At 46.1% G+C, this 72,089-nt stretch overlaps 3 pseudogenes; 2 read left to right on the forward strand and 1 right to left on the reverse strand.

Annotated features, from left to right (window-relative positions):
• The first annotated feature begins 27,291 nt into the window (after positions 1-27,291).
• Positions 27,292-37,691, forward strand: LOC149356112 (uncharacterized; annotated as a pseudogene).
• A 1,565-nt stretch (positions 37,692-39,256) lies between these two features.
• On the reverse strand, positions 39,257-41,459 carry LOC149356113 (uncharacterized; annotated as a pseudogene).
• A 28,004-nt stretch (positions 41,460-69,463) lies between these two features.
• The window catches only part of LOC149356114 (uncharacterized), a 5,489-nt pseudogene continuing 2,863 nt past the window's right edge, over positions 69,464-72,089 (forward strand).

The raw sequence follows: 72,089 nt of genomic DNA on the forward strand, positions 1-72,089 counted from the left end.
GTAACACCGGCAGATGGGCTACACCTTATAGTTGGATAAAAAAAATTCATTACTGACTACTTCTAAAACTTCAAAAACTACTACTAAAACGTATTTTATAGGTACGATTAGTAATCCACGAACACAAGAGCCACCGTTTTTTGATGGTTTCAAAAGATCGATTTTCTGCGCTGCTGTGCGAACGGGAAAGACACTTTCTCCGTATCGCCCATGTAGTGTAAACGATTTAGGTCATAGGCATAGCTTGTTATGGACACAGAATAATCTTTGAGGGACCTTGCGATGTCCACATTTGAAACAATTTGCCGTCTAAGCAAACTCATTTCAGACTGTCTCCGTCATTCCATTACGGCCTCTAAACTCATTAATGGGCTTCAAGACAAAGCCAGATTTGTTCATTCCGTCGCAGTGAAATAAATTCTGCATATCTCTGTCTTTTTCAAGTCGTAAAAGCTGGTGGACAAAACAACTTGTCATTCACACACCCTAACATTCATTCACATCCTCTGATTATTGCATAGGGGGGAGGAGGGGGGGGGGGTTTCCGGCTACATAGCAAGCAAATATCCACTCTGAACATAAAATTGCGATGCAAAATACACAAGCACAATGAAATAAATGCACAAAAACTGGTTAATAGTAGCAAAAAAAAAATGATCCTGCGAAGAAATTGACGCTCTTCAGTGAGAATTCACGTTAAAAAAACACTTCAGTCTGTGAACAAAGACGACATGATTTAATTTTGGAACGATGTCTTATGGTAACTTGTTCCAGTGACGAGTTGCGAGAAATAATGGTGAATGCATGAGGAGGTTGGTACGCGACAACGTGGCTTAAAGTGGAATGATCGAAGCGCAGAAAGATACGGTGTGCTGGGCTGACACCTTATGTAGCGAATGTGGACTGACTGTGGTACAGTCCGTGAAAATAATATAATAGCGTTTGTAACCTTCGCTGTTAAAGTAATATTGAATTTAGGGATGTTTTTGCACACAATACATGCACAAAAGTACAACATGTGCACACACTACCAGCTGTGTCACATGCTTGTGCTGAGGATTATAAACAGCCTCCTTTGCGTCTAACAAACAGTTGGTCGCCGATCATTTAATCATGCACCGACTCGCCCCACAGGCCCTTATTTAATAACATGTCTTGGTTAAATTTATGACGTTTAACGTCCCAAATCGACTCATGCTATGAGGGACGCCGTACTGTAGGGCTTCGGATAATTTCGGCCACCTGAGGTTGTTTAACGTGCGCTGACATCGCACTGTACACGGCCCTCTAGAATTTCGCCTCCATCGAAATTCGACCGCCGCGGCCGTGATCGAACCCACGTCTTTCTGGTCAGCAGCCGAGCACTACAACCAGTGAGACAGCGAGGTGGCTCATAAAATAATTGTGATAATATGATTGTAGGCTCGAAATAAAGGCTGGAAAAAAAATTCAACGGACGTTTACCGCCGTGTTAATGGGTCGGAATGAAGCAGCCGTTGCGACAGGTTGATGCCAATCGGACTGTTTTGCCACCCTGGGCAGGGGCGCGTCGAGCTGTCAGGCGGTCGTCTGGCGTGACCAGTACAGCAGCATCTAGCGGGTCGTGGGGTAGCCGGGTACCGTTATGAGCGGATGGGAAGCATCGCGCCAAACGTTTCCCATACATTTGTCGCTTTGGAATCCGAAGGGGTGCTGTTTAGACAAGAAACACTGACGGCAGGAGCAACTCACAAAAATTTATGAATAGAACCCATTGCTTAAGCGTAATAGCTATGGACCTAATGCAGTGAGTTTTACAGCAGAGTCCACTTTGTAGACCGACATCTCATTGGAACTCGATCGATAGTATTCCGAAAACAGGCACGACGATGCCGAGACACGCGATGCCGAGACACGCGATGTAAGACAGCGACTTGTTGATGGAAATCGCAAACACCTCTTTTTAAGAGCCCAAAACGGCTCTGTGCATAACGCCGGCACCATTTTGGCCACCCAGAAGTACTCAGGCTGTTCGTGACGTTTCTGGGGAGGTTTGTGTGCTTTTGACATGGGACTGCATGCTGTGGGAGCAAAGTCTGCGTCCCATCGGCCTGTATTTTTGCCGAAGGGTAGTCCAGAGAGCAAAAGCGCGGAGGATAGTAGCGTACGGCCGGGAATGGATGTGGTTGGTGAAGGGAGGATGGCGGGGGGGGGGGGGGGGGGGGGGGGTATGGACGGCGTTACATAACTATGAGCTTTTGATGGAAACGCCGGGTGGTGTCTCCTATTCCTATTGTTAGCCTGGGAGGGGATGAGGCTGACCTCCCGCTCCTCAAACGTTCCACAAGCTCTTCGTCGTAAATGAAATAGGCATGTCTGTCGCAAGCAGTGTTATGTTGAGCTCGTGTTCGCGGCGAATAGGTTAGCGACAGCGCGGAAGATGCCCGCGACACACTGCTGCCGAGAGACGGCCTCTACAAGCTCGGGCGGGGACGCGAGCCATGCCTCATTGTGCTCCATAATGGCACCCACGGACGATGGGCTTTTCAAGGGGAAGTCGGAGCGGAGAGCCATTCGTTGCGAAAAACCATTAGGGTGACGAGGCTACGAGGATTGCTACGCCGTCACCATTTGTAGTCGCCCCTTCGTTTTCAAATAGCGTGCGCTTTCCGGACGGCTTTATACGCGAAGCGCGCTCGGTACTACGATACGTTATGTAGTACATGTACTACATTGCGAGGCGAGTAAAACGACACCACGCGCTGGCGTTTTGGCCGCCGCTCGGTTCAAAGTGCTGCTTGCAGCGATGTTCATGTACGCCCATGCACGTCACGCGCGCGTCACGCCGCCTTTCGTTCCACTTGCGGGAGTCATCGGGGCCGGGACCAGCTGCGAGAGGGGTGCGTTTCCCGCGCGGGACACGCGCCTAATTGGCCGAGCTATTTCGATTATCCCCCGCTGGCGGGTGGAGCGGTCCTTAGGGAGCCTTTAGGGGCCGCCGGGCGGACGCCGGCATGGAACCCGAGGGAACGCGCGCGAGTAATCGAGTAGCGCGGCCGGGCAGAAATGGCAGCTCGCGACGCGCACAATTTTCTTGCGCTGCCGCGATGAATGGGCGGTGCGAAGAGCTTTAATTCACGTATGCACGGCGCTGTGCACGACGAGGTGCGGTGAAACGGGTGGCGTTGATCATTTTGTGTGGGTTAACGCGGAATCCAGCGTTTGTCTTCTGGCTTAAAAGTGCGATGTCCGGGAGCTCATCGACGTGAAGCCGAGTACCCGGCACTGGCTTCTGCACCCACACTTGCCCCTCTCAAAAGTACCGGAAAACACTAGTAGAAAAGAGGCGAATGAATAGCAAAAATAACGTGTTTACCTCCTCATGCTTACTTGGTGTAGATTACTTGGGTGTCTTCAGATGCAACTGTGTTGCTCCTTTATAAATTATTACATGTGGAACTTTGGTAATCTCAGTGGTAGGGGGGGGGGGGGCATGGGGGCACAAATAAAGGAGCCTTTCCCATATTGCTGTTTCATCGTCCTTGTTAAATGATTAGACAGGTAGTGAACGAAGGTCTTGTTTGGCACGTTTCTTGGCTTAAGCAGCAGGCGCTGCCCAGCAGCTTACACTATCGTTATGTGCATGCTTTGCAGCCCACCAAGTGAGTGACGCCAGTGAGTGATGGGTGTATTTGCCATGGGAACTTGCTTACACAAGTCTCAATGATTATTAGAGGCTGACTGTCTATCGAACGCCAAGGATGTTTGTTATGATGTGATTGAACTTCAAGGGGACAAAATAAGGATAAAACAGAAAAGTACATTGCGGTTATACAATACAGAATCAAGGTATGCGATAAGAGTCTAATGTACACATTTCATTTTTTTTAGTGGTGTACAGTTGGCAGTGAAAATTCGCTGGGCTAACAAACAACATGTGCTCTACTGCTAGAGTATGCTAATTTAAAGGTGCAAGCTGTTTTTATATATATACAGGTCACAACAATTTTGAGATTAGTATATTAGTGAGGGAACGATATATAATTAGCAGAAGGTAGAACAACAAGGTTACACCGTTCATGTCAACCTTTTCTATTCTCAGGGACTTACCCACAAAGTGTAATCTTGATCAGAGACGTCACACAGTAAAATAGAAAGCATAAATAAAGGCTCTATATATCTTTCACATACATATATTTCATAAGGAGACGTCAAGGACTTGAAGAATTACAGACCGATCAGATTATTGTCTGTTGCCTACAAGGTATTTACTAAGGTAATCGGTAACAGCGTCAGGACAACCTTAGACTTCAATCAAACAAACGATCAGGCAGGCTTTCGTAAAGGATACTCGAGAATAGACCATATTCACGATATCAATCAGGTGATAGAGAAATGCGCAGAATACAACCAGCCCCTATATATAGCGTTCATTGATTACGAGAAAGCATTCGACTCAGTAGAAACCTCAGCGTCATGCAGGCATAGCGGAATCAGGGTGTAGAAGAGTGTTCTGTGAAAATATTGGAAGATATTTCTAACGATTGCACAACTACCATAGTTCTCCATAAAGTCAGCAATAAAATTCCGATAAGGAAAGGTGTCAGGCAGGGAGACACGATCTCGCCTATGCTATTCACTCCCTGTTTACAGGAGGTATTCCGGGGCCTGAAATGGGAACAGTTGGGATAAGATTTCATGGAGAATACCTAAGTAATCTGCGATTCGCTGATGACACTGCCTTGCTAACTCACTCCTGACATGAACTGCAAAGCATGATCAATGAATTAGACAGGCAGAGCAGAACGTTGGGGCTAAAAATTAACATGCAGAATACCAAAGTAATATTCAGCAGTCTAGCAAGAGAGCAGCAGTTCGCAATTGGTGGCGTGGTGCTAGAAGTAGTAAGAGAATATGTCTATTTAGGGCATGTAGTGACAGCTGATCCGGATCATGAGAGGGAAATAACTAGAAGAATAAGAATGGGGTAGAGCGCATATGGCAGATTCTCTGAGATAATGAATGGCTGTTTACCAATATCCCTCAAGAGAAAGGTGTACAACAGCTTTATCTTACCGGTACTCGCCTCAAAGAGGGCTCAGCTTAAGTTAAGGACAATGCAGTGAGCTATGGAAAGGAAACTGATAGTTGTAACGTTAAGAGATCGGAAGCGGGCGGAGTGAGTGAGAGAACAAATGCGGGTTAATGACATCCTAGTTGAAATCAAGAGGAAGAAGTGCACTTGGGCAGGGCATGTAATGCGAAGGCAAGATAACCGCTGGTCCTTAAGGGTAAAGGAGTGGATTCCAAGAGAAGGCAAGCGTAGCAGGTGGCGGCAGAAAGTTAGGTGGGCGGAGGAGATTAAGAAATTTGCGGGAATACGGTGGCCGCAACTGGCAAAGGACACGGTTAATTGGAGAGACATGGGAGAGGCCTTTGCCCTGCAGTGGGCGTAGTCAGGTTGATGATGATGATGCTGATATTTTTTGATAACACTTGCTGGCAGTTAGCAAAAACATGCTAAGTTGGTCGAGTATTCGGTGCGTGATGCTGTTACTTGTACGCAACATCACGTACCCTAGTTATCATAACTTGCCTACATCACCAGCACCGACAGGTAGCCTCCTTAATCTTATGGCGGAAGTAAGCAGCAAGAGAACTGCATATATAGCGAAGAAAAGGATTCAATGTAGAGAGTTATAGCAACTTCGTTCACAATTAAACAAAGAGTGCAATGCAACCCTCCCTTGAAAAATAAAAATCATAATAACATGCTGTTGACCTCAATTCGGGCTTCATACTTGAAAATTGAATGAGTTTCACAAGGAATGACATTTACTTGTTATGGATTAATAGGCTACTACTTAGATATTTAGTTACTTATTTTCTGTGAATATAACCTCAACTTCATGCAATGGCAAATTATTTCTCTGGCGACTTGAAGGAATAGCACATATGCATCACAACATTATTTGCCCAGGTTTGTTAATGGGAAAACATTATATGGCTCATGAGGCGGAAAATCCGGTGCTGTTGTCCACGCCAGGTGGTCGAAAAACCAACGTGACTTCATGACGTCATCGGCAGTGCCTGCATCATCATCAAAGAGAAATAAAGCTTCGCAAATAAAATTTCTCCCTGAGTGCGTTTCAAACCCAGGCCTCGCTCAGCCTTGCTGGCCAGTGCGCTAGAGTATAGCCATCGTGGCAACCGAACAGCCCACGTGCATGCTTTCGGATTCACATCACGTAAGTACTCGTAAGTGCTCTCCGTAATTTTTCCTCATAAAGCTGCTCGTACAAAACGGCTGTACTTGCTGTTCACTTTATTTATTTCTTTATAGACAGCGCAGCATCATTCGGAGCTGTAGCAGGCGTTGGAGGTACGGTGTAAAAACAAACGGGACAGAGGTGAGCAAGCTTGTCTAGAGCACTGGAGTAGTCCCGTCTAAAACAAATCAGTCGAAATTTTTAAGAACGTAATGCGTCAGAGAAAACACTTTTACTTGAGAAAATTGAGAAACACTTGAGGAAACACGCGGCCTGCGGCGTCATCACAACTTGCCGACCTGATGTAAGGAAAGTGACCGCCGTGGCAGGCGGAAGTTAAATTAATGATTCGTCGCTCAGAAGGTCAACTTGGGGCGCACAAGGCTCTCTGTTGGGGGCACCTGTCATCGCAGGGCAGAGACGCATCCCTTAACCGCTGCACGACTGCGCCAAGATGGGTATGAGGACTCCCAAGGATCTATGAATGTAAAATGGAGAATGACATTCTGCATAGATGGGAATTAACTCACTACGCTAGGCGTGGCTTTAAGGTGCACTTAAGAGCAATCTGAACTCGTCTTTTTGCCGCGGGAACTCGATCTACACGTTCCCAGCTTTCTTAGAAACTGTGATTTATTGACCTGTGCGGCCGATTTCCCTAATTAAATCGGACTAACGTCCGGCTTCTGCCTTTTTCTCTTAATTCCCCGCATACGGTGGGAGGAGTCGACCACCGCATGGAGTGCCTTTCAGGTAGTCGCGTGGCGACTTTGCTTTCGCCTTTATTTTGTTTCTTTTAGGTTTCCGTGAATAAATAGGTCTAGTCAGAGACTACATAGCTGCAAATTAGGACCACGGAAATAAAAATACACGTGGACTCTTTGCTTTCGCCGATCACTACGTATCACTCCGCCGATGGCAGAGCGGCAAGCCGTCACGGGACTGGGAGATAGGTTAGTCGACTCCTCCCACCATTTGCGGGAATTCAAAAAAAAAAAAAAGTGGGAGCCCGACGTTAATTTGATTTAAATTAGGGAAATCGGCCGCACAGATTAATAATTCGAAGTTTCCAAGAACGCTCGGAACGTGTAGGTCGAGTTCCAGCGGTAAAAATAGGAGTTCAGATTCCTCTTCAGTGCACCTATAAGTGTGCCCTCAATTTTCTTTCGTTCTTTTTCTTTAGTTGTTTATTTTGGTGTTGGAGATAAAGTAGTTTGAAGTTAGCTGGGAGTGACGTCGATGAAAGAATAGTAGAGATGTTTTCTTCCCGTTTAAAGACATTAGCCATTTGTTACTTCAGGTTGTTACGCACTCACTGTCAATTTTCTGGAGTTGTTGGTTATTGGCCGGTAAATAACGCAGTCATCTGCAAACATGCACACATTAGAACATATGTTATATGGTAAGCCATTTATATAATAAAGAAAGAGAAGGGGCCCCAGGACGGTGCCCTGGGGTTCCCCAGATGCTACAGCGGTATGAGAAGATGTATATTAGCCAAAACACACTGCTTCCTGTTCGGAAGAAAGTTCCGAATCCATTACAAAATAAAGTAAAGAAGATTCAGGCGTGAATGTGTTCGAAAAAACGACTTATGAGAACATTGTTGAAGATCTTCTCAAAATCTAGGAACAGAGCGTCAACTGGAAAATTGGCAGGAAGTTTGGAGGTTAAGTCGTTAATGAACAATGCTAACTGAGTGTCGCAGGATAAACGTTTAAAAAAATTATGCTGACTAGACAGAAAAAAATGAACTGAAACTAGGAATTTCATAATTTGCGAGTAGAATGCACGCTCCGTTAGCTTTAACGAAATTCTAATGCTGCATATTGGCCGATAATTATGACGAGAAGATGACGGTCCCTCTGACTGGAATAACTGCCCACTTTTCATTCATGCGATATGACAGCTAATGAAAGAAATTGCTGAAAAATATGGGATAATGTGCCGCTAGTCGATACCTGCTGATGGCGTTAGTTTCAAAAACTATTTTTAGAACACCACCATAGTGTCAAAAGTAATATAAGGCATGGTAAGGAAATCAAATTTCGTTTTCTAGGTACTTGGATAGATAGCAGTAAAATTCAGTAAGGCGACCAAAGTGGCCAGTTTGTATTGCATTGATCCGCAGCTTTAATGCACTGAGCGGTTACTCTGCGTTCAGTGCGATCGTTTCGAGCTTGTAACCACTCAGCGCTATAAAGGAAGTGAAATTTAGCGGCCTCCTATCAACAGATGTCAATAGTCTTCAAATTGAGGCGCCTTTACCTGCGAGTGTTTGCATAAAAGGAATGAAAAACGTAAATTACCTTCCGCCCAAATGATCGATCACAGCAGCGACTTACGTTGCAGACGGCAAGTCGTCATGGCGTCTTGAAGGCTTAGCACGGCAGCGGGTGCGCATTCTGGAGCGAGTGAGTGGACGCCATATATTTTCTTCTGCGCTCTTTTTTTCTCCTCAGGATGAATGTAAAACGCCATATTGTGCGAACAAGCTAGCTGTCTCTTATTTGCCATCGACGATCGGCGTCTCCAGCGGCCGCCGTCTGTCACTGCGCGGCTGAGCGTAGTTGCGTGCATTTTTTTCTTTTTAAGTACACCTCCGGCCTTTGCGGTGCAGAAAGGAGTATCTCGAATATTTGTTTCAGTTACTGAAGTCCACTGGGTGAATGAAGCACCTTTTGATTAACTTTTTACGTTGGCATCTCATGCGCAACTAAAAACGTGGCTGAATTTTTCTTCTGCAAAGAGCAATAACACCGCTGGACGCTTCGCTGCGGCAACCGCGATGCCGTGACATCCTGCCGCCGTTCGCAGTCGCAACTTAACTGACGTCCGCTTCCGGCGTTTCGACCAGTCGGGTGAAGTCTAAAATGACGGTTTCGATTATGACACAAATTGGGAGCACGGGCCCAGGTGCGAGAACTTGCAAACGGGGCGTTAATTTGCAGGTGTGCTTTTGGACTGTAATTAAGCGATTTAATGCAGAGTTGTTTTTCATAGAGGCGCATTTGCGAGGTTATATTCGGAACTAAGTCACCATGCAGAATAATAATAATAAAAGCGCAGTCATCGTTTCTTGGGGGATGCTAGATAACACATCAGCAGGATACGAATCAGTTCATTTACAAGATATAAACTGTGACGGGTACGAAACATACCTACCAATCCAAATAACCAAGCGAGGATTTTTTTAAGGTGACGTTTCGTTTCAATATGCGATTAGAATGTAGCACAGAGTGAAAAGCGTCAAAGAAATCTATAAGGCGTTCACTTGGCTCCACCTTCACGCTGCGGGAAATTTCATGGGCAAAATCATTTATACAACATGAAATGGCGGGCGAGTTGGTCTGACATATCTAGGGAAGCAGCGCAACGGCAAAAGGCCAAGGGAAGAAAGGGACAAACACAGCGCTGAACTGACAACAAATGTTTATTCCGGATGCTAATAGCATATATATATATATATATATATATATATATATATATATATATATATATATATATATATATATATATATATATATATATATATATATATATATATACCAAGCACAAGGATAAACTTACACGAGAGATAATCTAAGCATCTGAAATCATGAAGCTGGGTGCGAATTGTATCAGCACCCCTTCCGTAGCCATCTCGTTGAAAGAGCACAACTATCTGATATCATATCATCGATGTACACTCAATACAGTTGCATGCGCATAGTAACTGAGTTTGAAACGTCCGCTTCTCTCTGTTTCTTTTGTTTCTTCTAAGGTGCTAAAGTATATATATGCTGAGAGCATCCGGAGTGAACACTTGTTGTCAGTTAAGCGCTGTGTTTGTCCCTTTCTTCCCTTGGCCTTGTGCCGTTGCGCTTCTTCACTAGAAAATCATTTAGACGCGTAACAGTGCTGAAACCCCGTCCACAGCCATGCTGAAAATTAGAAAGCGCTACGTTTATATTTAAGCCCGGGCTTTCCGAAACGCCGGCAATGAGCACGGAGTCTTATGCAGGCGACTCAGTGTCATGAAGGAGCAAAAATGCGGAAACTTCTAGCGAACTTCCTTTTATAAAAGCGAGTGCGCTAGCGTACCGCTTACTCGCTTTTTACTCCCATATAGGTGTATTCGTGCTTATTGTGTTTTGATACGTTTCATACGATTTCTTGATGGTCAGTGCCGCAGCACACCACTTGGACTCCAATGGCGGTGTCTCGGTCACCTCACCGTCCTGATGGGCTGCTAACCAACCCTTTACTTGAAGCAACACTTTTTTTTCTCGAGAGTCTCCAGGAAGGTCCGGGAGCAGCGTGTTCCGTGGCGGACGCTCCGTGCGCGTGCTCGGCTTGGTGCAGTATACGTGGGTTCCGGTTCACGTACTACTGCTGATCAGCTACGCCTCGCGTACGCGCCGACCACGTGCGGCCGTTACACTAAACGCCCGATGCTTTTAAAAGAGAACCTGCTGTCCGATCGACTCGCCAACACGTTGAAAGAACAACAAAAACCAGCGGCTGTCACAGAGCGCCGCACTTGTGTGATATCTCTTTACCGACACTGGGGGTCCGATTTCGTTTCAGTAGCTCGGGTCGTTCGCACAGAGGGCTGTCATGTCCGCTTTCCGGAAGACGGCCAGGAGGGGCCGGTCTCAGGGCGAGCGCCAACCTTCGAAACTATACGTGAGACCAGCAGCCGCAGCACTCATCAAGTGCTACGTTTATAGAAGTTGCAGATAGCGGCTAGCCAGTTCGCGACGGCCGAGTCTGTTTTTCCGCATGGTTAAGCGAAGATCCGGGTCGCCGGGCTATCTTTTCGGCGTGCATCGCTTCTACTTTCGAGGCTTCCGGCGCGTGACGGCTTTTACTAAGGGCCAAGTTCAGTGCCATATGCGACTACTTACCGGCACACACTGAGGCAGTTGCATTGCATTAAGTTGCGATGATCTTGCTTCTTTCGTAATCAGTTGCCGTCCTGCACTCGCGAGGCGCCGGTGTTTGCAATATCAACGTTGACGGCAGTCTTCCGCATGCAGAAGCGTTGCAAAGCGACTCAGGTTAGTAAAGCGCCCGTCGACGGGAGTGTTTTCGTGATCATTCTTTTAAGCAAGCCACTAGTGGAAGTTGTTTTTGATTAAAGGGGTAAAGAAGCAAACCCTCTGGGTGTCCGTTTTTTTTCCCTAGAATAAGGCCTACGAGCCTATTAATCATGAAAATTAAGGGAAGAAACCAGTGCGTAGCGTTAAGATGCTCGAAAGAGCGTTCAATAAATCTTCGTTCGCTCTTCTGTTATGTTTTTAGGGGTTTCCGTGATTAAATAGCGTCAGTCGCAGACAACCGCAAATTAAGCTCGTGGAATAAATACACGCGTGGGCTGTTTCCTTTCGCGAGACTCAACCTGATCAGCACGCGATGGCCACGCGTGTCTGCCCCACTCGCCATTTTTGCAATCCCACGACATCCATGGATCTAATTTTTTTTATGTGATCTGTGGAACGCGAAATCTTTTTGTGGCCAGTGCTATCGGTTCCAGAACGATGCACCCGATGTTTCTGTGGTGAGAACGTGCCTTAATCGGAAATCGAAAAACTTTTGAAAGGGCCTTCGTTTTTCCTCCTTGCCGGTCCACGTGAGGCAGCGCATGGGTATACGTCGCGCAGGGAGCGATAGCGACGCCGAGGATACGCCAAAGACACTCCGCTTGTGCGTTGAATACTTTGAGGCATGTGCTTTCATAACTGACATGAGTCACTTCGGCATCGCTTGTAAGCTCTGCCCACGCTTAGATTTCCCGCCATTGATGGAATCGAGCAACCAGCCCCCGAAACGCCAAAGAGTCCTGGTAGGTATTTGTGCGAATGACTTTTATAATTTTTTCCTCTCATATTTTTTGTCATCGCCACTTAATTGCAAATTCCGACAGTGGTAACTGCGCTAAACGTGTCACTCGCGCAAACGTTCGTATCGTTCGGTAGGGCCGCTTACTCGAACACTCGTCAAGCTGAAAGTATAGTTCGTTCCAAATGTTATTGCGGCGGTGTATAATGCCGTAAAATTTCATCAACTGCAGAAGCTAATAGAATTAACAAGGTTTCGTGCTTTGCGTTGTTGCATGCTTTGCGTCTTTAATACTGTTTCCCGTCTCACAAAAAGAAGAAAAGTGCGTGGCACTCGTACGTCGCAAGAGGGGGAAGTTCCGCGCATTCACACCAACTACGGAAAGCAAATGCTTCATATCCTGCTTCCCAGTTATTTAAGTAGTATTCTGTAAGCTGATTTCTCTTTGCAAATTTCTGGTTTTCCTTCTTTTTAGTTTCAAATTTATTTTCCTGCTTGCATGCGGGCAGTGTGTAAATTCCTGCACTGTATTCGGTTTCCTGCTGTGTCAGCCTATGTCAAGTGTCATGTCATGTCAAGTGTATGGGGCCGTGGGCCTCGTCAAGCCGTTTGTGTGGCTTTTAGTCTACGGCCCCCCAGTATCGATGTAAACGATGCTGAAGTAAAGAAATTTGAAATTTGAATTCGCAAGTGTAGGCTCGATCTCGATGAGCTTACAAAGTGTGAGGGAGATAAATCAATGCATCAGGCTTTGCAGAAATGCACAGGGATATCAGTGATTGCCGAGGTCATGCTACGGATAGAAAACTGATCAAGTACCCAAATTAGAGTTATTCTTTATTCTTTATTCAGAGGTTACCCCGCAGCGCCCATAGGCGTTACAGAAGGGGGGTTACAGCATTGAAAAAAATTCATCCTCGTGAGTACAGCACACCTGCATTTCGCTGAGTCGATTCCATTCGCCAATTGTTTTAACAAAAAAGGAGTTTGCATAAGTGCCAGTCCTTGAGTGATACTCACGAATTTTGAGACTATGGTCTGTGCGCCTGGAAACATAATGAGGCTCTTTCAGATAGGGTTCTCTATTAATACCGGTTTTATTATGAAATATTGTGTAGAAGAGTTTAAGTCTTAGTTTTCTTCGGCGAGAGGCAAGTAGTTCCCAGTTGAGCTCATCCTTCATGGCACTTACGCTATCCCGCCTTCGGAATCTTCCTAGGACAAACCTGGCTGCAGGGTTTTGGATTCGTTCAATGTGCTCAGTGAGCGTCTTGTTCGAAGGGTCCCAAACCGCACAGCCATACTCCAAAATAGGTCTGACGCAACTCAGATAAGATATGTATTTTAAATTGACATGTCAACATCGCAAATTGCGTTGTATAAAATTCAGTGCTCTACTTACCCTGCGCACCAAGTCATCAATTTGCGCGTTCCAGGAACAATCAGATGCCAGCGTTATGCCTAAATACTTATTCGCTGCCTCTTTAAGTATTAGTTCGTTGTTAATCATGTATCGAGAATCAGTTGGTTTTTTTCTTTCTAGTAAAACAAACATGAATGCACTTTTTGACATTTAAATTCATTTTCCAAGTGGAACACCATGATTCAATTCTTGTTAGGTCTGTTTGTAAGCATGAAATATCGTTGTCAGTAACAATTTTTCTGTACACAACGCAGTCATCGGCAAATAACCGCACAGAAGATGAAATTCCATCAGAAAGGTCTTTAAATTGTTGTCAAAAGCATGAAAAGTAAACCAAGCCAGGAATGTTAGGTAGCAGCAACGCCAGATTTCTAAACAAATAGCTTTAGAAAGCAAAACGGGTGGTTAGCATTGTATAACAGCCTTTCATAGCCAGGGCAGTAGCGTCTTGAAGCGACACCGCCAACCGTTGTCCGCGCCAGGACAATGGTGCTGTCGAAGGCAGCACTAAGGCCGACGCCTTCTGTGAGTCCTATCGGAAATTTGAGCATTTCGTGAGGATAAATATTTGCTTGTTTCTACAGCACGTCATGTCTTTCGGAACTTCCCTGCAGTAACGGCCTGCTCTGCCTGTGTCACTGAGGAGGCCTTGCCACTTGCCCCCTTCGTCACAGCCACATGCAGCAGTGAGCCACTTCTCGACTCGTCTTCATAAGCCGACAGACCACACTCTGACTCCACCTACTCTCCAACTTATCATGACGATTTCGAGAAGCAAACTTTTAACACACACATTGGTTTCGGGCGAAATAGTTGGCACTATTCGATTCCAGTGAGCCATGCGCACAGAGTGCACCTCTGACATCCTGAATAAAAATCTTGCTTGCTGCAGAGAATGTGGTGCAGGTTTCCCTAGTGCCTATTTTTAAACTTGAGGTGTCAGGAAAAAACTGGCTGCGGGAAGCAACCGCGCTGGATGGCAGGAGCTGCATATTTGGGTTCAAACCACTGCCAACCAGAGGAACTGGACAGCCAAGGCCGGAGGAGACGAGGCAAAGCTGGTCGTCCACACCTTGCTGAGCATGAAAAATCATCTCGCCAACAAGCACTCTGGACATGGGGTCGGGTAGCCAAGGTGTCTCCACGACGGCACGCTTGAGAGCGCGATATTTTGGATGGACCGCAGTAGGTTTATGTTTCCCCTGTCAAAATAACTTTTTCTGAAGCATACCTTGTCTTCAGACTCCCATAAGAGTGCATCAGTACATCATACGAGTACATCAGTACATACAAGTACATTAGGAAGATCACCGGGGACAAGCTTCTCCCCAAACACCTTGTTCAGATGTCAGCCCACAGCCAAACAGTGGCCCCGGAGGCGCTGCACAGCGCTCTGATTGACATTTCCCCAAAGTCTACGGCATTTTCCCCAGTGGGGGTGTTGATTTAAAAAGTCAACGCGTAACCTCACCCCATCCTCCAGATCATTAGTTGGAACAGTCACCTTATGAATTACCCCTAGCTTTGAGGGGACGAATTACCATCCAACATTTAAAGGTGCACTGAAGAGGAATCTGAACTCGTCTTTTTGCCGCGGGAGCTCAATCTACACGTTCTGAGCATTCTTAGAAACATCGATTTATTGACCTGTGTGGCCGATATCCCTAATTAAATCGAATTAATGTCCGGCTCCCGCCTTTTTTTTTAATTCCCCCTCGTACGGTGGGCGGAGTCGACCAACGCGCTGAGTGCCTTTCACCCAGTCCCGTGGCGGATTGCCGCTCTGCCATCGGCGGAGTAATACGTAGTAATCCGCAGAAGCAAATAAGCAAATAGTCCGCGCGTATTTTTATTTCTGCGGGCTTATTTTGCGGCTATATTATCAGCGAATGAAACTATTTATTCACGGAAACCGAAAAAAACAACATAAAGCGAAAGCAAAGCCTCCACGGAACTGGCTGAAAGGCACTCCACGCGTTGGTCGACTCCGCCCACCGTACGAGGGAGAATCCAAAAATAAAGGCGGGAGCCGGACGTTAATTCAATTTAATTAGAGAAATCGGCCACACAGGGCAATAAGTCGAAGTTTCTAAGAATGCTCGGAACGTGTAGATCGAGTTCCCGCGGCAAAAAGGCGAGTTCAGATTCCTCTTCAGTGCACCTTTAAGAAAGAAATGCCGAACACTGCTAGGCTACGGCGCAGGAAGGCAGTGCACGCAAGAGCGAACACCACCAAGCCGCCCAAAGGTCATCATACAGTCTGTCCCATCAAAACACATCCGACTTAGAGTAAGTATGATGCTTCATCCGTTATAAATAACTCGTTTGGAGCATTTTGGAAATATATCGTGTGGATTCTTTATTTCCAGAGTATGTCGGAAAGCTTGTATATGAAGTTCCGAGCAGCAGCGAGCAACGGCAATCCCTCTCTGGTGCATGAGACGCCAGCTCAATCACTTTCTCAGCACCAATGACGTAGGTCTTCTAAAAAGATTTTATTTTATTTATTTTAGTTCCAAAGAGAATCAGGCTCTGAGGGACGCCGTAGTGGAGGGCTCCGGAAATTTCGACCACCTGGGGTTCTTTAACGTGCACTGACATCGCACAGTACACGGGCCTCTTGAATTTCGCCTCCATCGAAATGCGACCGCCGCGGCCGAGATCGAACCCGCGTCTTTCGGGTCGGCATTCGAGCGCCATAACCACTGAGACATCGCGGCGGCTCCTTCTGAAAAGAAGCTGGCTCGTGGCAGAGAGGAGGCCCCGCTTCAGCCAGGGACCCCAGTAACGTTGACCTCAGGTTCATCTTGTCTTGAGCGAACCAAGGCGAGGGCTACCAAGTTATGGGATCCCTTTCTGATGCATCAGGGGCCGATATGAGTGTCTGTTCGGCACAAATTTTTCCCAGCCTCTTGCATGTCCACCCGGCTGCAGATGCCATGGAGGTTCTCAGACAAACGTATCCTTTGTTCAACGGTTACCTCACAAACCAGCGTCTTATGCAGACGAAAGACTGGGTTGGACAGACCACGAAGATTTTTTCTCACAGCAGAACTTGCCTGCTTGAACGCGTAACCCAGTTGACTGATAGGAATACCCCTTATCACAATCGGGTCTTGTTACTCTGCTATTTGTGAAGTAATTTGCGAGACCCTGCTGATAGGAGAAATCGATCCATTGTGCCTGCAGTTACATTTCCCAGGACTGGCAGAGGAGCACTTGAAGCATGTATGATATGAGTGGTGCTTGCACCCGCAGAGCAACAAGAATGCAGATTTAGGCAGCATCAAGACTGCCTACGAACAACTACCGAAAGGTTTCAGCGGATACTTCTAATCGAATCAATAAACTCTTGCAACTGACATGCTTAGTTACCTTAAACACAATTGTATAATTCCCGATCTGGCTCAGATAAAAAGAGACGTGTACTTTTCGTTGCGAAGAGGTGATGAAGCCCCCTAACAACATACTGCTTTTGAGATATTCCAAAGCGAAAACATTACCTCTGCTCCAGCGGCTTATGACAGTTGGATAAACGGTAGAATGAAAATTTGTGATGCACTGGGAAGGGTCACACCTTGAGTAAGCTGTTAGATAGGCTCTACTCGTAACTTCCTTTTCATAAACATATGAACATGTTCTTGCATGCCTCAGCGGGGAGGCTAAAATATCAATATCTTGTTCAGTTTTTATGCATCTGCCTCTGTTCCATGACCAATTTAAACAACTCACGTAGAATAGTTGAATTATAAATAAGCCAAGGCTACATGAACATTGACTAAGATAAGCGCAGTCGTTCAAGTAAAAAGCGGTCTGCATGAAATGTAAGAAAGCTCTGATGCGCTGGAAATAACGAAGCACGAGTTGTTGCAGTGCTTCACTGTTTACAAATCTTGGGTGACCTGCATTTTACATTGTCAGTACTGCTTGCTACTTTCTAAACTGCACTATTAACAAGCAGTCAAATAAAAGGACGCATTTTATTTTCACTCAGATATTGGGGAAATTAAATCCAACATGTGTGTCTTCTGGAAATCTGCCTCTAAGTGCTTTCAGAATGCACGAGGTCAGTGGACGTCTATTATTCTTTTCCGAACCGCCACCATATCCACAGTACGCACTGGCGGTATGCGGTGAACCGGTAGGACCTGACAGAATGACAACATTGCCCAAATGTAGCAAGCGGTACACAGAAAGATGTCAGCAAACGCAGGACTGGCGTCTTTTCCCACGAGGGAGTGGTAACGCTGTGCTGACCCGAAGTAGAGTCGACATTTGAGCTAGTTGGTATAGAAAGTATCGTGGAAAAAATAGCGCACTCAGGACAACGGACAAGGAAGACCAAACACCAAAAGCGCGTAGTCGCAACTGGGCGTGTATTCAAAAAACAAGAAAAGGGAATAATAATAATAATAACTGGGCGTTTATTCAAAAAACGCCCAGTTGCGAGTAAGCGCTTGTGGTGTTTGGACTTCCTTGTCCGTTGTCCTGAGTGCGCTATTTTTTTCCATGATGCTTATCCTTAACGTTTCCTCTTAATTTGTCATCTTCAGCCACGAAATAGCTTCATAAGCATATTTACTTGAGCCGAACACAATATTAATTCCCGCAACTACATTCAACAATGCTGACTTGAGAAAGCACATGCGCGCCTAGTTTGTGGCCCAATAATCAGCCCCCTTTTTCAGACGCCTCAACTGGACCCAGCTTGTCTGATAGCCCACACGTCTGAAAAAAAAAACAAGAAAAACAAGGATCGACCTGGATATGAACCAAGATTTAGCACTGCGGTTACTGGTTCGCATGCACTTTTAATTCGAGTTATTACTTTTAATATTTCTTTACTGCAACGGAGGAAATTCATATAACTAGATGCCAGAAGAACACTTTAGAATTTGCTCGCCAGTTGCCGGAATTTGGAAAAACGATTTCGAATTTAAACAAGACAGAAACCAGACATATACCGGCACTCGGACATGTATTGGATTAGCAATCAGTGTTGTCTACCATATTTTCAGGCACTCCGCCGATGAGTGCTACTCCAAGTGCGAACGACGCTTGATTTTGTTCTGAAAATAGCTGGCAATACGGTGCTTAAAAGGAAAATGCGTCTGTCTCGTGCACAGTAATGGGCTTTGTCAACTAAATTCGTCCTGATCTAATTTTCCAGCGCAGCAGGCGGCTGCAGTCTTGCAGAGAATGTGTGTTTGTCTGTAGCGCAAGTGAGCAACGTTTAAGAATGAACGGAATGTCTTGTCAGCGACTTATACCCAGTCCTCAGGTTGCATCAGTAGCTTTGTTCCATATATTGCTCAGCTACATGCCCTATGAACTGCTTTTCTGATGTGCACTGTACAATTTTTATTTCATACTTGGTTTTCATTGACTCTTGACTGAGGTAGACATGTGAACATTGCTCGGGCTAGATTGGCCAGCTTGAGGGGTACTCCAGCTGCACAATGGCCTCGCAACATGCACTTGAGCCTTGTTTCAGTGACGTGGTGCAGATGGTCATAATCCGTTTTTCACACATAACATTGTAAATTTTTTTGTAGATTGTTTATTTATGCTAATTGATACACTGCCTTCCATTCTTTGCAATTTTACCCCACTTTATTTGTTCTAGGAGGTCCCCCGACAGTCGTGTACTAGGGACCTCCTTCTGTACTGATTTTATTGTATTTGTATTACTATGTGCGTATTAAATAAACTTGAAACTTGAAACTTAAATGCAAAGGCAGGAGACGAGGTTGCCACTTCAGCTGAAAAAATTAATTACCACCAAAGGCAGTTCCTTCGTCCTAAGAGCATACACGCAATAAGCAATGCAGGAAGCGACCTAAGTGTTTCTGGCAACAAGGTAGCAGGCGTGAGCTAGTTTCCCAGGAACTGAAGCAAATTGGGGGTATGCATCAGTTATTCCCTAGAGGAACTGTAGTTCTGAACGATTGTATCACCTTCCTGATTGCACTTTCACACACAATACACCACTTGCACTGTGCATTTTTATAGTTTCACCCCAGTAAAACACGCAAATATTGAGCGGCCACTGGGCAACCACATACCGCCCATTAGAAAATCAGTCTCGAAACTGTTGACTAAAAGCACATGGCCTTCAGAGCTGTAGCAGCTGAAAAAGTGCTCGACTACCTTGCGGTTGGGGTTACAGTCCTAACGTCACCAGTGCAGACCTGGAACATCCTGGAGAATGCAGACTGGTGGAGAGATAGACAACCCGAATAAATTAGGCTAGCCAGGCACATAACAGAAAAAAAATCACCATTGAAAGCTTCCAGGACACTGACATGGTAATGCATAGCAACATCATTCATGTCAACTTAGTTCACTGGAAACATTTATGAGTGCCTTCTAGGTAGGGGCGACACTGGAGAGCGGCATGGGTGAATAGTCTTCCCTCCGAAATTTTCATGCATCCTCCAACCAGCGATGCAACTCCAGGGAAAGGAGGCCTCCGAAAGACAGGGGAAGATTTTTTCTTTGAACTGCGATACAGCACTTCAAACGAACGAATCTTCGAAAGGTAGGCTTTTACAATTTTGTTTTAATTTTCGAACGCAGAAAGTCGATTGAGGTCGTTTGCATTGCACACTAAGCTCTACGGCGCATTTATGTCTATTACTTCAGTGGAAACCAAGTTGCTTATTTGTAAGTCTACATTTTTATCGTCCATCACCTATACCTTGAGAAGCCCGCATCAACTGCGGGCGCCTTAGCCAGGATATGAGCCCGTCAACCTTGGATTCGCCGGCCAGCAAAATGTAAACAGTGTTTGGTCCTGTGAAAAAAACTTCTGATAAGTCAGATATTATCCCCGTCCCCCGAAGAGCTCCGTGACCATGCAGGCTTTTCTTTCATTGCATAATTGCAGCACACAAGCGTGGTTCACTATGGTCAGAGTACAGCAAAGGTTTGACTGCAAAGTGGCACCTCTGGATAAAGCATCCACAACTGGATCTAGCCTTGTTCTCAAACGCCGTGCTGCTAGCGCTGCCACATCAGCAGGACTGGATGTGACATACTTTGCTGCAATTCACGCTGTGGCTAGTCAGCTGCGCGTCGCTCAAGCAGCCACCTGTCGTGATGCCACTCTTTTGTCTTTTTTTTTTAGCTTTTCGCGGAATACCTTCGGCATAGTGGCACTCACTTTCTCCGGTTTTCGTCCGTTTACTTCGTATCATGGCGAAGAACAGTCACGCAGAAACGCTCTCAGTGAACATCAAGAAAAAAGCGATCATCTGCTTCCCAGACTTCTGAGTACTGCAGCACCGAATGCGTATGCACTCTGAATAATACTGTGAGCGATAAGCTCAGTGGCAAAAGCTTGCACCGGCAGCGTCATTTCTAAATGAGGTCACGCGATCGGTGAAGCTTGCTGTTACACTGACTCAGCGGAGTCGCTCATGCCAGGCAGCCGGTAGTACCGCATGTTGAAATAAGCGAACCCTAGCACACCTGAGTTGAGGCGAAGGGTCTCAAAGACTGGATGCCCTGTTACGCAGCCCAGACCCGACTGCTTCTGCTCGGTGGCTGGGTATTCCCGGCAGCAAACGCATTCTACGATGGTAGGCATGGCGGCGTAGCCATCGCACTGACATCTTCACAGAAAACGGATGTCATCGATGCAAGCTAACGGCGTAGTAAGGCTCATACCACTCGCCAGTTCACGTTGCCCAGTCGTTGGCGGCCGCACGCTGCGTTGTCGGCGTCGGAGGACACCTCACTGTCGTCGCGACTCTGATCGTCGCGGCCAAACGTGCTGCCATTAGAGCAACTGTTTTAAACGTCAGTGCCATCGGCTGCATCGCGCAGAGGCGTGGTATCGTATGATGTTGCACTAAGGTCGGCTGACCACCGAAGCATTCTTTGTTCGACCGCACTTAAGCTTTCCACATATCGTGTAGCGGACAAAAATGTAATGGCTGATATTAGTCCAACCAGGAACCCGCACATTTTCAAAGAACACTCCGCGTATTACTACGTATTACTCCGCCGATTACTTTCAGCGTATCACTGCGTATTACTTTAAGCTCTGAAGCGGCACGGTTTCTGTATAGGAGGTCTTTAATGTTCAGTCTGATGTGAAATGAAGTGTTTCGTCTCTATCGCTGAAGGCGGAAATTCCGTGCCGCACTACCCGCAACGGAAGCGTGCGCGGCGATTTAGCCGGTTAAACCTGTTTCTTCAGAAGTGAACCGAAAACTATCACCTACCCAATAGGAGCATACGAAGTTGGCCCACACTCCACCACAGTACGAACCGTGGTAAACTATCGCCACTCCTTAATTTCACATATGTTGATAGCGCTAATGCAACACATTGTCACTATTTTGTGTCTCATAACATCCTATTCGACTCAACCTTGCGACTCAGTGAATTTCCTGTTAACGCGTTGGCCGTCACCGCGGGAGTCAAGGTTACACCCTTCGCCCATCTTTCTGTTTTGTTGCCCGAGGAAGCTCGGCACTCGCCGATGTGCGCATGCGCGCGTGGGCCGCAGCAGTGGAGGCCGCGACTGTGCGCGGACGGCAGGCCACCACACGAGAAAGCGTCAAATGCGATAGCGCGGCGGTCTCTCTTGCGGGGGGATTGACGACGTGACCGACGCTTATGGGGCGGCTCCTTCACAAGAACACTGCGAGACAAGCCGGACTGGGCGGTCGCCGCAAAGTGGCCGCCGCCGGCTTCCCCGGCAGGAATCGGCAGGAATTAGTTCTTCATTGGCATGGACCGCAGCACACTTAGCGCCGCGCACGCTTATCGCGACCGGCCGAAACTCGGCGATCGACACATGACGGGCCTATGTCAGGCCGCTGCAGCCACGCCGTGGGCAGTTCGTAGATTTATGGCCCGGCATGCGCCCGGATAGCCGCCGCTATCGGGTGCCCAACGTGGGGCCCGAGAAGCGGCCGGCTTGTCGGAGCGGTCCACGTAACCCCCGACATGTGTCTGCCGCCGTATCATCGATGCGCAGTCGGCGAAATGCAGCAGCCCAGCCTCGTCACATCCGAGGGCGCTGTTTGGAGGTCTCGATTGGGCACGCGGCCAGCCGGCGTGGAATGCGCGCCCTCTTTCGCATCACGCGAGAGCGCGGCGGGGTGTCGCGCGGCATAAATGCGGCGTGCCTGTATCTTGGCTTCTTTCTGCCCCGGATCAATATGTGCCCTGTCTATTACACGGATCCCTTATCTGCAGTCCCATTCAGGAGGGAAGGCTGTCCGGCCATCCGCCGATAGCTACCATTAACAGTTCCATGGAATGCTGTTCTGAGGAGCTGAAAGCGAGGCACTGAATGAGCACCACTGTTTCCTTGGGAGCAACGATTTGGTTTGCGCATGCTGAAGCACCTTTCGGCGAGCGTGTATGCGCGCTCTTTAAGGCCGCCGTACGATCGTTTTTGAGGAACATCCGTCCTTGCGACACTGCGCACGTGTACATGCGGGAATGGGGCGGAAGAGCTGCTGTACGATCACTCTCCTGCTTGGGACCGAGCCGCACGGTTGGCCTGCTCGGCAGTGCCGGTTGTCTAATGACTTCCGGCGCCCCAGGCATGTGTCGTAGCCAAACATGCAGGTATACTGCGCTAGAAACGCACTGCATTGATTTTGGCGCATTCGAAAAATCCGTTGGATCAACGGTTGTAATACTTTTTGGCGAAGATAAAGCCACGAAAAAAAATCGGCAAAAAATTTGCAACACTGCAGGCGACTCTTAAAGGAGGGTAGACATGAAAATTTGTTTTGTCTCCTTAGAATGATGCATAGCCCGTTACAAAGCACAAAAAGAGACGTGGGTTGCGCCAACAAGCGAAAAATGATATATAAGGGCATATTTTTCCGTCGTGTTATTTCAGTTTCGGTTTGAACAGCCAAACGAGGCCTGTGGCGTGGAAGGCGTTTTCGGGTCATTGTCGCATTCGAAAACTCTAGTATGGTTGCTACTTTCTTCCTTACAGCTCACATCGTCTCTTATGCAAGCCTGCTGAAGATTTGAAACGTAAAAAAATGCAGCAGCAGCCATTACTTCTCAGTTTCTTTAATGCCTCACGTGACCTGAGCGCGCCTTGAACGTTACAGCCGCTGTTCGGCTTTTGAAACCGAAACGACACAAGAAATTAAAGCTGCCGTAGGTCAATTCCAAGGCGGGACTCATGTATACCATGGTCCAATGCACGCTGTCAAGAAAAAGCATGCATCAGAAAATATCGGCTCTCTAAACAGTTCCACTGCTTTTATTCGAGAAAGTGAAAAAACGCATCACAGTGCGATCGCGCACAACTTCTCGTTCGATCGCTAGTACCGTCCATATGCAACCGTTCTCACAAGATTCTAAAAAAATTTCAGTCCCCAGTAACTCAGGAGTGGCCCCATCAAAAGTTGAGCTATTCCCAGACGTGGACAACGATTCCACAACGAGGACGCGATTCTTATCGCGAAATCTCGAGACCAAGGACACTGACTAGAAGTTAGCACCACATATTCGAAGCAATCCCCAGTAAGTGCAACCAGGAAATTCACATTGATCTCGTAAATAACTAAGATAAAGCACTTTAAATTAATTAGCACAAGCTAAATCATGAGTTATTCTAACTAGCACACTGCTGTGTTTTTATATCTATTTAATTGAACTTTTTCAGCCTTTGCATTTAGTTTTGCACATAATTAATATAAACAATCCTCGTCGCTTTCTCCCCGTTGTTGCAAAATGCATAATTACCTATTCAATGACATAAGATGCATGCAATAAAAATTAGCCATATTTTAGCCCATTGCTATCGAATACAAATCGAAATACACGTGGCAAGGTTATGACACTACCAATAATTTCGAATATGTAAGATAAGTTGTACCTGCAGTGGTTCCGCATTTTGCAGAAGAATGACAGCGCTGCAATGCTGATTTCTTTTTCTCATATTTTTCTGGTCATTAGAATAGTCAGAATAGAAATGCCGCAGTGTGGCTAGAAAGGAGACAAGCCATATATCACTGGGCTGAAGAGCACGATTAAATTGCCTGCAGGCCATCATTTATACTTAAGCAATCATTCCTGAGCTGACATTGCAACGAAAATTGTACAAGCCACAATGCGACATTGTAAACAAGCCTGGAGGCTTGAGCTGAGGGTTAATCAATGGTGACACATGCGGATACAAGGTGCCATGCTCTCTGTTCAACTCCAAAGCATCCTAAAATCGCCACTCGGAATCCGAAACAAAGTGATTGCTTACTATTGTGCCCTCATTAATATAAACGTAAAATGTGGGAGTCGGTACACTGGCTTACAGATAGTGGAAATTAAAAAAAATTGGCTGTGGCTTAACTCAGTTATGCCTGGATGTGCGTAGCTAGAGGTACGGTTAATCTTATTGTGTAGCTTGGTTATCTCTGCGGTTACATCTTTATCGCTTAGCTTGCTACGTCTCAGTGTTTATGTTTTGTTGTTACCTATTGTTAAGTTGTGGTTACATTAAAGGCTAGCCATCCAGACCTTTCTTCTTCTGTCTCCGCAGCTCGTTGCCTCCACCTGATTTCATTCATTCGTTCATCCGCGGCCCTGGCACGAGATGCCGAACTAGACGACGAACCATCCCCGAGTGAATCCACTCGCCTGGCCGCTTCGTATTACGACGCTTCTCGAGGCGTGCGGTTCGTTCTTCCTCCGTATCCTCGGCTCGCTGCCTCCTCTTGGTTTTGTTCCGACGACGAAGCCTGGCTTCTTTCTGACTCTCCGATTCACTTTCCGTATCTACCGACGAATCCCAACGGGCCGCCCCTTCTATATATATGACGCAACGCCGGCTCCTCCTCTGTTGTTGCAACGCGGTTTCACCGGCTCCTCCTCTGACGTCATGCAAGATGGCACGGTGAGCGGCGCTAGCTGCGGCGGTTGCTAGGCAGCGGCCCAGCTCGCGGTGTGGCCATCGGCCACAGCGAAACGAGGAGAATACGGCCAATATAGCTCTCGCTACAAAAGAACCAGTTTGCAGGCTTTTATGATGACGGCTCCTGGCTGAGGCTGGAATACTTCGATCAGTCAGCTAAACGAGGATGCATTACCGTGTTCAGCGGTTACCTCAAGCAGGATTTGTACAAATATATTTCCATGATGAAAGCTATGATGTCGCAGAATACAATGAAATAAAAAATAAGGCATTTAATTGCGTGTGGGGTATACATGCGTATGACCTCTCGTACAGCTGTGCAGTCATTTCTTTTGGTCAACATAAAAGACAACCTAATGTAACGCTGAATCTGGTTCCCAAAAACAGGCAAAAGTCCGCACCACATGATATACTATACAGCAGCAGACATTGCCCGCACCACATGGTATACTATATAACATTTCGAAATGTGGCATTTCTTATTCCTCAGCAACATTTCCAACTAAATGTAGCTTGTTATTTCATTGCCACTGTGGATTTCAAACTGCCAAACTACTCTTTAGGCACAGCTTACTTTAAAACGACTTTTTGTCTTTAACATAAATTGCTTGAAGATCTGCCTAGCGCGGACATCTGGGCGAGTTGGTACATATCTGGCAGAATAAAACCAGCAGAAAGTCGCAGACACAGTAGAGACGCACAGGATGACCAGTGGTGCCCTGTCTAGGCCCTTCTGAATGAAAATAGCACGTGTTAGTGATGTAAGCAAAAAAGCAACTCTTCGATTAACATTTTGTGCAGCACACGTTTGGGCTTTTCTATGCGTTTCACTGTCATCGATGTAAAAAAAAATCACTTCTATTCAAACGTGACTACATTCAGGAGGACACAGAACTGCATGTGTAATTTAGTCGCACTGTAAAGAAAGAGGCACTCTGTTATGAAAACTGGAAATGCTAGCCCTCGGGCATCCCTGGCAGCCCACTGCAGATAAGGATCAAATAGTCTTATAAATTTCTTATATAATAAAAATTGCCTTTACCTGACACCACTTTTAAACAGCAAATCGCAAATGAGCCCTTAGGAGTTTGGGAAAACTACGCTAAGAACGGAGACGACGGGAAAGAATTAACAACACCTCCGGACGCAGTAGCGATTTGGCGATTGTTGCGCAATTCAATTTAGTTATTTATTTTCCAGAATACTGAAAGTTAGCCAAGGCTACAAGTTCCAGCCAGCAATTTGACCGGGCCCTCTAGCGTTCACGATTAAGCAGGAGACGTTTATTCCAGATTAGAGCTACAAAAAGAATTACAACAATTGCAGGTAAAAGACACCAGAAAGACAGACCCACCAATACATTTATCGGAACAATCAATACCTTTAAGTTTAATTGCAAGAAGACTACTTACATAACTGCTTCAGGAAGAAAAATGCTATCTGAGTTTTTTAGTAGAACTCGTACATTATGTTTTGGAGGTTGAAATTTGTACCGAGTCGAAATTAAGGAACAAATTAGGGCTCTCAAGTCTGAATTAAAGAAAGGAGTAGCCTTGAGTGGGTTGTAACAACGCCACAGAACGAAGGGTGCAGAATAAAAGGGTGCAACAAGCCCTGTTGATGCTGATGTCCAAAGCTTGTAATATAATATTGTGTAAAAAGATTTCGAGCCGTAGGCTGACGATGAATACTGGCTACATTACGGAGGTATCGATTTTCAAGGACCATTATTTTATCTACTATATTCCTGTAGTAGTTACCCAGAGTAAAGCACAGTAACTTATGTAGAAGGCAAATACAAGGTATTATAATTGAAATTTGACCTTTTGGGGCAGAACAGTACGACACCAAGACACAGCTCCAGTCCCTGAAGAAAATTTCTTTGCAATGTAGCTAACATGATTGTCCCAACTCACCATGACAAGAAAAATACACTCGAAGAATTTTATGGGTGTCCACAAGGTAAGTCATTTTGCCACAGTCCATTAGGCAGTTTTCCTTACTTTCATTTTTCTGGCTGGGAACAAGTGATGTTTCCTTTTCTCAGTGTTTTTTTTTGTGTGACTTGGCTGAGACCATAAAAACATTTAGCCGCCACGGTGGCTCAGTGGTTATGGTGCTCGGCTGCTGACCCGAAAGACGCGGGACCGATCCCGGCCGCGGCGGCCGAATTTCGATGAAGGCGAAATTCTAGATGCCGGTGTACTGTGCGTTGTCAGTGCACGTTAAAGAACCCCAGGTGGTTGAAATCTCTGGAGCCTTTCTCTACGGCGTCCCTCATAGCCTGAGTCGCTTTGGGACATTAAACCCCATAAACCATTTCAGCCATAAAAACAGTTCTTATGCAACATTATTGCAGCTTACAACAAGGACATTCGCTTCATTACCAGACACAAGCACACTACTATCATCGGCTTATATGATGAACTGAGGACTTCCGTCAGTGTGAGTTATGTCATAAGCAGGAGTCTGATCGTACAACAACTTTTCCGCCCCAGGCTTGCATGCGGATAGAAAACATGAGGGCTGCACGCTTGCGGATCCGGTTGAAAAACGATCTTACAGCGGCCTTGAAAGACGCATAATTTGCGCGTTACTAGAGCTTCATACTACCTTTTTTTTTCGGTTCTAAAGCATCGGACCGATGCTTCTTTAAGCGAGGCTAGTGCGGAACACTTCATAGGGTTTATTAGTTAATGCTCAAAACAGCCAGCATGCGCTTTATCAGTGTGCTTGCGACACAAGATGAAACTTCGCTAATCTCGAATGATCGCAGGTACGCATGACTGCTAATGCATTATTCGCGATTGTGGTAGTTGCTTTTGGCGCCTTATCTCGAAGCCTCTTTGTCAGCTTTAAATTGAGTGCGGCCGAGAGCAGCAGCATTCGGTTCTTCGATGACCGCCGAGAACTTTTGCTACTATCGCCGCCTGCCGAGTTGGGCAGTTATCTCTGGGCCCAAGTGAGCCTAATAAAGAACTCGTTTCAGCGCCACTTCGCTCTGATCATTCATTGTCCATGACGTTGTCCCCACCACACAACACCATGTAGGCCGCCCGATAAAATGCCTCTGCGCCCTTGCTAAACACGTTTTCGGCTTTCTAATATGGTGTCCGAATTGATTACTGGACGTATATTTCTTCGGCGCGTCTACCCGAATAAAGTGTATGGTATAAGAGATATTTAAACCGACTTTCGAAGGGAAATAACATTTTTTGAAGTGCTAAGGATTCATCGAAACCTGCCCACTGGAAAACATATAAGGAAGCCGCTTCAGCATATTCAAGCGCACTGAAGACAACAAAAATCTGTTTCTTAAACGGAGTGTCTAGCGTTCCGTCCAGACGGAACATTTACTGCAGCTAGAGTTCCGTCCGTACAATAGACAGTTTTAGTTTCACGTACACAGAAGCTTCACGTACGTAGAGCGCTTACGGGTCACCAGTGCGCATGCGCAGAACGTGAAGTGTCTGCGTGGGTCGCACGGACGTACGTGAGATTCGGATCTTTGGGTTGCGGTCTTCACGTTGCTTGCGTACGTGGCGTTGGCAAGATGGCGGCGCCCTGCCCGCCCGCTTCACAACGATAACAGCTTCGTCGCTAATCCCTCGACGTGGTATCGTGCTGTAAGCTGCTGTATTTGCCTTCAGTTGGTCCATTCTTGCTCTCGCATGACGTTTTAGGTGAGAACTAGCTTTTGTTTTCCAGATAGAAATCCGTTTCAGCAGCTTCAAAGCCTGGCGGAGAAGCGTTTGTGGTCGTCATAGCAATGAGTGTGCCGACGGTCTCGCGAGACCACGCCAAGCTCGAAACATAGCGGGATATCGCGAGACCCTCGGCACAGCCAGCGGGAAAAGCAAAACGGTGCACGTTTTGGCTCCATACGCAGACGTCGTCAACATGAGCGGGACACCAGCGCGCCTTCGCTTCTCGAAAAGCGATGATTTAAATATGATGCGGGGCGTGAAAGAATGCAATCCCTTTGAAGATAACATGCAACATACAGTTCGGTGCAATAAAATCGCTCAACATTTGTCTGAAGACAGGGGGAAAGTGTCTACCGCCCGCACTGCGGCTTGGCCTGGCTCCGCTCTAAGCAGCTCCGCTAAGCAAAATTAGTTTTCTTTATCTGTACTAGATGGCGCGGCTCAACATGATAGCGCATTTTTTAGGTTCTATGGCAAATATACAGTTTGTTTCCCGTACGTGTAGCTAAACTGTACGAAGCGACACGCGCGTACGCGACGTAGACTGATCACGTTTACGTGCGTGAAGGTTATACGTACGTAAAACTAAAACTGTCTAATGTCCGTACGGCCCATACTATTCAAAATGGGTGATTTCTACCCACATAAAGCATTCCTTTGCGTCTGGAATAACCAGTTGACCAAGCTGTATCCAGCTGTTCTCTCTACGCATGTATACGGCGCCAAAATACCTGCCCGCGTACTGCGTTTAGTTACATCCTCGAATGTATAACTTCCGTGCATGCATGCAGGATCGGGAAAATGACACTGTTAGAAGCAGAGTGCAGAAACTTTTCGTGAAGTGATGTGAAGCCCTGTCGCTATTTGTGCTGCAAGATGACGTAGCGCGAAAAAGACTAAGACGTACACAAACGGTCAACAAGCATCATGCGAACGCACCAACAAACCCATACGAAAACTCGATCTATTGCCATTTCTCACTGACTGCTTGGAAAATAAAATGATGCAGCAAAATGATGATACCTGTCACACATTAGGCGGAACAGGATTGCCGCTTTTTTAAATGGACATGAAAAAGTCTGCAAGCAAACTGGTTTCCCAATCCCTAACGCCAGCTTCAATTCCGTCTTGACATAACTCTTGTGGCAGATAATGCTGGACGGAACTGTATGGTGTCAGATACAGTTCCGTCTGGACGGAACCCCATCGCTACGTGCAGTTCCGTCTGTACATGGTCTGGACTGAACTTTGGCGCAAGTTGTAGTTGCGTCTAGACGGAACTCTAGCGCAAATTGTAGTTCCGTCTGGACGGAACTCTAGCCACAGCCTTTCTTAAATCCTCCCAAAAATGTCGAAGCCAAGTCGAAAACGGCTTTGGAGTAAAATGAACGCTAGGGACAACAACGAAATGTCAACAACAAATTTTTTGCAAGCACTGGAGGTCCTTAACGCGACCATTTCAACGCCACTGTACTACATGATAATTTTGTAAAGTCATTTTTTTCTTTAACAATGATAGCCATCTCCCCGAAATTAAATCTCGTAATTGATACGCAATCTATTCCGTCATATTAGTATCTCATGGCATCGTACCGATTATCAGCAATTTTAAACAAACCGCTACTGGCGGAATCAATGGCTTTAACAGCATTTTTTTCCGGAATACATGGGAATATGATTCTATCATCCTGAAATGCATATCCTCAATGCATATGCGTACTACCTGAAGACTAGATGACTGGTGTGATACCATTGGAGATAAACAATGGAGATAAACAGGGTCCATCTCACTATCGACCAATGTATAACTCGCATCAATACCATACAAAATAGTGAAAGATGTGATATTTACTTATCTGGTCAATTTTCTGAGGCAATAATTTCTTTTCTCTAACTGAGCTTGGATTTCAATAGTTTTTCTCTTTCGACACTTACCTACTTTATTTTACTGACGCCTTGCAATTATTCATGGTGAAAGTAATATGAAGACGGCGCGACCAATGGGGACAGAAAAAGCACACAAACGACAGGACCAGCGTCACTTGCAACTTAGCTTATTTAGAATCAAGCCTGCGTTCTGGCACGACAACCAAGCCGTATGACAGATACATCAGAACTACAAACAACGATCTATCGCCATCTCTTGGAATCACTGCTGACGGACTACATCTGATTACGAAACACAATACCCTAAGCGAGTCATGGGTAGCAATTCATTTTGCAATACTTTTTTTTAACGTGGCCATCCAGGAACAACAAGAACAAACCAGGACAAAGGAGCTAACTATGCTACACCAGAAGAAACGAACACTCATGACGAACGCATCAACACCCTAACAATCAGTAATAATAGTAGGCAACCGCCTGAAGAGTGAACTACGATGCCCCACAAGAGCACAAAAAATTGGGTGTGGTTTAGCTAGCTCTGGTTAAACCTAGTCGAGTAGCGATAGCAGACGGGTAGCAGACTCGCACTCACTCAGTCTGATCGTAAAGTCAGTCTTCCGTTGGTCGACCCCATCGACGGTTTGTGAACGTGCTCTTCTAACCATATCTCTCTTCCGTCGTTTGTCGAGTCGTTCGGTACGCTCCTGTTCGGTCTCTTCGGCGCGACGTTTCTTCAAAGTTTCAGCACGTCTTGCAAGTCGGGCTGCCTTCAGAGACGCAGAACTCGAGCAGCATTCATCATCAGAGGTCGGCGCTGTACATTCATCGTTAGAGGCTAAGCGAGCCCGTCTAGCGGCATCGCTTTCACGGCGTTTGTCCAAACGTTCGGCGCGCTCCACTGGAGTCTCTGCAGCGCGCTGTCTCCACTTCATTACTACGGCGATCCCTGGCCTCCTTCAGGCTGGCCGACTTCTCACCATCCATACTGCGGCCTCAACTAAGGCTGCGGCGACGCGAGCTCTCCCCTTCTATACTCCCGGTGATCACAGCTGCGGAGCGCGAGGTGTGAGGTCATACAGCGAGCGCAGCGAGCGCCCAAAGGCAGAAGCGGTGGCCGCGCGGCGACCGCGACGAGCCGAGTTGCTGACGTCACGGTGCGGCCATGGCTCAAAGTGCGGTGACGGTGAAGAGGCGAAAACCTTGCGTAATGTAGCTATCGCTACAAAAAAAAAAATTGGCAGTGGCTTAGCTCGGCTATGCCAGGACATACGTAGCGAAAGCTCGCGGCGGCATTTCACGGCGTTTAGCCAGTCGTTCGGCGCGCTGTTGATCTGTTTCCTAGGTGATTCGTTTCCTCTTCACCTCGTTCCGATGTCGATTCCAGACCGCCTTCTGCTTAGCAGACTTGTCGCCGTCCATACTGCCGCCTCAACTGTGGATGCGGCGCACGCGAGCTCTCCTTTTCAATCCTCCGACATGTTATCAGGCATGCGACACAGCTGGCGACGCGAGCCTCGGAGGCGAGCGCAACGACGAGGCAAGCGGTGTGACGTCACACTAACCGGCGGCGGTGGCTCCGCGGCGAGGCGCGCGCTGTGATGGCATGCCAGATGGCGCGGCGAGCGCGCGGCGTCCGCCAGCTGTGGCGGTTGCTAAGGCAACGGCACAAGGTCGTTCTCCGTGCCTCCTCGGAGCACCGCCAAAGCCAAATCACAAGTTCGTGGCACAATGTAGCTTTCGCTAAAAAAAGCGACGAAATGAAATCTGAAGAACAGCTGCTTGCATCAAAGAGCTTAACAAGACGAAAAAAAGGCAACCGCGCGAAAAGTGAATCTGATGATCAAAATCTCTCTGACGCAAGCTGCTGTTCTTCACACTTCACTTTCTCGCTTTCTTTCCGTGTTTTTGTTGGTCGTTGTAGTTCACTCTTCGGACGGTTGCCTTTTATTATTACTGATTCTTAGGTGTGTTTATGTTTTGGTCATGAGTGGTCGTTTCTTCTCCTGGTGTAGCATAGTTAGGTCCTTTGTCCTTGTTTGTTTTTGTTGTTCTTGAATGGCCACGTTAAAAAAATCATTGCTAAATGAATTGCTACCCATGCCTCGCTTAGGGTATTGTGTTTCGTAATCAGATGTAGTGCGTCAGCAGTGATTCCAACAGATTGCGATAGATCGTTGTTTGTAGTTTTGATGTATCTGTCATACGGCTCGGTTGTCGTGGCAAAACGCAGGCTTGATTAGAAATAAGCTCAGTTCCAAGTGACGCTGGTGCCGTCGCTTGTGTGCTTTTTCTGTCCCCATTGGACGCGTCGTCTTCCTACTACTTTCACCATGAACCAACTAGCCTAAACCTAAGTTTTACTTATACATGAACTACGCTTTTTCAATGGACCACATCTAAAGCTTTTGTTAACGTTAACGACTTGGCTCTTTTTATATAAACTAAGTGTTCTGAAAGCTGAGTCTTTACTTCTTAACTGCACTTATTGGCTTTTTCTCTCGTGGTCAGATCGCCAACACTGATACTAATTTCTCTCACCGAAAGAGGTGATTAAAAGGTTCCTGAATGATCTGTTTTTGGTATATAAACGTCATCGGCTGCTGTTGCCATCACAATGTGCTTATGTGCTGATGGCTGCATGATTTCGATTCTGATAATTACTTTCTGCATGCCGATCTCAATAACCTACTTCAGTGCTTTTATGGCAAATGGAAACAAACATTAAAAAAAATGTTCGGGTATGAAAGTTCTTGCTTCAGTACTACTTCTCTCAATTAATGCCATCATAGTCATACCCTTGAAAGCGCAACATCCTACCGGTACCTCGCCGTTCATATAACACTCTGTCCTGGCAATTACATGTAGAACTTGTACCATGTAAAGGAAACAAAACACCTGGTTAGCTTTCAAAAAACTCCTCAGTCGCTCCATATTCATTAAAATCGCTACTGAAAAACCCAAAGTGTGAACAAAAATGAAATATGCTTCATGTGTATGGGTCTCTGGACAGGCCATTTTAACATAGATTTAAGGAGCGGTGCGCAATTGCGCGGCTGCTTTCATTTTGGCGAACTATACTATCGTTCAGCAAGGGTCATCCGCCCAAAGAGCCCCCGCATTCCGGTTCCACAGTATCTTCTAGCTCTATTGCGAACTTTGCTTAGATTGGACATAACCATCCCCGTTCATATCTTATCTCCGTAATCACTAATAGTGCGCCATTGCACCGCAGAAACATGTGCGTAATCATACTTCTCGATAACCTTTAAAGAACGAAATTCCGCACCCACAACGTGAACAAGCATCAATGATTAAACTCAATTTAAAATGATCCTTACACTCTAATTACCTAATTACTGTTTTGAGTTTTTTTCTTAGTTGATTTAATCTGCTATTTCGGTTCGCCGTCCATTGTTTCCGTCCATCAATTGGTTTTATTTTGTTTGGATTCTAAAGGATGTGTTAGCGGTACCGTTCTTTCACCTCTATTGTTTAAATTTTTGTTTCGGAAGCAACACTAAGCTAGGTGTGAGCGATTTCGCGGACCCCCAGAGATCCCCAACTGCGCATGCGCGAGGAGCGAGAATTTCCTGTCTTCAAATACAATTTTCATTTTCTTCATTACGGCCCCTCTTTTTCTTTATGCTTTCACTCCCACTTCCTCCCTTCCTCTACAAACTGATGACGGATGTCGCCCCAGGTATGTGAGACAGTTACTGCGTAATTTCCTTTCCTCAATACAATTTTAATTTTCTTCATTACGGCCCCTCTTTATCTTTCTTCTTTCAATCCCACTTCCTCTCTTCCTGTACGGTGCGGTTCAGGTGTCCACCGAGATGACAATTACTGCGCCATTTCCTTTCCTCAAAAAGCGTAGCGTTCAAAGGGCAAGGCATCGCGCCGAAAGGGTGGTGGCGTTCCGTGGTCTCCCTGGCAGCGCTTCAAGACGCTGTCGCGTTCCACTACTAAAGGCGAAGCTTAAGCATGATTAATTAGCAGTTAATTAGTATTTAGTCATTAATCAGTCATTATCCATTAATTAGTTATTTGTCATTGCTTAGTAATTAGTGTTTAATTATGTGTGACATCATCCAGTGGTGACGTCACCACTGCCACAGAGGCAGTCAAAGTGGTGCGGGAAACGTTTTCGCCTCTACGCACTTTTGAAGTGAAAAGCTTCACTAGGCTAGTCAACACCGAGGCTAGCGTGGGCCCCGTCGTCAGAAAAAGCCACAGGTGCGCATGCGCGAACTGCGTGACGTCACAGGAGAGGCGCAGGTGGTCGGAGCCGCCGCCGCCGCTGTCGCGACTCTGCAACAACCGCGTGACGTCACAGGAGAGGCGCATGCCGCCGCGGGTCTGCCGGTTGACCTTAAGCTGCTGCTGCGACTTCTGCGCATGCGCGGCTGTGGCCGGAGCTGCTGTGACTCTCGGTATATAGGCAGTTGTGACGGCCCCGTGACGCCAGAGTGCGCCAGCGCGCCTCAAACCGGATGCTCCCCTAGAATACTTCCGGTCTCTCGGTCTCTTCCTGTTTTGGATGCTTCCGTGCGTGCTGTGTTTGCTCTTCGCTACGCGATGCTTTCTGCCAAGAAATTATCTCCCTTGAAGCGCACACGACGTGGAAGCTGCTGTTCTGTGCCAGGCTGCAGTCTACGGTCCGGAACAAATCTTCTTTCCGAAATACGAACGTACAGGTTCCCTGTAGAAGACGAACGAAGACAGGCGTGGATCGAGGCGGTTAGACGCGACAAATGGCAGCCTACAAAAAGCTCGCAGGTTCGTTCGGCGCAGCACTTCGTTCAAGGCAAGTATCTTTTTGGACCTATGACGCCGTTATAAAACGTAATACCAAAATGTTCACTGCCTGAGTGAGCCTCAAGTGTATGTGGCGTTCGATTGACTTTTTGCTGCGCATGCAGTGCAGCCGAAATGAATTCTGCCGCAGCGCGTGATTAGGTTCGGTTTGCGGGGTCTAACATCCGAAAGCGACTGAGGCTATGAGAGACGCCGTAGTCGCGGTCTCCGGGAATTTCGACCAGCGCGATTAGGTACCGCCTACACGCGTACGCGACCACCTGCAAAAACATGCAGCGCTTGCCAGTTAATTGAAGGAAGCGTATCATAAATCACTTTTGTGCTAACGCCGCGCGAATTTATTTTTTTTTTGTGATTTCGTTTCCACGCCAAGGAGGGCACCTTGTGAAGGACTACGAATGTTGCGACATGCTTCCCGCAAGGATCAGCTGTAGCCCAATGGAACCTCGAGCGGAGCCTACGTTGTGCACAGTTTGTTTTTCAGAACAAGGACTGATGTCTATGGACTAGCAGACCGAGACTGTACCAGCACCCCTTGTCGCGTTGGTGTGTTTAGAGTGCACATTATGCTTGGCTGTGTTTCATCTAATTGCGTTTTTTTTTAGACAAGCCTTCGTCTGATCCGAACCGTCCAGACTACATTCTGATGCTGTTTCCATACCGGGTGCAAAGTAATGTGCAGCAGAAGCTGGAAAGATATGAGCGTGCTCAGAAGAAGCAGGATTTAAAGGCAGCTGTGTCTGCAGCAGCTGATCCTGGCCTCTCCATTGGTGCAAGCGAAGCTGTCATGGATGAGGACACTGCTCACAGAACGTGCGATACCGATACCGAGACAGCACTCTCCATGCAGGACATTTCATATCTCGTCAATGAAAACAGATCCCTTAAAAACCAGGTAGTCACTTTAGAGCTGGAAGTTGAACAGCCAAACAAAAAATTTCCGAACTGGAAAGCCACGGACAACCAAACATTTCAAATATGACAAAGGACGTAGCCATGCAGTCGGACGAGAATGTAAAATTTCATACAGGCCTTGTTTCTATAGAGATGTTTAAAGCACTGCTTCTTCTGGTGCTGTCCGTCTGGACGCCGACCCACAGGGCTTCACTTGATGCCGAATAGCAGCTCATTCTTGTGCTGATGCGTTTACGGCTCGGTCTTGTGACTAAAGACCTGGCATCTCGATTTAGAATTTCTGTCAACAGTGTATGTGTCATTTTTCACTCATGGATCGACGTGCTGGCAGCAAACATGCAGAAATTTACCATTTGGCCATCTCGACGTGAGCTTGAATCACATCCGCCTAAAGCATTCAACGATAAATTATTTGATCACCTGAGAGGGATAATTTATTGCAGAGAGGTGTTTATTCAGAGGCCCACATGCATGGATGCCAGAAACAAGACTTATTCGAACTATAAGCACCACAACACAGTGAAAGTGTTTGTCGCTATCACACCTTCAGGAGCCAATCTTTTGTTTCGAAAGCATGGGGAGGTAGAGTTTCTGACAAAGAGTTGACCTTGCAAAGTGGACTTCTTAACAAGGTCGAAGAAGGAGACTTGTTTTCAGTAGACAGGGGGTTCTGATGTGAAGAAATGTTCGCTGCACGTGGTGCCGCAATTCTGATGCCTTCCCTGACTAAGCGAAGGACACAGCTACCAGGGACGGAAGTTACTGCATCGAGAAAGCTTTCGAGTGTACGAATACACGTGGAACGGGCCATACAGCGGCTGAAAGTCTTCAGGGTCTTCCAGACAGTACTTCCAATAAGCTTTGTGAAGAGAGCTGGAGATCGTGATCAAGCAACAATTGACAAAATCCTCATTGTGTGCAGTGTACTCGTCAACCTCCAAACTCCTATAGTTAAGAGCCAGCTTGAATAACCGTGTGTTAGAAAGATGGCTCTTTTTTGCATGCATAAGCACTGCACAGTTGAATGTGAGGTGATACCATTTTTTGTATGGAATGAGACCACACTGCCATGTAAACAAATTTTATTAGCAGATGCCTTTGGTTAGATCTGTACTGCACTTTTTTTCAATGTCTCCAAAAAGATGATTTTTGGTTGCCTATTATATTTTTTTAAAGGTACACAAGAAGTTGCTACACGTTGGTGATCAGATGATATTTGTCTGCAATAGATTAATACTTCATAATTTCATTCAGACCGCCGCATTGGCTCAGTGGTTATGGTGCTCGGCTGCTGACTTGAAAGACGCGGGTTCGATCCAGGCCACGGCGGTTGAATTTCTATGGAGGCGAAATTCTAGAGGCCCGTCTACTGTGCGATGTCAGTGCACGTTAAAGAACCCCAGGTGGTCGAAATTTCTGGAGCCCTTCCCTACGGCGTCTATCACAGCCCGAGTCACTTTGGGACATTAAACCCCATAAACCAAACCATAATTTAATTCATTTTGAGCAGCCATACAATGACTAACATCAAAAGTCAGTGTTGGTACTGATGCTTCTTTAAATTTTATTACAACACTAAAGCAGGCCTTCTCAAGAGCCACAACGACAACTATTACGGCACTCCTTACAGCCTCTTTTCGCTAAAACAAACTCATTTAAGCACAGTTTCTTCCCTCAAACAATAGCAGATTGGAACGCACTCCCTGAATCGATTTTTAACTCTCCTGACGTAGAACAGGCGCTAAAAAGATTTTTGCTTCAGTAAAAAGGAAGTGACTCTCCTGTATTCAATTTTAAGCATGTATTTCTCTTTGTCGTTGCTATGTTCATCTTTTAAGTTCCATTTTTGCTGTGTGTCACATGAAATGTTTTCACGTGGTGTTGTGATTTGTGTTTTCTCATGCCCCTCCTGCTTGGGCCAACGCTGGCCTGCAATATTTTGAAATAAAAAAAAATGGCTACTGGGACGCAGTTCTTCCTTGCCTCACATGACCTATGCTGACCAACGTCGTAGCCGTCGTTCTTTGTGTGGTTCAAACCAAAGCAGCACGAAAGAAAATAAATTAGGTTGGTTGGTTTATGGGGTTTAACGTCCCAGAGCGACTAAGGCTATGAGAGACGCCGTAGTGGAGGGCTCCGGAAATTTCGACCACCTGGGGTTCTTTAACGTGCACTGACATCGCACAGTACACGGGCCTCGCATTTCTCCGCCAAAGAAATTCAGCCGCCGCAGCCGGGATCAAACCCGCGTCTTTCGGGCCAGCAGCCGAGCACCATAGCCACTGAGCCACCGCGGCGGCTGAAAATAAATTAGGTTCTGTAGAAAGATAGTACACAGTGATCCGTGTGTTAAGCATTACAACAAAGAACAGATATGCAACCAAGCAAAGGAGCAGGTTTGTATGTGGCACAGTTTGTTTATAGCTAATTATTAGTTTCCGAACATGTAATATCAGTTATTTCCACTCTTAACAATAAAATGTTTTGTTTTAGATTGCGTCGGATTGTCTGTCTGTGACTAGATAGGCACTTAGACTTAGTTGCTAGCAGATTGACTGTTGTTGGTTTGGCATTTCATGCAAACCCAGGACGCGGGAGTGCGTTTCAGTTTTGCACATTTCAGGTGAAAAGTGTTGTTGCATTGTGAGCAGTCCACAACGCGGCCAGATTTGGCACCTCGGAAGATACATGTAGTTTTGGCGTGTTGCATTTGTTTCAGGATGCTCATGTTTTGCAGCTCAGGGAAAATGTGTTAAAAAAAACTTTGTGCTTTTGATTTCATAACAGACCAGAAGCTCTCATCAAAAGAAATAACTTCAACAGTTAGAGCACAACCTGTAAACACCACAAAGTATGCTCGAGAGAGCTGCGTTGCTGCCATTTGGGCCTGCATATGATTGTAGTAGGCATGCTCCTTCCTTAGCTGCATACTTTCGTTTAAATATGGCAACTGCTTTAAAGCAGACTTCAGTGGTTGTCCTTTCACAGAGGCAGGACACTTCACCTCCAGTACAGCTTTTCGGCAGCATGTACAAGATACAATGCCGTCAGGAGAAGCAGCTAGATATGGCTGCTTCCCAATGACACACAAACCACACTCGTGGATTGAAAGTCTTGATGTGCTGCTGACTCGTGAGCCAAGAATGCCTCTTTAGCTTTTGGCTCCATTTTACAGCCCCAGCGAAGGTAAAAAATATGTGGTGCCTTTATGTACCCCATAATCTCGGCTACGAGTCCATCTGCGCCACTCCTGCATGATACTGCGCGATGCATCAATGATGCCGTTATTCGTCCCTTTCGCTCCGACACCCACATCAATGATTTTTGACTGCCCACGTGCTGCTTTTTCAATCTAATTGCAACATGGATCTGTTAGCTGCCCTTTTGTAGCTGCTTGTATATCCTGCCTTTATATACAGAATGAAGCGGATAATGTGGCCCTTGTTCAGTCGAGTGGGACTCGTTGCACCGCTCTCCTTGGACCGCTGCTTCAGGTGAAGAATCTGTGTCTTCGCTGTCCGTTACTGATGTTAGCAGCAGAGTGTTTGGTGCGAATGCCTGTTGACATGGGAGCAAAATAAATGTTAAACATATTCATCGCACGTAATGTAAACTAGGTAACACAGATACAAACATCATTTAGCATTTATTTATAATAGCTACCAGAAAAAAATGAACAGCAGGCGTATATAAATGCGTTCTCCTTGTATTACAATGAGTGGCAAAGTGAACACACAAGCCCTATTTGCTTGTACCGTTGTCAAGGTAGAACTGGTAGGTAAATGTGTGCAAGCTGCCTGTATGTGCTTGAGTAAGACCTTTTTTTTACCTTGACTTGCTGCAAGAAGCTGTGCACATGTTGACCAGTCCATGTTGGTACGCTAGTTTGGGCTCTAGGGACAGGTTGGGGTACTGGCTGACCTGTCTTCGGCTTGAAAAATACCATGTCGCTGACTGGTGTCGCCTGCATCCAGTTTTGACAATTCGGTTTACAATGAGGACTTACATGGTACGACAGGATGGCAAAAGAAAAAAAATTAAATATTCGGGTTTACAGTGCTCTTTCTTGATACTTCGACCCACTTGCATGCAACATCAGTAGGCGATGGATTGTGTAGTCCATATTTTACATTTGCTTCCACACTGAACAGCAGTGCAGCAAAATGAGTGCAGCATTCTCCTCGTCTGAAATTTTCAAGAGTGCAGTCACAACAACTTGAGTACTACCAAAAAGCATTGTAAAGAAGACATAAAAAAATCAAAGCAAAGGTTGAGTGCCAAAACCCCTCGATCACTGACATATGTTTGTGTACACCGACACTCACTGCTGACATTTACACTACGGTTCCGTCATCGTTAACAACGCACCATGGGCTATAAGTTTTGGACAAAGCTTAGCTCGCTTCTACAGCTGCCACTACGACGACGACGCCTTCCCCACGCTTACCGGACTTGAATGACGCAAGGCACTTCACTTTTCCGCTGACAAATGCAGTGTAAGCTTCAGTGATCTTGTAGTTCTTAAACTACTCTCTTGTGTAAACGCACACACATTCCACAAGATAAACAAAAATGTCCGCGGCAGTGACTGGCGGAAGGTTTTTGGAGCCGGATGAAAACGAGAAACGCACCACACCATCGTCCAGCGGGTCGGGAAGCTCTGCGCCTCTAAATACAAGCTTGTGGTGATACCGATCCTTCGTTTCGCTGCTGAGTGCCTTGAAGTAGTAGCTCGACATGTCGATAATTGCATTCAAGACTCAGAATCAGCCCAAAGCAGCACACGGAAACACCGACACACTGGTCGCACGTCGCACACGCCTTGAAAATGCACAGCCGGAAGTACAGAAGCTCTCTTGCCGGAAGTTTCTGGAGGGCAGCCAATCAGCGTCAAGCGCGGTTTGTTGTTTGTTTGTAGGCGGCCATGGAAGACGATGCTGAAGTGGTGGCGTGGAAATTGGCCGAGAAGCAGCGAATAAATGCGAGACGTATAGGGCTCAACAAGCTACGCCTAGGAAACCATAAGGTAAGCCATGGCATCGCCGAAGCTTTTCGCTTCTGATATCCGGGCTTAAGCTAGCTAAGCCCCAGCCAATTTTTAGACAGTCAAAGAGCCCCCTGAGATGCCGCCGCCGCTGCGATTTCCGCGCCGTTGCTTCCGCAGTTCTACTCAAACCACAGCTAATTTTTTTTTTCATGAAGTATGCTTCGTCGCTTTTATTGACTGTCCCTCTCTTCTGAAATTTACTCTGTACCATCAGCTTACCATAAATAAATAAGAAGCAGTTACTTATACATCAGCAATGCAATGAAAACACGAAAAAAAATTTATTTTATCCAGTTGCAACAAACACTGCTAAAATATTGCCAGGTTTCATGAAAGTTACAGTGAATGCTGTTAACATGCAGTGGTAAGAGCCTGTTGGTAATTAGGCAGAGTGTTTGATGCCATGTCAACATGACCACTGACCTGTAGTACTTTCTTTAGTTTTATATCGGAGCTGTTAACTGTGCCGAAAGCCCGTATTGCACGCTCTAACAAAAGCCATCGTTCTCAATCACAGTAGCATTGCATTTGACTTGACTATATATTACTTACTTTGTCGACTAGCAGCTCGAACAAACTAGTTGCACTTAGCCGCCGCGGTGGCTCAGTGGATAGGGTGCTCGGCTGCTGTCCCGAAAGACGCGGGTTCGATCCCGGTCGCGGCGGTTGAATTTCTTTGGAGGAGAAATTCGAGGCCCGTGTACTGTGCGATGTCAGTGCACGTTAAAGAACCCCAGGTGGTCGAAATTTCCGGAGTCCTTCACTACGGCGTCTCTCATAGCCTTAGTCGCTTTGGGACGTTAAACCCCATAAACCAAACCAAACCAAACTAGTTGCACACGTTTGACATTTCATATCTGGGTGTTGGCTACAGCTCTTGTTCCCAAGGAAATCCCTTTGACTTTAAGAATGTCTATCCTCGACTACATGCTGTCGTCGAGCCTGATGATATCTGCCACATTTTCCCATTTTTCCGCAGACTCCACTGTTCTGTAGGCATATAATGAATAGAAACTATTAAAATTTTGCTCCAAAAGTCAGTTGCCGCCTTGACGTTTTAGTGCGCAAACCTAGCAATATTTTAAAGTGTCTTCAGAATTCGAAGCACTCTGCACCTACTGCGCTCAGCATAAATTGCATTTTTCATCAGCGGATGCAATTTCAGTAATTTTGAGTTGAGATGGTATTATTTCGCACCTTTATTTATTTATTTATTTATTTATTGATACTGCAGGCCAATAAACTGGCCCTAGCAGGAGGGGCAATACAGTAAAGAGTGTGACAATGCAAAAAACGAAAAAAAAAACACTAAAGAAAAATAATGCTGGGTGTAGCAGTGTTACTCAATCAATACATTCTGACACCAGCACAATAACTAACAAAACATGAAGAGCGGCACATGTGAAATAAAAAACAGCGGGCAATTTTCACGCAAAACAAAGTGCTGAAAGACGCTAAATGCAGTTCAGTGCAAAGTGAATAAATTATCTAGTGTACCAAAACAGTGTGTGCTTAAATGTATTCCACATTTCTCACATCTTGCACAGTCAACTCAGCAATGTCACTTTGGAATGCGCAGCGAAAACGAATTCAGATAACAGAGAGCGTCATAAATAGTGGAGCAACTTTTTTTTCTTAGGCATTATAAAAATTACGTGAAAAAGTTTGTTGTTCCACCATACTGCAAAATGAATGCAAGTTCTCATCACACATTTTTCCTGAAAAAGATGGCTTAGTAAGTTCAGTTTGCTGAAAGCATAAAAGACGTGAGGTAACGAACCCAATTTCGGCGAATAATAAAAGCCGGAAGTATTTTCTTTGTTTTCACATGACATTAGGATTTATGCAGCAGCTTCTATCTCTGTTTATTTGCAAACACCGATTAGAACACGAGATGAACGCCTTCTCGTATGCAACGAACTGATGCATCGACCAGAAGCGGTCCGCCTGAAAGCTTAACGCTGTTTGGGCTGCGAACAAAATGAGACAAGAAAATTTGCACAGAGTAACTATTTTTTTTAAGCCAGTGAAATTGCAGTCTGTACAAGTTGCATAGTGTTCTCCTCCGTCTTTTCTTTCCGTAGAGCTAACCCTCAATGCATGCTACCAATTTCTCAGTGGTTGATATTAGACGGTGCACAACTCCCACACCGCGCTATCACTTTTAATAAAGCTTCACTGCTGCAATTAACGCACTAAGCTGGTTTATCATATACCTGGTGGCGCTTCAAAATGGGCAGACGACGTTTACAGATCTCAGCACATCTGGCACATGCACTTAAGTGTCACGAAACTCAGCAATGCAAACGCCACAATGGTCTCTATTTCGTGCGTTGATGCTGCTCAACAGCAGCGACGAAGGAATGATATGCTCCAAGGTTCTCAAAAAGTAACTTGCTCCGTCTCATACCTACAGCGCTCACAAGTAAATGCGAGCCCCAGGTGACGTCTTCCAGAGACGTGCGGTTGGATCGCGAGCGCGAAGAAGGAAATATTCCGGTGGTAACCCTCACCTAGTGTTCCTAGCGTTCAAATCCTCGCGAGGAATTTTCAACACGAAGAAAACATGGCGCTGCGGCGCTTCATTCATCGCAGCTCAACATAGGGAAAGTCATTTTCTTTAACTGCACTTACACTAATCACGTCGGGCCGCTTCTCCGCAGGAATCGCTCCGCGCCGTAGCCTGCGACAGCCGAAGCTCCCGGCGCCACTGCATTTTCAAATAGGAAGCTGAGGGGCTCAGGAGCAGCTAACCGCTCCGATACGGAGGGCAAGCGCGCGAGAAGAACAGGCTGGGCATGTGGGCGTGCTCGCAGGAGCACAAGTGCACAAGGAGGAACGCGAACTGTTCACCTCGCACGGCGAGTCCGAGAGCAGGTATCGAATGGCGAATAGCGGGAGCATTCGACGCCAAATACGGCACGAAGGAATCTCATGGCGGCAACTCACGGCAAAGTTGTGTCGGCGAGCAAGCTTTCAGGCCGACCTCAAGCGCGTGGCAGCGTATTTCGAAAGCGCAAACATCCCTTCTATTACACAGCCGCACAAGAACGCCAAACCGCACATTCCACCCCTCGAGACAAAGCCTGAGAGAAACACCACGCTACAAACCAGCAGCTCCATGAGAAAAAGCGATAATGGCGTCGCGGCCGAGTAGCGTACGTCGGATGTGGACAGAAGAATCGCTCAGCCCGGTTTATCTTAAACAACTACCGAAGGACCGCTAGTGTTACTAATATGAAAACCTAATTACAACTACCACTTTTATCGACCCGAAGAAAGATATCTCGCCTGTCTCTCTTTCACAAAATATACTACCATAACACAACCGTGCGCTACCTTTGGGTTCAACCACCGTCATACATTTCAACTCGCCGTGACCACAGCAAAAAGGTTCATATTCCACACTCAAATACGCTTGCATATTCATACTCGTTTATTCCTCGGACAACCAATGACTAGAATAACCTATCAACATCACTAACAAGCATATCTGAAATTGAGAACTTTAAATTCGCATTACAAAGTTTCTTTTCATAGCTGGAGCTCATATTATCATCATGGCTTTCATAGATGGCGTTCATATTCCCATTATGGCTGTTTGCTTATTAGAACTGTATTCCTTATTTTATATTTGTTTTCTTTGTCATATTTTCTGTATTTATTAACACCGTTCCCGATTTCGAAATTTACCGTTTGTACCTTTGTTCTTTTTCATTCTTTTTGTGCGCTTACTTTTGTCTTTGTACTGGTTTTACAGAGATTGTGTATATTTTTTACTAATAACTTTTTTTGTGCACAATATGTATGCCTCTGCATCCGCCCCTCCCCTCTATAATGTACGTTTGTACCCTGAGGGTATAATAAATAAATAAATAAATAAATAAATAAATAAATAAATACAATTACAGAGAGAAAGGAGGAGGAGATAGAGAAATTACCTGAAAAGCGGTCTCACGTAATTTTTTTTTTTGCGTGGAACGAGCGGGACATAAGCGGACCTAAATAGGCGCAATAACCTTCTTGTTCCACAGTAGCTTGAGTCAATAACCAAAATGCCCCCTCCCCCCCCCCCCCTCCCCCCCCAAAAAAAAAACCCCGTTCCACACTCAAACCGTTCCACATGAAAAACGAAATACAAATTTTTAAAAATCCGCGTTGCACCTTTTATTGAGTGATCCGCCTGAAATGTCCCTTGTTTCACTAAAACTACACAGTCCATTAAGTTTATCAGGAACATAAGTAGAACCAGATTAAGAGTGATGCACGCTGAAGAAATTCAGTACCTCGGATAACAGCTGGTTGACAGCTGCAGGACTGGAGATGGGTAAAACATTTAGAAGTATTATTTATTTATTAATACATAATTCACCCCTATAGAGGGCTATTGCGGGAATGGAGTAGACAACTCAGTAAACTTATTACACAGACAACAAAAAATAAAGAAGACAGAGTTAGCATAAAATATGGTATAGCACTTGAAATGAATATGAAATCGCAACAAGGATTATATTAAAGTAGCAGTGACATGAAATAAACTGAAACAGTACACTGTTAACACAAAAAATGCATAAGATTATGTGGCATTGATTTCTATTACTAAGTTGTTTAAGGAGAGCGACCTTATTAATCGAAGGAGTTCCACTGTACAGTTCTGTGTTTAAAGCATTGTATTTGAAATTATTAGTACGTGCGTTGTATGGCTTAAGGCTATGGTGACTCCTGTTTTATCGGGGAATATCTGGGAAAATATAGAGCCACGTCACACGATAAGAAGTATTGACAATGCAATGCAGGAACTTCAGTGACTGGATATTACTGAGCACGGATAAAGGGGTTAGGTTCATAGAAGACAAGGCACAAGAGGGTGGAAAATGTCGATAATAGCGGCGATGTGTCAGCTTGATTGATTTCCTTTAAAGTGTCGATTATAGCGGCGGTGAATCAACTTCACTGATTTCCTTTAACGGTCCTCAGTGAGGTTAATGTTGCAGTATTTGTGAGGGTTCCAGACAGCAGATTCCGAATCAATTACGGGACGGATTAAAGATTTATACAGTATTAACTTAGTTTCTTTTGGAGCATTAGTCAAGTTAATCGTCAAGTATTCAAGATTTTTAAGCGCTTTGGTGCAAATGAAATGCATATGTTTCGACCAGGACATGTTAAGGTAAATATGACGCGAAGAAACTTTTATTCTAAAACTCTGTGCAGTGATGAGTCAATGAAAGGGAAATTAAACAGTATTCCTGCATATGTGTGTTGTTTATTCTCCGCACATTACCCGAGTGTCGACCCGGCGGCAACAGCTTGGAACATGCAGTTTATTGAACTCGCCGCGCATTTCACTTCGATAAAGCCGCAAACCTTTCGAAAACATAGTCCACTTGGGTGGCAAGATAGGACAAACATATGAAACTTCCACTGCACGTTTGACCTTCAACAATGCATAATTTGACCGTTCGACTTATGTGTGCGAAATGTGAGAGGCGTATTTAAAGATACTACTCAACGTTAGACCAATAGAACCCGCTTCAAAGTGCCATGTCTGTTTCAAACGTTAATGAAGCATATCTTAGTTTTCAGGAGTGAACGTATGTGAGAACACCCTCCTTGTTACAGGTTTTGATTAGTGATTAGCATTCCTGAGGAATAGAGTGATTATGTGTAGCTTTTTTTCGTAGTTTCCTTTGAGAAAAGACGAGAAAGCGATTCCCCTTTGTCCAGTCTAGGAACTAATGCATTTTTTATTTATTACATATTTATTGCACCTTCCTGCAGCGCCCGAAGGCACTAAAGCTGGGTGGGGGGACATTTCATGCGGTAGCTTTTTCTGCCATTTCGCGGGTCTGCAGCCGGCGAAGCCTTGTGTTAGGGGTGCACAAGAAGGACGTGCTATGGGCGACGGCGCTCCCATTACCGGGAAGAAGTTCGGCGCCTGCTCGTGGGGCCAAGTGGCGCGTCGCTCAGTCGACTTCGGACCCGAGTCCATTCGTTCAGCTTCGGCGGAACAAAACGGGGGACACGCGGGAGGCGGCGGGGAGACGTGCGCGCTCCAAAATAAACGTCCGCGCCTTTCGTTCCTTTCAAGGACCACGACAATGCTGGGCCGAGCCGCGGGAGTCTGGGGAAGAAAGCCAACAACCCCTGTCCCATTCCCCCGCTCCGAGGGCTATCAACATTGATGAACTCCACTTCATGCGGAGCCGTTGTGCCGGCGACCGATGTTGCGGAGTTGGTCGGCGGGAATTAGGAAACGCCCTCGCGACACCATCGCCATTGTGGCCGGTGTGGCGGGGGTCGAGACCGCGCAGGAGCTGTCGCGACGGGCCATCGGCGCATGATCAGGAGGAGACCGGTAGACGGCGCCGTTTGTCGGCGAGCGTCTGCAGTGGCGCGCTGCGGACACCGCGAGGCAACGAACAAACACAGGCAAACAAACATGGCTCCTGGCGCGACGCGGCCCGTCAAAGACAGCTCAATCGACGCCTGTTTGCCCTTTGTGGCCGCCTCGATAGGTGCACGCACGCCGGCCAGACGGGCCCGAACAACGGCGACGCCGCCGCGGGGGGCCGCGGACGGCGGACCCGCGCCCCGCCATTGTCACCGCGGGAAGTCACAATGGCCGCGCCGGTGTGCTTCGCCTTCCCTTCCGGGAAAATATAGCGGGCCTACCTGGAAACAGCTTCATTACGGCCCAGAATGGCGGCCTCCTGGACAGTTGCATGCACTGTAGGGTACTGACCAGCAGCGCGCGTCGATTTAATCTGGTCCCAGCGTGCTCGCATGTCGGGTGCCCGCCCCTCTGTGGCCGTCGCCGCCTTGCCTCATGTCCGCTAAAGACTGGAATCAACTCGGACGCGCCCCGCCTGTTCGGTCACACGCGGCATGAATGACCGCGGAGGAAACTGATCTTGCGGCGCTAAAATTGTTAATTTTCATTATTTCCCTTTTCTTTACGTTCACAGCGAGCAATGTCAGCTGCACTAATAGAATAAAAAAAAAAGACGTGGCAAACTGGTCGATGAGTACGATTTCATGTGTTTTATATCTCCTTTATGAGGCACATTCCAGGCGGTAGTGGATACGGCATTTCGGAAGGTACCCATAGCAGCCTGAAGAGCCATAGCTTCAATAGAAGGTGAAGCTGTGACATCTGCTACGGAAAGACGGTTCAGACGATCGCGGAGAAGTGATTGTGAAGAACATGGTTGGCTGTCGGGTGGCCACGCAAGCAAAAATCCCCGATGGATCTCGGCTTGCAACTTAGTTTCAACAGATGCTCGTGGAGCCTTGTTGTTGCACCGCGGAACAAAACTAAATAGGATAAATGACCAGTGTGTTCTGTCTCGCGCTCTAAAGCCCAAATCTGGCGTAACGAATATACGAGCGTGCATCCTAGCTGCGCCTTAAATGGATGCACTCAACTTTTGAGAGAAAAGCGCTCGCTCGCTTTGTGGGAGCCGGTGTGTCGCCGTACTCGGCTGAACAACTAAAGTAATGGCGCCCGGCGACACGACGCGATTTACGGCTTCGACATGGACACCGTCAATGCGGTTACGACTGTACCCGTAATGGGAGGTGTTTACGGCTGTATACGCTCGCAGCATTGATGGTCTGCCACGACAGCACGGTCTCTCGCTGCAGAGCCAAAGAAGGGACGCGGTGCCTCGCATTCCTTTCGAGGTTGGTGGGCGGAGGGGTCACTTCGAAATGGTCTGTAAAAGACGCTCCGAACATCTCCTGTCGTCCTGTTCCCTCGGTGTGTTCTTTGTACGAGCGGCGACATCGGGCGAAGGGTGGTGCGCGCTGCCGAATAGCGCGAAAGGCCACTTTTTCGCGCTCATCATGAGCGGAGAGGAGCCATTATGCGCGCACAATATCAGGCTGAAGACAGCACGATGCATACTATAGATGCTGAATACAGCTGCTTGCACGGTTCGTTTCTCGCGCTCCGTTCAAGCCAGAAACAAAGCTCTGAGCCAAGAATGCTTAAACTGGGGCGGCACAACAATATGGCTCATATCCCTTTGTAATCAGTCTGTAAAATGGTGACCGTTATTCAAGACACGAACGGTTCCGGCTATACAGATGACGTAAACTATTTTTCTGCGACAGATAGTAAAGGAATCGTTATGAAGAGGCAGAGCTGAGACAACGGAGCGCTAGCTGCTAGGAGGACCCGTTTTTTGCATCACGCTGATATTGATTGCCCCACTTTATGCGACATTCAAGGTTCTCGAAAAAGAAATAAATTCTGCGCAGACAATTAAGACTGCTTAGGCGTGGGAATGCGAAAGCATTATATGTAGAACTGAGCAAGGTAGATGAACAGATTAGTGTTCCGCATGCTTCCGGTGCTGCTAGCTGTGTCCAGTGAGTGCAAAGCCAGCGTGAGGCCAATTTACAGATTGATTGAACTTTGTCGCCACCTGGAGTCCCGGTGCACAGTACTCTGCGCATGTTGACGTAAACGGATGACGTGCCAAGGTTCGGACGCTGGCGGGTGAAAATCCTGATCCACATGTGCATGCAATGCATTGTGATCTTGCGCATATGCGTTCACCACGGTGACGCGGCACCGGAATGAAATTCGGTCAAAAGATGTTCTGATATTCTCCGAATTCCATGCCTTAGACGGCGGAGGCTAGCTTTTGTGCTAATGGGACATATAAACCTTTCGCGTTACAAATGCCGAAAGTTGAGGTTCTTGACAATGGCGTGGGCGCTGCTTTTCCTGTGCAAGGTCATTTCTCGGAAGCTTCCCATCCGATGCGTTCACTTTTCGATTACTCTGGGCGTCTCCGCGTGAAGCAGAAAGCGTTCCCTCTGTCTTCAGGCCGCGTCCTAACCAGGAATGCCTTGACTCGCCAAAGCCTGTACGCGTTATCGCTGTTAACGTGCTCATTATCGGCCAATCAAGCCGCTCGGGCATGGAGACGTCCCTCGTCCCATTGTCCATCGAAGCGTACTCCGCAGTGGCTCTTAGTTTTCGCGAAGTTTGCCCCGACACGATAAGTGAAAATAAGAGCGTGAGCAGAGAGTGACACTTTCTTCTTGGGCAGGGCGAGGCCGAATTCGTGGGTGGGAACTGTCTTCGGTGGTCTGACCGGCGAACCACGCATGAGAGCGCACGCGCCAGGGCACGCTGCAACGCCCGCGCGTTCGAGACGTCAGTGCGCGTTGCGGTACGGCTCCGTCAAGGTAATGAACCGAGCCGCGATAAGTGGTGGCCACGCATGCGTGAATGGCCCGCCCGGCTACCGGCGATGACAGGCCACCCCCCCGCCGCCTTCGGTGGCGCACCTGGGTGAGCGCTCTCTCCAAGCAGCAATTGAGCTCTTTGTAGTAATGTATTAGCAGTGGTATGAGATCGCCAAAACTTTGATGCGAGAAAAGTGGTACATACTGCGTAGCTCTAACGAAGTATTTGTCGTTTTCCAGCGCGCCGGATGCGAGATAGAGATATACATACATGTAAAAAAATACCCAGTCACCCGCTTGGTTCTCTGTGCGGAGAGCTACCCCTATGAGAATACCAAATAGCTCACTGCTCTAGTCGGCTAGTCCCCGAAGGAGCCGATCGAGGGTAAGAGAATGCGGCTTCGGTGTGCATCATTCTCGCCATCGTTCTCGGTCAACGTCACCACGCGTGGATGCCTGAACTTGCTCGACACCATTCTTGCCGGCGCCCCGACCCCGCGTTCCAGACGGGCTCCAAACCCTACATCTGGTACTGCGCTCGCAACAGCTGCTACGATGCCAAGGCGCCGACTCACGAACGGACGCTGACATGGGCACCACCGCCCTTGGGCTTAATGAGAAGCCTGAGCCGCCTATTTTCGCTTCGCGTTTATTCTCCCAGTATTGAGAACCAGGAAAGGACGCTTGCCCAGACGCGGAGCACCCAACGCCAGCGGGGACGGTGAGGCTGCTCAGCTTGCTGGGGAGCGAGCATGACGACTCTGGTCGCGCTATGCATCGGAGGCTGCGGTCGTGATCACTGTAAAACGTTCTCTTGGAGGCGTAAGTTCATTTCACGTTCTCTCTCACTATTTGTCCCCGTGCACACTTCTGAAAACCACGAATACAAAGCAAAATAAAACATGTAGGCTGTTGGAAAGGCGCAAGCGCGTGCCCTCACTGCGGCAAGCGCCACCGCCGGCCGGGAACGCTGATCACTGTATACGCGGACCGCGCCCGCCACCCCGAGCGGAATATTAGTCGGGTTCTCTCTCACAATTTTTTTGCAGTTCAGACTCCTTGTAATGTAGCTTCGAAAAATATTCACCGCTATCAAGGCTGCGTAATATATTTCGCTGCCATAAAAATCTAAACCCGCTGTAAGGACACCATGGCCCTTATAATTGGCCTTGTGTGCTTCTTACTGTAAACACAGCCTCCGACAGACATCCCATGTAGCGTCGTTAGCATCAAAAACAGTCCCCACTACAATTTCTACACGAGATCCACAGACATTAATCGCTCGAATTATGGGTGCTTGAAATAGTCCGGGTCAGTGCGCGCTAAAAACAGTTCTCTGATGTCGCGACTTGTAGCAGCATGAAATCAGCACAAAACTATCATAATGGATCCACGTTGCCGCCGAGGGGCTGCACGGCAAGCCACCACAGCTTTTCGTTCCTTTCCAAAGCAGACGAATCGAAGTTCGCACTCAGGCTGTTTTTTTGGAAGGAATAAATCTCGTGCTATTCTTCTGCCGAGCTCTGATTGGTCAGTACCACGCCCGGACAGAAGCGCAGGCGAACGACTTCGCTTACGTAAACCCTTTTATTGTAAATTCTCAAGAAATGAAATAAAATAAACAAAAAAATTGGAGAGGAAGCCCGCGCCCAACCAGAGGTTATCGCAGGCGATCCAATTAAACATAAAAGAAAAGGGGCCAACGCCCAACAGAAAATTTAAGAAAAACCAATTACAAGAGAGGAAAAAAAAAGGCACAAATGATAGTCGGGGAAAAGTGATTTTTAAGGCAAGATGCCCCTGAAGAATTACGAAGGACGAAATGAACATGAAACAGGGATGGGTCCAGCGTGCCTAGTTTCTGATATCATAACCGACGGCTGCTAATAAAGTTCAGCAAGATGAGTTCTTGCGCACGTTGGTTCATTGTAGCGTAAAGATGGGTTGCGCAAAAGGGGCAATCATATGAAAGAAAACCGAACAAGCGCAGCTGTCCTGTCTTCTTTCTTTTGATAGTCCCTTTTGCGCAACTCATCTTTAAGGTGCTAATGATGCTGAGGAGCGATATACTTAATCAAGAAATGAATCGCTACGAAATAGGGACCCATACGGTATACATTGCAAAAGAGCTTGTGTATTTGACTCGTGTTGTACGTCGTCCACAGTCGCAGGAAGCCTCTTCTTTGAGGTAATGACACATTTTAGGAGTTCTATTCTTACCCTCACACTGCTCCTCGAACACGCGTGGCTGTTGAATAGGAGAAAATGGCCTTTACAATGAACTGAATCGTATGCGATCGATGCGCAAGCCTTTGCTTTGAGAAAGCCGCACTTTTAACCGGCCGCTTGCACTGCCAGAGCAGACGGCTCTCGTTATAGGGGAGCCAGCCACTCGAGCTCATTTCACGCCGCCCTCGGCAAACACGCATCTCCCGCGGGTGCTGATGGGAGACACGCGCGCACGCCATTCGCCAGAAGAGGCCCTCTTCCCACGGTGGCGCCGCCACGCGGCGCACAAAACGCCGCCACGTGCGTTTGCTGGGCGCACGTGCGCGCATCCACTGGCTTCTTGACAGAGACTTCCGCTCGCACCGGGGGGGGGAAGGCGAGCCCTTCAACAATGGCCCCCGCGCCTGGCGCGCGCTTACGTGCGTGCGTCGCATGCTCAAAGATTAGCCTCGCATCAAGCACTCGTCAGGGGCGCTCGATGCGCGATTTCCGCTGCTCCTATTTCTGAACGGAGTGGAACACGTAGGGGTGCGTCTTAGTTGGCATATACTGCGCTCCCTGTACCACTCGGGGGGACACCTGGCTTTGCTTGCCCTTCATCAGCTCGTCCACATTCTTCGTGTCCTGCACCGAAGGTACACAACACGGGGAAATGGATGAAGCTTCCCTATTTTGATGCGAAAGCATTACTTGGCTATTGTACGCATCCACAAATCATCCACGGTAAGTTCACGTAAGCAATTGTTCTAATAACTAATGTAATATGTGTTCAACACCTTTTATGAAACAACTTTTTCTAATAAGATTTTTTTCCCTTAAAATCATCCATTCTACGTTTATATCTTCATCGCCAATGTTCTGTACGATCAACATTTCATGCCATGTTGAACAGGACTGTCTATAAAACATTGTATGTAACAACGTTTCAAGAAAGTTGTCGTACATGATGAATTGTAGACGAATGCATTCTGTGCGCTCTGCTTTTCCCACTGTAACCACGGGGGGTGGGAGCTTGTCAAGCTGCTGTTCAGCAGCTCTTTTCTCTCATCTCCCTGTGCTTAGTACAACAAAAACATGAAATAAAGTGCATTTGTATTTCTATTTGTATGTCGACGATTTCGTGTCCGCAAAACGTGTCGGCAAGCGATTTCTCCCTACCTGTGAGAGTTAAGAGGAAAAGAATGATTGCGTGAGATAGAGACCGATGAGAGGATGATACAGGTCAAAGTTTGGCCGACTAGAATTAATTAGTTAACTAATTAGAATTAAAAATTTCACTTAGACGGCAAAATAGTATCGGACGTTGATATAGTGCTGGGACGTGGAAACAGGACTAAACGTCAAAATTGCGGGCAAAATCCCAAGCACTTGACAGAGGATGATAAAATGTCGTTGTACGCCAAAGTTGATTGATCTGGAGTAATTAGGAAATTAATTAGGGGCCAGGGTCATTTAGACCTCAAAATAGTCTCGGACGTGCATATAGCGCGAAGACGTGAAAATAGGGGTGGACTTCAAAATTGCAAGAAGTAAAAATAGAGGCAAACAGTCCAAACTGAAGCAAAGATAAGCGATGAGTGTAAAGGAGGCATCAATGATTTCGCATTCTCCCAATGCGGGTCGCCGCAGTGATATCTGACGTTTTACATACACATCCACATTCAGTGCAGGTCGTGCCATACCTGCACTCCCAACACTCCTATATGCTGCCAGAATAGACTATAGGCAAAATTAATTTCACAAAGGAATTAATTTTCCTTACATCCCTCAAACTACGTTACCATCAGTGACTTGACAAAAATATGATTTTAAAATATAATTACTTGCGAAAAGTAAACCAATCCTTGTGAAATTACTTCGTACGTAGCATATGCGAAAAAAGCCCCCTCGTCGTCGCTTCTAGGAGGATTTCAGGTTCCTTTAATTATTTTAATCGTTGGAGCAGCTTAGCTTCCAGAAAGCCGCCGAAAATCTTGTCCTCTTCTGCAGAAAGGGGTGGTGCACGAAAGCACCAAATAACAGTCCTTACAAAACTTTTACTGAGAAATGTTTGCCAATAATGACAAATCATTTTAAAATAACATTGTTTTTTGGTCATGCATCATATAGTGCGCTGAGATATCTTGAATATTGGCCAATAAAATACCATAGAAATTTTATTGAGTTTTGAATGCATTGAAATTTTATTGTTTCGTCATAGATGTTTTGCTTGATAATCTTCAGAACTGCCGCATCACGTACAAGTAAAATAAAATGAATATTCATGCATTCCCAGTACACTGGAAGGCCCACTGCCGATGCAATTCGCGCCGGGCATCTGTTTAGACTTCAACAAATGCGGGCAACGAGTGTCTATGAACACTTTTGCGGCACCGATCTCATGTTAACGTGATGCTACAAATATACAGTAGTGGATATATACCGGGTCTTTGAGGGAAGCTCGACACTAATTTTTAGAAATAGGGTTTATGAGGTAACCAGAAGCTTATCACTACACGCCCCGGTGGCTCCGTGGTTACGGCGCTCGGCTGCTGATCGACTCAAAAGACGGCGGTTCGATCCCGGCCGCGGCGGACGAATTTCAGTGAAGGCGAAATTCTAGAGGCCCGTGTGCTGTGCGATGTCAGTGCACGTTAAATAACCCCAGGTGGTCGAAATTTCCGGAGCCCTCCACTACGGCGTCCCTCATATCTTGAGTTGCTCTGGCACGTTAAACCCCAATGAAAAAAGGAGCTTCTCGCGGCGTAGCAATACCAGTGTTGGCGGACCTAAAAACAAAGGTTAATCATGTTAACTAGAAAAGTAATAAACGAAATTAGCATATCGAGAGACGCCCACTGCAATTTCAGATTGTAGCCGGCAGGTAGCGATATGCAGGCGTGGCCGATGGTGCTAGTTATTAATTAATGACAGCTAAAAATTAAACACAGCGCAACTTTAAGACAAGGAAGAGAAGAGAGGACACCACAATGTAGTGGTGTCCCGTCTTTTCTTCGTCCCTAATTGCGCTTATTACATGGTTAACAATAGCCATATCAGTTTCTGGGATTTCGAAAACGCAATTACCCTCGCCGCTATGGCCCATCTAATTTGGGCCATGTTTACCACGCAACACTCTCTGAGTGCTGCGGGGCTCCTCTCGGCTCGCCACTTAGCTGCTACAGCCCAGGCAGGGATTGTCGCAAAGTACGTGCGTCATGCAGTGATGCGATTTCATTGACGTCGCTTTGCCCCCTACCTCCCTCAGGCGAGCGGTTTTAGAATGGCTCGAGAAATGGCGCAATTAGTCCAGGCACTGCAGCGAGGGTAATCGCGTTTTTGAAATTCTTAAAGCTTATATGGCTATTGCTAACTCGCGGCTACAAATCTCTAATTACAACAGAGTGCCTCTCGATAAACGTTAAAAGGTGAACTGTAATAATTCAGTCAATTAATTTGCTAGTTATTATGATTTGCCTGTTTTGGAGGCTCGCGAACACTGGTATTGTTATGCCGTAACAAGCTTCTCTTCATCTCTCAGCCCTATTTTTAGAAACTAGTGGCGCTCTTGCTTGAAATACCTAATGTACTGTCACGTATTGGCGACTGCAGTGCGTCGAGCAAGAATACAGCGAGAATGGCTTCCAAGCGAACCTCTTTTGCTGGGCTGACTTGCGCCCGCAGAGAACTGAATGTCTCAGCGGCGAAGAGGTGTACTTGGCGGTCGTCGAACGCAGTGCCTACCGCTCTCGGCCGTGCTCTTTTTAAAGCTGATAGCGAACTTTCGAGATAAAGCGTGCAAAGTTACGAGAACTCTCTGGAACAACGTAGAGTCGGCTCCGCCTGGATGCGATCAATCGGCATAAATCTGGGCGCTTCTTGCATCACAAACAAAGCGATAAAGCGGCGTGCCGGCAGCTTTGAAGACTGAACGAACAGTACAAAGATTCGCGGCAATGTGTATAGTACAGTGTAAGCATGTGGGTTTGTTCAGATAAGAACAGTAGTCGAGGTTGCCGCGACCATGTTTTGTTTGCAATGATTTTTTTTTTATATGATGGGCAAATGTATCGACACAAGGGAACGATGCTTAGTTTTGCAAGTAACGCTGTAGTTTTTTGGGAAAAAATATCATGCATCAGTCAACATGAAAAATGTCGCTTTTGCTATTTAGCAAAATCTCCAGTTTGGATCCGCGCAGAAGAAAAAGCAAAAATTTCGTACCGCTCGAATATTTCTGCAGTAATTGTAGGCAAACTTTTCTGTTGGAAGTAGTGCAAGATCATTTTTTTTGGCTTCTATAATTTCTCAGAAAAATAAAATCGCAAACATTGCTGAACAGGGAATACAGTTCGAAAAGGCCAATATAGGAATTATTAATTATAAAGGAGTATAAACATTTTCTTAGTATTAGCCTCTCTTTTTTATTTTTTTCAGACAAAAGTTTTACAATTACAACTGTCAGATGATTTACAGCCGGGCGATAATATCAGCCGAAATTCGAAAAGCTCGAAAAAAGGCGACCTTTGATGATTAAAAAAAATGAACCTCGGCGATTTTGTTTAAAATTTCTCTGAAAGGCTTTCACTACCTGTTAATTCTAGATAAAGAAAACAGTGGCCTTATATTGTTATAAACTATTAAAATAAAGGCTTAATGCTGACATTGTTTTGCTCAGTTACCATTACTGGATACTGTCCGTTTAAAAGAGCAACAGTCATGAATTCAAATTCGAACTGAGCGGATTAGGTCGCATTTTAATTACCAGAATGGCAAAACCTCCGTTAAAGCTTTAGGAGCATCTTTCTGCTAGACCTTTTTTTAACAAGTATAAAAAAAGGAATACGTTCTTCGTGTGGATTCGAAAGTGCTGCCTAATCAAAGCCACTATTGTCCATACTTCGAAAGTATTTCATGATAATTTGGCTTATAATAAGACTTTTAAAAAAACTTAGCTTGAACTTTCACAGCATTCAGAACAACTTCAGCTCCTTTAGTTAAATAAAAAAAAATGTGGGCGAAAAACTGCAGTCGTTCACCTGGTACTCGGAGAGCTCCAGAAAAGCCCCTTTATCTCAGAAATATAAAGATTATCTGCATATGGCGGCATGGTAGTGCGGCCTGCAACTTCGGTATGGACAATGGCTGAAGAAATGGTGAATTTTTTTAGAAAAAAAAGAACTATGTGGTGAGCATGAAGACCAACGGCAACTTGTGAGTCGAATGAGATGGTTGAATAGCTGAGACTTCTTTATTGCTATGAAAATAACTTCTACGGAAGGCCACTGAATTACTCCTCGTAAGTACACAAGATATGTTCTATCAGGATTTATGCATGAATAAAAGTAGCGATATAACTAAAAATATGTGTTTGCATCTTTGATTCGTCCAATTCTTAACAGTTGGGCTTCCAAATATGCAGTCAAAAAGTGGCATTTAAAAAAAAAGAAGAAATTAGGTGTTGTTTTTCACAAAACTGACGCGCAGATTCGCTGTGATTTGCAAAGAAATGCCTCACGACACGGCACATGTGGGCCTGCCTCCCGACGAAATCAAGGCTGAACATACATGAACACAATGTGTCCATCTACTATATGCCAAGGCAACATTTTCAAATGACAGGACTCCTACTTACTTTAAGATCAAATATTAGTTTTATGAGTTCCAACACAAGGAGCATCAAATCACAGAGCCGATGTTTCTTACCCCAGGGCACATCTGATATGCGTGCAACGGCGATGGTGGGCTAGTTAACAAACGACACGCGCCTTGGTCTCGATTTGAAATGAGGGCACAGAAACAGCGTGCGGCTTCGTAAGCATACTCAAAGGAAAGCTAAATGTTATTAGCATTCAGGACATGTCTACATTTTAAGTATTCTTTATATACCAAGTGTTTCAGGGAAGGTGATCACTAACTTTTAAAAGTAAGACATGGTAGTGTTGAGTGTTGGCGGACATCAAAAAAGTCCCAATCATGTTAAGTAGTTGAATGGTTAACTTAATTCTAATAGTTAATTTTTTAGCTATTAATGTTAGGCACCTGATTTCATTGCAGACTTGTAGCCGGCTGTTAGTAATAGCCATATCAGTTTTTAGAATTTCGAAAACGCGATTCCCATCACTGCTGTGGCTCAGCGAATTTTGGCTACATTGTGGGAAAATGCAAGCGCTTTCGAAAAGCATGCAGGCAAAGAAATCCCCCCAGTGCATAAAACTAGCAGAAATAGGCAAATTTTGTCCCCGTGGCTCGTAACTATCTATGGGTCGCACAATAGATCCTTAAGAAATATCAAAATACAATATTAAGAGAAAGTGATCCAAAGGCGCAAAATCACAGTTAAGTCGTAGGCCACTTTGAATAATGCATGAATCTAACACTCTAGCCGTTTCTAACCGCTACCTGAAGTACCAAGATTAGGCAACAAATAGCTACATTTATAAATTTACATGTAAAAACCAACTGTTCAGGCCCATCTTGGTGACTAGAGCCCTCCTGAGTCAGTGTTACCGCTATTTAGCACCTGTCACCAGGCGTCAGCTGTGTGGAATATGAATGTCTACTCGCGAAAGCGTGGCACTGCGCTCATCCTATAAGCACGACGGGATTCCCTGAAATTTCAAAAACTGTGGTTCCGATTCCAGAAACGACAGTACGCTTAGATCGAAGCCTTCGGCATGTACTGCCACCCTGCATTGTCTAGAAGACAACACAAGCCTGCGATGGCATTTTTTTTCTGTCTTAGGAGCGGCCACAGGCACGCGGACGGCTAGCAGCCCCTCGCACTTTTATGCTACCTTGCAAACCGCACGCAATCTAGACTCCTATTTCAAGAGCGCGTACATACATTGATCGGCCTTAGTGCAGTCTGTTGCACGCTGGGGCGTTTCTAAATAGCGTCATCATTGAGTGTATGCATGCACACCGCAAGAAATATTTGGTAAAGTTAATGACCACAACGACGATAGCGTGCACGTGTGCACTATTGCTGCTCAGGGTCAGGCGACAACAAATTCAGTAGGGCAGGATCGCGCGTTGTCTACAGAATAACAGTACCACCTGGGTAGGAGTCATTCATAAAAAGAAGTATAGCTCATTATCGATATCAAATAGGAGGAATTTGCACCGCTTATCTCGTTTCACGAACAGTCCGGTCGATATAACCATGAAGAAAACGCACGTGCTGTGCGTCTGTACACAATACACATTAATCCACGCGGGAAATTTCCTATTCTCACTGTTTTACTGCACTGATATAGAAGCTGAGTGATAATTAGTTGCGCGCATTTTTTAAAGCATTTTTTTTTTAAAGTGGAGGGCCACATGACTGGCACTTCGGGTGCAACTTCTGTAAGAACAGATGTTTGTTTTATTCGTAAACGGGTTTCTGTCTTCGGTCGCTTAAAGATATTTTGTGTTTGGTAACCGAAATTTTCTCTAAAATGCACGTAGTTTTACGCATTTTTTTGCAGTGTACTGGTTAGAGCAACCACTTTGATGTATCAGCTCTAATATGGCTCCATGTTGTCACAATCACTGACCAGCTAATGCTGGATCATTTGCGTTACAAACTCGCTACCGTACTCGCATTTCTTTTTAAGTGTGCTCCCTGTGTGCACGGTGTGGATTAATTAAGAGAACTTACTGGGACTATTTTAGAGCGAGCTGATATGTTCAGCCTATAAGCGAAGACATCAAAAGTTCGTGCTTTCCGCCTCCTTTGGCCCCTAGTATAGCCGCGCTACTGCTGGCCGCGTATTTGCGCTCCCCTTATCCATGCGGGCACGCATTCGAATTTGTGCCACGGACGCAGCTTATCCTGCTCAGGGCGTCCGTGTGCAGCGATGGACGGTCGCCTGGGGCCTCTCACCTAAGTGCGTCTAAAGACAGCCATCGAGGCAGCATGTGACAGCTACCATAAAGCACGGACGCCCGCTGCGCCGATAATCGCGTCGGCCAGGTCGTTTGTGTCCGCGCCAGCGAAACTGTGCAGAGACGCCCCGTTATCTGTGGGGCGCCTGCGGTTCGTGCCTGGCGCTCGCCGACCTGCTCTGCTCCCCTGGGCTGCTTGTGCGGTCGCATGGCCCCGGGTTGCTTTGCCCTGCACGAAGCACTCGACTAGGAGGGCATCGCTGAAAATATGCGGAAATTAAAATCTTTTGACCACTGACGTTCAATTGCAGGCTCCAAGCGACGGAAAAGCTACTTGCGGGGATGGCCTTTTCAGAAGGCTGGCGGAGTAGCCATCTGACTCAGTACGGACTATTCCACAACGCCGTGAGAAGAAGGAAGATGGATGAAGGGAGGGTGAGCTCCGCCAGAGTAACCACGTGGTGTCCTTTCTCTTGCGTCTACGACACACCTCCGCCAAAATGCGATCGCCACGATAGGGATTGGACCCAGAGGTCTCGTGCGCACAGTCAAGCGATATCAACGCAGTGGTGGTGTGCATCTACGCCATCATCTATTCCTGATGAAGCAAGGTTTTCATTTCCTTCTTTTGTTTCAGTTTTTCGCTGCTCCTTTCATGCTTGAGCTTGATGTAGTAGTGCACAACGGTGGCATTTGCGTACTAGCACATTTACCTGCCAGCAGAGCACAAGCGAAGTAAAAATGCATAGACACCGAAGGAAGTTTGCGGCGCTAGTGAAGCGTTGACAAAGGGTGGAGATGACCGCAGAATAGAGGAGACGATCATCTTGGGCGCAGTGAAAGTGGTGCTACTGTGACGCGAATGGAAATGTTGCTGAATGAGCGAAAAACTTGACGGCTTCATCATATCTTCAGTAAGAAATCAACCTGGGTATCTCACGGACTGCACTTAAGTGAACCTTTTGACGAAGAAATCTAGAACGGAAGCAATATTTTAACCGAACATGTACATGCAAGCGATAGTACCTTGTCACCGCCGCGGCAGGAGAAGCCCACATACTGGGCAGGACGACAGATATAAAGGTAGGAATGCAGTGAGTATCATATGCCAGTCACCAGCGGCTACGAACGAAACAATAATCGCAGTTATTCATCGCGTGGAATCTTCCAAGAAAGTTAATTACCAAACACTTGCTGCGAAGAAGTTGGCGCACTGCGATGTCAATCATCTCCCAGTAGCGGGGTTTTAACGATACCAAAAACCACAACAGACCTCACACAGCCGTGCCATATTCAGGTCAATATCACGTGCGCTGTGCTGCTAAATATATTGGCACATATACGCAGAAAAAATAGACCCTCCCCATGCGAACACTTTTCTTCGAGTACACGCCAGCGCCGGCGACACTGGGGCCCTAGTGGCAGTGAGAAAATAGCACTATGGTTTGCCGACCTATTTTTGATAAGCGCGCGAATGGATGGATGCATGGATGGAAGGTACGAGCGTCCCCATTGAAGCGGGGTGGTGGTAGTTGCCAGCAAGCTGGGCTTTTTTTCTCTATGTTTCTTTAACTGTGTTGTGAATTGTTCTTAAAATTTGCCATTTTCTTTAAATACGCTTTCCTGCACTTCTAACCTTATGTCACCTCTCTGTTATTCAGCCGCCAATCGTCCAATCGCTTTTTGCTAATTTCCACCGCAGATTTATTTACACGACTTTTGTTACTTCTCAACCCTAGGATCCTAGGGCCTCAGGGAGACTGACTGTGGCTGCATCGACATCCGGATGGACACCACCACACCTGAGTATGAGGTGTTCAATTGTTTTTACAGATTTACCACATATAGTACATGTGTCATCTTCTTTGTTAAATTTTATTTTGTAGCTGCGCGTTCTAAGACTCCCTGACCTAGCTTTAAGAGTAGGGCACTGCCTTTTGAGTTGTCATAGAACTGTTCCTTCCTAACCAGCCTTTATCAGTGCCGATATAGTTGTACACTATGCTTCTTTTCGACTGCATTCATCCAATTTTTAACTTCCGCTTTTTTAACCTGTCGTTAATTCTCTTTCTTTTTCCGTGTTCGTGTCCTGCATACTTACTGGTTACTTTCCAACTTCTTTTCCGCCATTGTGAGTCAGCGCTTTTTCTGTATGAGTAAATACCTTAGCTGCCTGTCTGTTATCGTCCAATTTCCTCAGGCGTTCTTCACAAAATATTTTACTCTGAGCTTCCTATGCTTCCAACGATGCCCAGCCATATTCCACTGTACTGCCTCTCTTGTTGTTTTGCCGCCGGCACATAGTGCTAATATTCAAACAGCTCTCTGATTTACTTCTAATCTCGACTGAACTTATGCCCATAAGCATAGAACCGCATTCCCGAAAGTAAAGCCTTGATCTATTATTCCTTTCAAAATACCTCTGAGTTCTTTATATTTGTTGTACCCTTATAATGCCCTACGTTTCATTATCACGTTATCTATTCGCCCTTCGCACTAAAGGACTGTTCGTACTTTTTCGTGTGTATCTGCCCTTCAATTAAATTCAATTCATTTGGTTTCCAAAGCGGTACAAATACAAACTCTGAATGGTCCCCTGGACTAAAAGTTGCACAGAGCAACTTGACGAAGGTCCAGGGGCCACCTTACAAGACAGCAGTCGACATAGATTAGTAAAAGAAACTGCGCTCATCAAAATTCACATTGAAAATATACGGGTAATGAAGCAGGTTTCAAAAGCGTACATACACACGAAGCAAACAGTGAGACAATAAAGAAAAAGAAAAATCATTTGTTGATATGGAAGCACACGGCCAAAGGAGAATAATTTTAAAACTAAGGCAAGACAGAACAAAGGGTTACACGTAGGAGTTCAGTTGAGGTTACAGAAATAATTTTTAAATTCTTTCTTAGATGGAAAAGACCCTTTTGGATATTTGTTTAGAAGTGATGGAACGTTATGCTTTAATGACTGAAACGTGTTTTGGGTGCGGAAATAGGGAACTAGCCAGTGTGGGGGATTTCTAGTCAATACATCTGTTGTTCGCTGTTGTAATGTTGCAACAGTTTTAAGAAAATTTGCAGATTCAGCGGATGAATAATAAAGCAGATTTAAGAGTTGATATTCATAACTGTGCAGGAAACGAATGATCTCATACTACGGAAATGGGTTGTTTGTAGATGCGCGCGTTTCAGCATTTGCCACATCGCGCAAAACTTTCTTCTGGAGCACATTACCTTTATCGGTATTTCTTTTTGTTGTTGCGCTCCAGACAAGACTGTAATAATTTATGTGGGGTGCAAATAACGCTTGGTACAACAGGAGTTTAACTCTCTCGGGAATCAGGTTCCTGCAGCAGAACAGAGTGCCTGCAAAAGCAGACAGCTTCTTGCAGACTTGATTAGTGTGGTAATCCCAGTTTAGGTGACAATTAAAGGTAACGCCAAGAACCTTATTCTCATCTACTATTGTTATATCTTTATTCTTATAAAATTTATTTCTCGGTCTAAATAGTAAAGCCTTAGTCTTAGCGGGATTGATTATTATGCAGTTAGACTGGACCACCCTCATAGGAATTCGAGCGTTCGGTTGCACTGCAGTACTAAATCATTTGGGTCTTCACCTTTATAAAGAATGCTACTATCATCAGCAAATATAAACCATTTAGCTGACTGATTAATAAGAACTATATCATTAATATACAGATTAAATAATAGCGGGCCTAAAACACTACCTCGCGGTACTCCGGTTTGCAGGGGCAGCAGAGATGATTGAACATTGTGTATACGGACGCAGTGGACTCTGTCTTTCAGGTATGATCTAATTAAATTGAGGGTCCCCCCCTGTATTCCATACTGTGATAATTTACCTAACAAAACATCATGGTTGAGGGAGTAAAAGGCTTTACTGAAGACAAGGAACAGACCAAGAGTGAAAAGACCAGAATCTAAATTTTGAACTATCTGTTCTTTAAGTAGGAGCAATGCGATTTCTGTCGATCGTCCCTCCCTAAATCCATGTTTGGAGTCAGTAATTATCTTGTTTTTCTCGAGGAAGTTATTAAAGCTATGAAATATAACCTTTTCAAGCCCTTTTGAAAAAATCGAGAGAATGGATATTGGCCTACAATTATTCACGCCATTTATAACACTTCCTTTGTGCACTACAGTAATTCTAGCCTTCCTCTGACTCATACCCATAACCCGGGATATGTGTATACGGCCACTCTGGCTATTTTATGACCTTGTATTGTAAGAACCTGGTCACTTGTATCGTTGAAAATCATCACACCCGACACAGCTACGCTAAAGCTGACACCTAGATCGTCTCGTTCATGTCCACAGCAATTAACCACAGTTTGTAAATCTTCCTGGCTATCTGCTAACAGTACAATATCGTACGCATACATTATACCCGGGAGCCGCTGCTCAACTGCATTTCCGCCTAACCTGTACAACAGATTATAACCTAGAGTACTTTCTTGTAGCCTTCTTTCCATATTTATCACTAAAGCATGAACAGCAGCGGTGATAGAGGTCTACCATGCCTTAATCCTTTTTGCACCCTCACAGTTGTGGTACTTTTTTTCCTTTCCCATGTAATTTCAACTTTATTATCTCGGTAGATTTCCTGTAGAAAATCAATTACCTCATGACCGATACCTACATCTTTTAATATGTTCCACAGGAGTTCTCTATTCACGTTATCGTATGCACCGCTTATGTCCAGAAAGGCTAAATGCAAAAGGTCTGTTTTCCGCCTTAGCTATTTCTATGCATTGGGTAAGCACGAACAGGCTATCATCTAATCAACTACCCCTTCTGAACCCATTCTGAAGTTCTCCGAGTATCCTATTACCTTCTACCAGTGACTGCATTTTTAATTTCACCGATAGCATTGCCAGCTTGTATATAACAGCTCTTATCGCAATCGGACCGAAGGATTTTATGCTCATCTTATCTCCTTTCCCTTTATGAATCAAATTCATTTTGCCCTGTCTCCAGCTGTGCGGAATTTGCTTATTTGTTATGACTGTGTCTAATGCTTTTATCAGCGTTTCTTTGCTTCTTGGGCCCAGTTCAATAATCAGCTTAATTTGAATTTCGTCTATCCCTGCGGATATAGATTTAGGAATATTTGCTTCCACCTTTTTCCAGTTAAGACTAGTCAGTTATAAGCTGTTCTCTATTATGCTGTTCTGCGTTGTTCCCTCATTTAGTTAGATTACCCTATCCTCGTTTATAGATGACGCAGCTATAACTGACTTAATGTAGTTCACAGCGTGGTCTCCCTCTAAACATTTTCCCTCAGCATCTTTAAACTGTTCCTGCTTTATTTGATTTGTTTTGCCCAAGCAGCTTATATGGTTCCCGAACTTTGTTGGCCCCCCCTTTAATTGCATCGCGAACTTCAGCCAGCCAGCCATAAGACGACTGCTTGATTTGAGCCTGGACGAGGACCTGAACTTGCTGTTTCTTTTGTCAATAAGGTTCCCATTTTCGGCCTATTTCCTCTTCTGATAACTGCGCCTTCTTTGCTTCTCTGTGTTCCCTTGAAGTCAACCGTCGTTATTCGATGGCCTCCTTAGTTTCCGTATTCCACCAGCTTCGTGGCTTCCTCTTTCCTCTGCAGCGGTTTACTCCTTTTCCTCGTTTAATTTTTGTACTGATGAGTAGTTCTGATTATAATCCTACTTTTCCATGTGGCGTTTCTCGATTGCTTCCGCTATGTTGGCTGCTATTAGCGCAATTTGTTGGTGGTTTAATTTTGCGTTCCCTTTTTGACTTCTCTGCATACCTCTTTTGATCAAGGCTCCCAACTGAACTGCAGACTAATAGGCTTATGATCACTTCCTAGACTGTACTCCCCCTCTTCATGTATTTCCATTATTGCGAGCTTGCTATAGATGCCCTGCGACATTAGGCAGTAGTCAATGCTCGTGTGCCTGTTACGGAATTCCCACGTGATTTGTCCCTCACATTTCGTTTCTCTACTGGCAGTAACTAGGTTGTGCCGCTCACACAATTCTAGCATTAACTTCCCGTTACAATCTTTGTATCCATTCAGATGCTCAGTATGGCTATTCATGTCACCGAGCAGAATAATATCGGAACCGCCTTCAAACTGCTTATATCGTCTTTGAGGCACTTAACTAGATCCTTGTTTTCTTGCCTGCATTTCTGCCCTGTTCTTAAATAAACTACCCCTAGTCATGTCCTTTTACTGGCCATTGTACCTGATACCCAGACATGTTCTTTGCAAATAAATTTTTTTGCTAATTTATTCTTGGATGTATCAATATACCTACCCCTCATCCCTTGTCCGGTGTTGTTCTGTTGGCCCGCTCCCACACGTAGCCATCAATAAACGGTGTATCTTCTAGATCCCTGAGATGTGTCTCCCAGAGAGCGTACACACCTACTTTCTAACCATTTCACTCTCTTTCTACCCCCTTGCATGCTTATGTGACTGATCCTGGTGTTAAATATCTTTTTAGTAGTTTTCTTCCTGGACCTCCTAGTGGCGATTTTGTTGGGCTCAGCCGCCATTGTTACACTTTCTACTTCTCTTCTACCTTCTCCTACGCCCTACGCCGCCGTGGACCCCCTAAAACAGCTGCTGCCCGGCCTGCCAGGTGCCAGCCGATCTCTGCTCCTACCTTCCCACTAAAATGGATGCCGTATCATGTAAACCCTCTTCCAACGCCTGCTCCATGCACTTGGCTGTTTATGTGTGCCACTTCAAAGCCTTTCTCCTTGCTTAACTTCCATATCTGTGGATTAAGAGTCATCAAGTCTTTGTCAACCTCTCCGTTCCGTCCTTGCACCTTCGGTACTATGCACATCACGACCTGCCCTTTCTGAGCTATTGATCGTCCTTATATCAATTCCCTGGCCTAATCTTTCCACTACTCGTGCGGCTTCACCATTCAGGACATCATTTAGCCCCGCTGCTACCACTACCAAATTGCGCCCTGCAACGTTTTCAGGAAATTTACTTTTTGTCTCTCTGAGCACCGCGTCCATTGCCCTCCCTGGTAATACCCGACTGCTACCCGCCTGTCACCCTATACCCTGTCACCCTATTATAACTCTTTTCATCTCCTCATGTTTGAGACACCAGCGATAAGCACTAGGGTACTATCTCTTTCCCTCCTAACTTCCGGATTCTGCTACCTTTTAAGGCGAAAGCCTTTAATGTCTCATCGTTGTAAGCAGCAGTTGTCGACAGAAATGTCACGCTTTTCAATTGGTCGAAACGGTCGTGACGTCACAGTGCGCGAATTTCAAACGGGGCCAATTGTACTTTGGCTAGTAACCATGCAACCAATTGAAGGGATCATGTAGTGATACTCCAAGTGGGACTGAGCTTAGTTAATTGCTTAATTACCCAATTAGCCGAATTAACTTTCCTAGTCAGGCCATATCATAAATAAAACCGAGTAGGAAATCGGTTGAGCTCGGGAATCGAACCTCGGTCTTTGGAGTGCGAGACGAGCATGCTATCCACTCCGCCATGCCAGCTCGATGGTTTGGAATGAACAAAGGCGCGTCTAGTGAATACGGTGTCTTCGCTCACTCCCATCCTCCTCCCTTCCCTTCCGGCGAGGTTTAGGTGTCCACCGAGATATGAGGGACAGATACATTTCCTTTCCTGAAAAACCAATTTACCGACGAGCGAGGCGTAAACCGAATGGGCGATGGCGTTCTATGGACTCACTGGCAGCGTTGCAAGACGCTGTCGCGTTCCACTTAGAGGCGAAGCTTAACATCTTAACCACACATCAGTGACTGCACTTTAGGTGAAAAAGTGCCCCCATGAATTTTGACGGGTGTCCACCGAGATATGTGAGACCGTTACTGCGTCATTTCCTTTCCTCAAATACAATTTTCATTCTCTTCATTACGGCCCATCTTTGTATTTCATCTTTCACTCCCACTTCCTCCCTTCCTTTACGTTGTGGTTCAGGTGTCCACCGAGATGACAGAGACTTACTGCGCCATTTCCTTTCCTCAAAAAGCGTTGCGTTCAAAGGGGAACGCATCGCGCCGAACGGGTGGTTGTGTTCCGTGGACTCCCTGGAAGCGCTACAACACGCTGTCGCGTTCCACTCCTAAAGGCGAAGCTTAAGCGTCATTAATTAGCAGTTAATTAGTATGTAGGCATTAATCTGTAATTAACCATTGATTGGTAATTTGTCATCACTTAGTAATTAGTTTTCAATTGCATGTGACGCCACCAGTGGCACTGAAGCAGTCAAAGTGGTGCGGAAAATGCTTTCGCCTCTACGCACTTTAGACAGTCAAAGTGCCCCCTAAATTTTTATCAGTGATTGTGACCGCATTCGTTGGGTTCACAGGAAGCGCCACTTTAACGCCATATCTCAGGCTGACTGGTCAGTAATGTGCACCATGTATGCTGGCTTGGATTTCACAGGCGATGACTGCTCACTCAGAGGAGGTGCAACTGAACCTCAGGGAAAGGGAAGCCGGCTATAGGCGTCGCCTTTATGTTGGCTTCCTGCAGTCCTGCCGAGTACATACTGTGAGATAATTGCCGTTAAAAAGAAATCGTTAGTCGTGGATTGCTCGAAGCTGATGAGTAACAGTACCTGTCGGTACACTGTAAGATTACAAATCAGGCTAAACAAGTGTACGGCTTAGTTCAAAGATTCTTCGACAGCCGTTATGTCCCGTCATTTTCTTCGAGTTGTTCTTCTCTTGGCCTGGCTCTTGGCTTGGCTAGCGGACTTGTACGACAAATACGACTACTTCAGCTAGCTTCATTTACACAACCACTCGAGTGGGGTCTCAGTAAGCGCCGTCATTGTAAAAAAGGAGTAGCCCCTTGGGGACGAACTGGTTTGCCACTGCCATTCCTCCTCTTCGTGACTAAACAGAAAACTTTAACAGCTCGCCCCTTTAAATGGCCGCGACAGCTCGGCCGTAGAAGGAACAGTTGAAGTAATAAAATGACCTTTGTGATTCCAGGCTAATTCCGTGCGGTATATTCTTTGATAATTCTGATCACATATTTGACAACAAAGGAAAGACAAATCACCAAAGAACATGAATAGGCTGGGATTTGACACCCGGTGCCGGGATCAGGAGCGGCATCAGCTCTTCGCCGGAGAAATGGATCCGTTGGGTTCGTTTTCAGTGGCACGCGGGTACCGAGTGGAGAGCAGGGGCGGAGTTCCGAAGGCACGGATTGAATTCGCTGGTATACTGCAGGTGAGTGCGCTGAATTTCTAATTTATATTGGCTGCGAGATAGTCACGATTTGCACTTCGTGCGCAAGCATTAATTATCTTCACTAGCGTCGAATGGGCATCCCTTACTGAACGCTGTAGATGCGTGGTTTCAGAATCTAACGTCAGCTAGCAAAGAAATTGCAGACAAATATCAGTGGGAAAAAAATCGAAGTCAGACATGGTGTTGGGCTTGTCGGTTCATGGTTGGAGCGAAACAGAACTGCGCGAAGACGACGGGACAAAAGAAGGAACGAATACCATTCATGCGCTTTGTGTGTGTGTGTATTCGTGCCTTTTTTTGTCCCGTCGTCTTCGCGCAGTTCTGCTTTGAAAAAAAAAATCCCTTGTTAATGTGCAAATTACTGCAGAACCTGGGCTGGCAGCAAGTGACGTCGCGCACTTTATTCTTGACAAAACGCGTTACGGGACAAGTTGGTCAAGCATCTCCTCAATACGAAGCAATCTACCACTACTTATGACGGACAGACTCAAGAACACACATAACAAGACGGACGCGAAAGGAAGCTGTGCTGTCTCGGCTGCAGTGGTGTACACACACCTTTCCGTCTCCTCAGAACCCACTTGCCAGAACACCCCCCCCCCCCCCCCCCCCCCCCCCCCCCCGTGCACACCTTCAACACGTACAAGAACCTGGTCGGTACACTGGCTCTCTCTAGCAGACAAGAGGTTACCAAACATACTTCATATGAAACACCCGTTCGACGTCGCCTTTGTAACTCGCGTTATATAGACTGTTGCAACGCTAAACGCGCATCGTAAAATGCTTCTCTCGGTTGAACCGCTCGCTTTATTAGCGCTGGAATTCGACGCGGAGATAGCATATGACTGTGTTGCTTTCTAAATACCAAGTTAGGAAGAAGTACTTACCTGATTTGATCAGAATCAATTATGAATCCGCGTCGTCTGCAGCATGGGGACACCCTAGCTATAACAAGCAGCTTTCGCAATTTGCGCGTTTAGCGCTGCAACAGTTTGTATATCTCAAGCGTCTATAGCTCAGTATCTTCAAAACAGAGCTAAACTGTGGATTCTCTCTAGTTCGAAGAAAAATTAACACTCTGGCCCATGCAGCTGACGTCGCCTTCTGTTAAGCAAAGCCGGAAGTTGGGCAAGTTGGATAACGTTCATGATCTAACAATAGCGCAAAAGGAACACGAGGGACGGAAAGGAAACGACGCAGATAAGCGCTAACTCGCAGCTAGGGTGGCGGGTTATCATAAGAGTATCATAAAAAATCAGGCTTGGATGGGTTGGGAGCACTTTATGTTTGCACGGAGAGACATTTGCGACATCTTTGTTGCAACACTGTTAGAAGTGCTGCATTCTCCGACAAAGAAGGTATACTTGTGCTATATAGAATTTTGTAACTTTTCAGGTGCGCTACCAAAGGGAGCCTGCGCATGGGAAGCATTTTTTGCTCTTTTGGAAGAGTCTGGTGAATCTCTCCTGCACTGTTTGTCCCCGAACTTGTTTCAGGCGTTTTATTTTTCAAAACCACAAACTACCAATGCTCAATAAGCGACTAATTGCTCATCTGTCTTTTCTGGACATGGTCGTGAAAGGATTTTGAGCTGATACATTAGATTTCCTCGCTCTTCGCTTTTCCTTACCGCCGTAGTCACAAACTGGCCTTATACCTTTACCTTACCTTCACTCGAGAGGCGGCTTTCATAAAGGTTACAGAAAGTGGAAGGTAAGGAAAAGGCCAAGCCGCGTTTCAGAAGCCTACCTTTCGGCAGCCTTTCGGAAAGCGCCATTACCCG

The sequence above is a fragment of the Amblyomma mixtum genome, chromosome 3 (genome assembly GCF_055824585.1).
Source record: "Amblyomma mixtum isolate Tamu chromosome 3, ASM5582458v1, whole genome shotgun sequence".
In the NCBI taxonomy this organism is placed as follows: Eukaryota; Metazoa; Arthropoda; class Arachnida; order Ixodida; family Ixodidae; genus Amblyomma; species Amblyomma mixtum.